Source organism: Homo sapiens, chromosome 12 (assembly GCF_000001405.40).
Source record: "Homo sapiens chromosome 12, GRCh38.p14 Primary Assembly".
NCBI classification, from domain to species: domain Eukaryota; kingdom Metazoa; phylum Chordata; class Mammalia; order Primates; family Hominidae; genus Homo; species Homo sapiens.
In genome coordinates this window covers 17,561,979-17,634,067 of record NC_000012.12, presented here as the reverse complement: position 1 = coordinate 17,634,067, position 72,089 = coordinate 17,561,979, and the positions used below count along the sequence as shown (strand labels likewise).

At 34.5% G+C, this 72,089-nt stretch overlaps 2 long non-coding RNA genes across 2 annotated transcripts; one reads left to right on the top strand and one right to left on the bottom strand.

The window, feature by feature from the left end:
• Positions 1–18,616: 18,616 nt before the first annotated feature.
• Positions 18,617–44,879, bottom strand: LOC124902888 (uncharacterized). Its single transcript, XR_007063231.1, has 2 exons — positions 44,685–44,879; positions 18,617–18,937 (listed from the first exon to the last, which is right to left on the bottom strand). It is a non-coding gene; the product is annotated as an uncharacterized LOC124902888 (long non-coding RNA).
• A 110-nt stretch (positions 44,880–44,989) lies between these two features.
• Positions 44,990–52,245, top strand: LINC02378 (long intergenic non-protein coding RNA 2378). Its single transcript, NR_146522.1, has 5 exons — positions 44,990–45,074; positions 47,783–47,837; positions 49,546–49,606; positions 49,701–49,845; positions 52,132–52,245. It is a non-coding gene; the product is annotated as a long intergenic non-protein coding RNA 2378 (long non-coding RNA).
• Positions 52,246–72,089: the final 19,844 nt, after the last annotated feature.

Sequence of the window (72,089 nt, the reverse complement as noted above, 5' to 3'; positions counted from 1 at the left end):
TAGCTGTAGGCCATCTTTCCATGACACATCAACTTCTGGCGCCAGGGAAATAATATGTATGAGTTTATAGAGATGTCATGATCTGACTTACAGGCCTGAACAACTTTCATTGTTAAGAATCTGGGGGAAAAATTAAAAAAAAGGAGCCAGAGTCATTTAACTTGCTAGCAATCCTGCTCTCATTTGTTATAGGAAGAATATCTTGGTGAGGCAGATGGCCCAGAAGCAAAGCACTTTAAGGAACACATCTTAACTAGCATCCTTCGGTCTCCAGGCTGACTGTCTACTCTGTTTCACCCATTGCTATAACCCAATATCCACACCTTATGAAGTAGAGCTATGTGTTTTCTTTACAAATTACTCTTTTGCTTTACTCGTTGTCCCCACATACACTGCTTCTTTTTCTTTTGAGTGTTAGTCTACTGATTCTCCATATTTTCATGTGTTTCCTTTTCATCTTTCCTTGAGTTTCTCTTCTCTCATTTGTTCACATCTCTCCATTTTATTTTTACCAGGTTATACTGCTCTTCCCTCCCAATTAAATTGCCACTTATCTAATTACACGTGTAACAAATTAGGAGCACCTGTATGTATGCACATGCATTCAAATTGATTGGACTCCATTTAGCAAGCAATATATGTAGTCTTTAAACATATTTTACATAAATATAAATAAATGTAATATCCATTAATCCATCCAGTATTTACAGAGTACCTACTAGGTGATAGGTGTTACTCTTAGTACTAGGAATATTGCAGTGGATGACGTTCCCGTGCTCATGAACATTACATTTTAGTGAGGAATTCAGACAAGGAGCAAATAAAATATAAAATAAAACATAATGTCAGGTAGTAATAATTGGTATCACTATGGCTGGGGTTCCTATTTTAGATAGGAATCACCATGCAAGACTTCTTTGAGGAGGTGACTAATCAGAATGAAATACACAGCCCTTTAAGTATCCAGGAGAACAATGGTAAAAGTGGGTACTGTAGGCATGCGCTTGCAGAATAGCAGGGCGAGAATAGGACTGGGTCAAAGCAACATAGAAAACATGCGAGAGGAAATGAAGCTGAAAATACAATCATAATCCAGGTCATGTAGGGTCCTGAAAAAGACAAAAATCTTTGGATTTTATTTTACAAAAGATGGCAAGCCAAGGGAAGGTTTAGATCAGGAAGATAACATGATGTGTCTGTTACTATAAACAGATAATTCTGGTTGCCACGATGAAATGAATCAGAACAGTGGAGGCAGGGAGACCAGTTAGGAGGCTATTACAGTGAGCCACGTGGTCAATGATTGGCTTTGGGCTGTGTTGGCGACTTATCCAAGTGCAGGTGGTGAGGTGAGATTCCAGGCTAATTTTGAAAGAGAAGCTAAATGGGGCCAGGTGCCATGGCTCATGCCTGTAATCCCAGCACTTTGAGAGGCCAAGGTGGGTGGATTGCCTGAGCTCAGAAGTTAGAGACCAGACTGGCCAACATGGCGAAACCCCAGCTCTATTAAAAATACAAAAAAAATTATCCAGGTGTGGTGGCATGCACCTGTAATCTCAGGTACTTGGGAGGCTGAGGCAGGAGAATCACTTGAACCCAGAGACGGAGGTTGTGGTGAGCCAAGATCGCGCAATTGCACTCCAGCCTGGGCAACAAGAGTGAAACTGTCTCAAACTAATAATAATAATAATAATAATAATAATAATATCTTTTCTATGTCTCAGAAAAACAACTTGATAAAATCTTGGAAAAAATAAAACTGCATAATACAGCTAATCAATCATGTTACCTATAACTAAATATAGATGAAAAAAATACTCTTTTTCTCTAAGCACCGTTTCAGAAGAATACTATTTGAATCTTTTCAGTAGCTCACTTTTTCCCTAAGAGAGAAGAATGCATAGCACATTACTTATTGACCCCTTATCATATGTAACTTACTTTAATAGTTATTTGGAAAATACACGTTTGATCAACTTAGTTCTCCTTAGTATGGAGTTAATAATTTGAGGATGGAAAATGCTTGGATATGTGCGCGATTAACTGCAATACAAAACAATGGGAGACCAGAGCCACAAAGTGAGTCAAACAAAAAATCCCAAAGAATAAAAGACAATTTATTAGTATCCTTCCTATGCCAGCCAATAATTCAGAGGAAACCAAATAAAACATTATCCAAAATAATGTATAATAGGCAATCACTTTCCTTCCAGAAGCATGAGATTTGATTACCATCTTTTTTTTTTTTTTTTTTTTGAGACGGAGTCTCGCTCTGTCGCCCAGGCTGGAGTGCAGTGGCGGGATCTCGGCTCACTGCAAGCTCCGCCTCCCAGGTTCACGCCATTCTCCTGCCTCAGCCTCCCAGGTAGCTGGGACTACAGGCGCCCGCCACTACGCCCGGCTAATTTTTTGTATTTTTAGTAGAGACGGGGTTTCACCGTTTTAGCCGGGATGGTCTCGATCTCCTGACCTCATGATCCGCCCGCCTCGGCCTCCCAAAGTGCTGGGATTACAGGCGTGAGCCACCGCGCCCGGCCGATTACCATCTTTTTAACTTATATGAAGATAAATGTGGTCTATGGTCATAAAATCCCCTGGATGTTTGAAGAATCTATTCACATTATTCAATGAGATAACATTCGGTAGTAGTATATTCCATACGTTGATTGTATACTCTGTTATATCATTTTAGTTTATTTGCTCCATATTTACTACCCTTCATTTCTAAGTATCCTTTTTTCTCTCTTATTAGTGTAACATGGTAATAGGTGAAATTGATTCATCAACTACCATCATTCTTTTAAAATGCTGATCCTTTCAGCTATACTGACTTATGTCTTCTCCTCTGTTATAGAAATGAACTACTGTTATATCCTTGGCTAAATTCATGGGCTAGCTAGTATCCCATGAATGAAAATCTCATATTTAGGGGAGGATAACTGAAATAAAAATGTGTCCTTCCCATGCATGCCATTGCAGCAATTCTGCTTGCCTTCAACTCGTCTAAACATGTGAGAAACATAGAGAATTATCCTGTTGTTTGGTCATTGAATACAATGTGAACCGGTGTTATTTTCTGCATAAACAGTAACTAGTCTTTAGAAACCTTTGTAGTTTTTCAATGAGGTTGAAAAAATATGCCAAATGTATTAAGTTTAATTTAAAATGTTAAAAATTAATTAAGATATGTTTATATAACTCCCTTTTTATTCTGCCATCATTTTTTTCTCATTATAAAGTTAAATTGAGTGCTCAAAGGCAGCATAACTCCGTATTTAAAATCCAAATTTTAGAGTGGACTATTCTTTACTTTTAAAATGAAGGCAATAATAACAGCTCTTACTGGAGTTGTGGTTAGCATGGCATGGGTTATTATAAGTAACAAGATTATTAGAGGGCCTCACTGTAGATTAGCTGTATTTAGTATTGCTAAAGGAATAGCTCTCTGCTGCTTTGTGAAAAATAGTATGATGGCAAGGTAAAAGAAGACTCATTAATTTGCTTAATTTATACTGAAGTTATCTTAGTGAAAAACTATCAAAATGTTCTATATTTTGAATATTTGAGATATGCTCTATATGCTAAATTAAGAGTTAGCCTAGGAATCTGGAGTAAATGCAAAAATACACATTAATTCTCAAACAGTATTCAATTTTGAAACATAGTAAAATATAGAAAAGAATAAAAGAGGCAAGTTTTTAAAATACTAAACTATTTTCTATTTCTAAAGAATCTGCTAAACACAATATTTTTCCTCTTTCATGTAAACAATCTAACCAGACATTCTGATCTGAAAGATATGTAATACAACCCTAAGAATAATTAAAAATTATCTTCAGTTTTATTTTTTCAGTGGATTATATTTAATTATATTTGACTAAGTCCTGCATGACATATAGGTGCACCTTTTATTTACTGATCTTTTACTAGTTAGAATAAAGCTGCCTTTCACTTTAGAGTTGAATTGCCAATATGCTTGGAAGTTTTTCTCCTGCATAACACACTGTAACATACTGCCGTGGCTTGAACTGTTCTATCTGCCTTTCTTTACTTTAATCTTACTCTTGAAGACTCAACTTAGAGGGTACCTCCTCCAAGGAGCTTTTTCTTAAACAAATAGACTGGTGTAGGTGTTCTTTCCCCTTTTTTCCTCTTAAATTTATGTATAATATTCTACTTGCTATATAATACCAAAATATATTATGTGTTTATTTCCCTAATGGAATATAATCACCTTTATGTTGCACAGATTATTTCTTACTTATTTTTTCCAGACAGTATCTAACAGAATGTTCATGTAAAGTAGGGGAATCAATGAAAAGAATGTTATCTCTTTTAAAAAAAAAAACTGAATTTCTATGTTGTTTAAAATTTGCATTTGTAAAGTGAATCCTAAATAAAATCTGATCTTCAAAAGTGAGCCCAGTTTTCAGATATTTTAGTGTTCTGAATAAAAATTCCAAGAAGCTAATGATAGATAAGTAAAAATATATTTAGAGCTGTTTTCATCAAACAGTTGAAAAGCTCTTTCAAATTTAAAATTTAGTTATTTGAGTCATTCTCCTCTTTCTTCCCTACATAATACAAATCTCACTATGTAATGATGAATATTTCAAGTGTTAATTTGTACTGGGGTTGTTGTTAATATGTGCTTTCCATAGAGATCATCTAAACACCTGCTGCACTGACATTTTTGTGGCCCTTTAAAACTCTACCTGAGTTTTATATTTGGTATTTGATTTTAGTATGCTCTGTGGTGCCTGTGATGAACAAAGTCAGGTCTGCTGCAGGGTCCTTCCTAGGGGGCATACGATGTTGCTCTGTTTCCCTTATGTCACCTACATTGCTATCTTGTTGCTGAATCTTTCCACTGTTCTAGGAAAACATATTAAATATTAAAACTTTTATTATTTAACCTATACTGATTAATGCATTTCTTATGGAACATGTGGTTGATTATAGCATTTACATTCCTCTGACTGGGCTGTGTGGTAATAAATTTCTCATCAGTCCAGTAAGCTAGGTCCTTGGATGCTTTAATACAGAAGAAGAAGGTAGAGATAGAAATTCGATTTTTCAAGATTCTTAGGAGAACACCTTCTTTTTTATTAAAAATCAATTCAAACATTGGTGAAGAGTTACGATTGACTTTTTTTGCCTATTGATTGATATACCTAGCACAGTGCAAACACACATGAATAAATATTTGTAAAGAGACAAAGGATAATAATAACTTTTTAAAGGCCTATATAAGGCCCTACAAATAATCATACATATAGAGAATATAGGGACTTCCCTAATAAGCAACAATTGGATATAAAAATAATATTTTAGAGACACTGTAGTATATTGGATGGAAGAGTATATTGGAGGGGGTGCAGCCAAGATGGCTGAATAGGAACCGCTCCAGTCTACAGCTCCCAGCATGAGCGACACAGAAGACAGGTGATTTCTGCATTTCCAACTGAGGTACCGGGTTCATCTCACTGGGAAATGCCGGATCATCTCACTGGGAAGTGCCGGACAGTGGGTGCAGGACAGTGGGTGCAGTGCATCCTGTGTGAGCTGAAGCATGGCGAGGCATCACCTCACAGGCAAGCACAAGGGGTCAGGGAATTCCCTTTCCTAGTCAAAGAAAGGGGTGACAGATGGCACCTGGAAAATCGGGTCACTCACACCCTAATACTGCACATTTCCAATGGGCTTAACAAATGGCACACCAGGAGATTATATCCCGCACATGGCTTGGAGGGTTGTATGCCCACGGAGCATTGCTCATTGCTAGCACAGCAGTCTGAGATCAAACTGCAAGGAGGCAGCAAGGCTGGGGAGGGGCGCCCGCAATTGCCGAGGCTTGAGTAGGTAAACAAAGCGGCCAGGAAGCTCGAACTGGGTGGAGCCCACCACAGCTCAAGGAGGCCTACCTGCCTCTGTAGGCTCCACCTCTGGGGGCAGGGCACAGACAAACAAAAGACAGCGATAACTTCTGCAGACTTAAATGTCCCTGTCTGACAGCTTTGAAGAGAGTAGTGGTTCTCCCAGCATGCAGCTGGAGATCTGAGAATGGGTAGACTGCCTCCTCAAGTGGGTCCCTGACCCCCAAGTAGCCTAACTGGGAGACAACCCCCAGAAGGGTTGGAATGACACCTCACATGGCTGGGTACTCCTCTGTGACAAAACTTCCAGAGGAATGATAAGGCAGCAGCATTTGCGGTTCACAAATATCCGCTGTTCTGCAGCCACCGCTGCTGATACCCAGGCAAAAAGGGTCTGGAGTGGACTTCCAGCAAACTCCAACAGACCTGCAGCTGAGGGTCCTGACCGTTAGCAGGAAAACTAACAAACAGAAAGGACATCCACACCAAAAACCCATCTGTATGTCACCATCATCAAAGACCAAAGGTAGATAAAACCACAAAGATGGGGAAAAAACAGAGAAGAAAAACTGGAATCTCTAAAAATCAAAGCACCTCTCCTCCTCCAAAGGAACACACCTTCTCACCAGCAACGGAACAAAGCTGGATGGAGAATGACTTTGACCAGTTGAGAGAAGAAGGCTTCAGATGATCAAACTACTCCGATCCAAAGGAGGAAGTTTGAACCCATGGCAAAGAAGTTAAAAACCTTGAAAAAAAATTAGACAAATGGCTGCTACAATAACCAATGCAGAGAAGTCCTTAAAGAACCTGATGGAGCTAAAAATCATGGCACAAGAACTATGTGATGAATGGACAAGCCTCAGTAGCCGATGCAGTCAACTGGAAGAAAGGGTATCAGTGATGGAAGATGAAATGAATGAAATGAAGTGAGAAGAGAAGTTTAGAGAAAAAAGAATAAAAAGAAATGAACAAAGCCTCCAGGAAATATGGGACTATGTGAAAAGACCAAATCTAAGTCTGATTGGTGTACCTGAAAGTGACGGGGAGAAAGGAACCAAGTTGGAAAACACTCTTCAGGATATTATCCAGGAGAACTTCCCCAATCTAGCAAGGCAGGCCAACATTCAAATTCAGGAAATACAGAGAACGCCACAAAGATACTCCTCGAGAAGAGCAACTCCAAGACACAGAATTATCAGATTCACCAAAGTTGAAATGAAGGAAAAAATGTTAAGGGAAGCCAGAGAGAAAGGTTAGGTTACCCACAAAGGGAAGCCCATCAGACTAACAGCTGATCTCTTGGCAGAAACTCCACAAGCCAGAAGAGAGTGGGGACCAATATTCAACATTCTTAAAGAAAAGAATTTTCAACCCAGAATTTCATATCCAGCCAAACTAAGCTTCATAAGTGAAGGAGAAATAAAATACTTTACAGACAAGCAAATGCTGAGAGATTTTGTCACTGCCAGGCCTGCCCTAAAAGAGCTCCTGAAGGAAGCACTCAACCTGGAAAGGAACAACCGGTACCAGCCACTGCAAAATCATGCCAAATTGTAAAGACCATCAAGGCTAGGAAGAAACTGCATCAACTAACGAGCAAAATAACCAGCTAACATCATAATGACAGGATCAAATTCACACATAACAATACTAACCTTAAATGTAAATGGGCTAAATGCGCCAATTATAAGACACAGACCGGCAAGTTGGATAAAGAGTCAAGACCCATCAGTGTGCTGTATTTAGGAAACCTATCTCACATGCAGAGACAAGCATAGGCCCAAAATAAAGGAATGGAGGAAGATCTACCAAGCAAATGGACAACAAAAAAAGACAAGGGTTGCAAACCTAGTCTCAGATAAAACAGAGTTTAAACCAACAAAGATCAAAAGAGACAAAGAAGGCCATTACATAATGGTAAAGGGATCAATTCAACAAGAAGAGCTAACTATCGTAAATATATATGCACCCAATACAGGAGCACCCAGGTTCATAAAGAAAGTCCTTAGTGACCTACAAAGAGCCTTAGACTCCCACACAATAATAATGGGAGACTTTAACACCCCACTATCAACATTAGACAGATCAACGAGACAGAAAGTCAACAAGGATATCCAGGAATTGAACTCAGCTCTGCACCAAGCGGACCTAATAGATATCTACAGAACTCTCCACCCTAAATCAACAGAATATACATTCTTTTCAGCACCACATTACACCTATCCCAAAATTGACCACATAGTTGGAAGTAAAGCACTCCTCAGCAAATGTAAAAGAACAGAAATTATAACAAACTGTCTCTCAGACCACAGTGCAATCAAACTAGAACTCAAGATTAAGAAACTCACTCAAAACCTCTCAACTACATGGAAACTGAACAACCTGCTCCTAAAGGACTACTGGGTACATAAAGAAATGAAGGCAGAAATAAAGATGTTCTTTGAAACCAACAAGAACAAAGACACAACATACCAGAATTTCTGGGACACATTCAAAGCAGTGTGTAGAGGGAAATTTATAGCACTAAATGCCCACAAGAGAAAGCAGGAAGGATTTAAAATAGACACCCTAACATTACAATTAAAAGAACTAGAGAAGCAAGAGCAAACACATTCAAAAGCTAGCAGAAGGCAAGAAGTAACTAAGATCAGAGCAGAACTGAAGGAAATAGAGACATAAAAAAACGCTTGAAAAAAATCAATCAATCCAGGAGCTGGTTTTTTGAAAAGATCAACAAAATTGATAGACTGCTAGCAAGACTAATAAAGAAGAAAAGAGAGAAGAATCAAATAGACATAATAAAAAATGATAAAGGAGATGTCACCACCGATCCCACAGAAATAAAAACTACCATCAGAGAATGCTGTAAACACCTCTAAGCAAGTAAACTAGAAAATCTAGAAGAAATGGATAAATTCCTCAACACATACACCCTCCCAAGGCTAAACCAGGAATAAGTTGAATCGCTGCATAGACCAATAACGGGCTCTGAAATTGAGGCAATAATCAATAGCTTACCAACCAAAAAAAGTCCAGGACCAGATGGATTCACAGCCGAATTCTATCAGAGATACAAGGAGGAGCTGGTACCATTACTTCTGAAACTATTCCAGTCGATCGAAAAAGAGGGAATCCTCCCTAACTCATTTTATGAGGCCAGCCTCATCCTGATACCAAAGCCTGACAGAGACACAACAAAAAAAGAGAATTTTAGACCAATATCCTTGATGAACATTGATGCAAAAATCCTCAATGAAATGCTGGCAAACCGAATTCAGCAGCACATTAAAAAGCTTATCCACCATGATCAAGTGGGCTTCATCCCTGGGATGCAAGGCTGGTTCAACATACGAAAATCAATAAACGTAATCCAGCATATAAACAGAACCAAAGACAAAAAAAACATGATTATCTCAATAGATGCAGAAAAGGCCTTTGACAAAATTCAATAGCCTTCATCCTAAAAACTCTCAATAAATTAGGTATTGATGGGACGTATCTTAATCAGAGCTCTCTATGACAAACCCACAGCCAATATTATACTGAATAGACAAAAACTGGAAGCATTCCCTTTGAAAACTGGCACAAGACAGGGATGCCCTCTCTCACCACTCCTATTCAACATAGTGTTGGAAGTTCTGGCCAGGGCAATCAGGCAGGAGAAGGAAATAAAGGGCATTCAATTAGGAAAAGAGGAAGTCAAATTGTCCCTGTTTGCAGATGACATGATTATATATCTAGAAAACCCCATCGTCTCAGCCCAAAATCTCCTTAAGCTGATAAGCAACTTCAGCAAAGTCTCAGGATACAAAATACATGTGCAAAAATCACAAGCATTCTTATATACCAATCACAGACAAACAGAGAGCCAAATCATGAGTGAACTCCCATTCACAATTGCTTCAAAGAGAATAAAATACCTAGGAATCCAACTTACAAGGGATGTGAAGGACCTCTTCGAGGACAACTACAAACCACTGCTCAATAAAATAAAAGAGGATACAAACAAATGGAAGAACATTCCATGCTCATGGGTAGGAAAAATCAATATCATGAAAATGGCCATACTGCCCAAGTTAATTTATAGATTCAATGCCATCCCCATCATGCTACCACTGACTTTCTTCACAGAATTGGAAAAAACTACTTTAAAGTTCATATGGAACCAAAAAAGAGCCCGCATTGCCAAGTCAATCCTAAGCCAAAAGAACAAAGCTGGAGACATCATGCTACCTGACTTCAAACTATACTACAAGGCTACAGTAACCAAAACAGCATGGTACTGGTACCAAAACAGAGATATAGACCAATGGAACAGAACAGAGCCCTCAGAAATAATGCTGCTTATCTACAACTATCTGATCTTTGACAAACCTGAGAAAAACAAGCAATGGGGAAAGGATTCCCTATTTAATAAATGGTACTGGGAAAACAGGCTCGCCATATGTAGAAAGCTGAAACTGGATCCCTTCCTTACGCCTTATACAAAAAATAATTCAAGATGGATTAAAGACTTACATGTTAGACCTAAAACCATAAAAACCCTAGAAGAAAACCTAGGCAATGCCATTCAGGACATAGGCATGGGCAACAAAAGCCAAAATTGACAAATGGGATCTAATTAAACTAAAGAGCTTCTGCACAGCAAAAGAAACTACCATCAGAGTGAACAGGCAACTGACAGAATGGGAGAAAATTTTTGCAACCTACTCATCTGACAAAGGGCTAATATTCAGAATCTACAATGAACTCAAACAAATTTAAAAGAAAAAAACAAACAACCCCATCCACAAGTGGGCGAAGGATATGAACAGACACTTCTCAGAACAAGACACTTATGCAGCCAAGAAACACATGAAAAAATGCTCATCATCACTGGCCATCAGAGAATTGCAAATCAAAACCACAATGAGATACCATCTCACACCAGTTAGAATGGCGATCATTAAAAAGTCAGGAAACAACAAGTGCTGGAGAGGATGTGGAGAAATAGGAATATTTTTACACTGTTGGTGGGACTGTAAACTAGTTCAACCATTGTGGAAGTCAGTGTGGCGATTCCTCAGGGATCTAGAACTAGAAATACCATTTGACCCAGCCATCCCATTACTGGGTATATAGCCAAAGGATTATAAATCATGCTGCTATAAAGACACATGCACACGTATGTTGATTGCAGCACTGTTCACAATAGCAAAGACTTGGAACGAACCCAAATGTCCATCAATGATAGACTGGATTAAGAAAATGTGGCACATATACACCATGGAATACTCTGCAGCCATAAAAAATGATGAGTTCATGTCCTTTGTAGGGACATGGTTGAAACTGGAAACCATCATTCTCAGCAAACTATTGCAAGGACAAAAAACCAAACACCACATGTTCTCACTCATAGGTGGGAATTGAACAATCAGAACACATGGACACAGGAAGGGGAACATCACACACTTGGGCCTGTTGTGGGGTGGGGGGAAGGGGGAGGGATAGCATTAGGAGATATACCTAATGCTAAATGACGAGTTAATGGGTGCAGCACACCAACATGGCACATGTATACATATGTAACAAACCTGCACCCTGTGCACATGTACCCTAAAACTTAAAGTATAATAAATTTTTTTTAAAAAAGAGTATATTGGGAAGCAGATGCCTTACTGTTTGATGTATGACTTTTTGTCATGTTTTACTTCTCTAGATCTCAATTTCCTAATATGTGAACTGAAAAGCCATATTGTCATGATGATCCCATATATTTAAACAATTCATGATTTTATGCCCTACCTCTTTGCTTTATTAGAATTCATATCTACAGGGAGGAAAATTTTGTATATTTGTTACAGGCAGATATTTTTCTCCCTTAAATACAAAAGATCAAATTAGATAAATGAAGTATTAATGGAAAAATTATATATATATATAGTGAGAATGGGGACAATATAGTATTTCCAATAAAGTAAATCTCTTTTTCAGTGTATTTTTATAGTTTTTTAATGGTTAAGAACGTCTCTCCAACCAAGAATATTGGGGGAAGAGAAAATGCTGATTTCTTACCCAGATTATTCTAATTATTCCATAAAATTGTATCTCTAGAATAAAAGATATGTGAGGAATTTTCCTTGTAGAATATTACCAGGTAAGAGAAAAGGCCTAACAACATTAACACCAATATATAGTACAGCTGGTTATCAAACAAAAACTCCACAACCTTACAGCACATGCTTAGTGCTTCCCATCATCTTTATAGGGACCCAGGATCACAAAATACCTGAGAAAGTTTCTAAGAAATAGAAATAGCAATGAAGACAACAGTTGCTAAACAGGAATAAAATGTATATTTCATTAATAAAGTAGTTTAACTAGAAAACATTAATATCATCAGATACCTAAAATATAATACATGTATTTAAAATAAGTATTAGGATAAAAAGCACTCGTGAAAATTAAAAACATGACAGCAGATATAATAAATAGGAAATTTGGCCGATGTTGAATAAACGTCCCCAGACCTTAGAGCTGAATCAGAGAAAGGAAAAATAGAAAACTATTAAAGGCGTCTAATATTTCATTAATTACAGTTCCAGACCAAAAAAAAAAAAACAAAAAACAAAAAGTTGGGTGGGAGGAAAATAATGAGAAACTTTTAAGTGTTTTAGTAGAATCAAAAAACTAAAGTTTATAAATAATAAGGGCCAATTAAGGGCACAGAACAATGGTTGAAAATTGGCCAACACCAAGGAAAATATTAATGCAGAGTTTCATACACTGAGAACAACAAAGAGATGCTGTAAGCCACTAGAGAGATGTGGCTGAAAAAAAATCTCCCATCAAAGCCTAATGATTACATAACAGCACCAATGAAAATAACATAATTGGGGCAATGACTTCAAAAGTGTGTGTGAATATGGTTTGTACTCTTAAAATTTGTAAAGTAAAAATCTTAATCAGATATGTGGTAAAATTAAAACATTTCAAACATTCCAGTTCTCAAAAAAATTATTTCCAACGTTTTCTCTTTCTGAGAGCAAGTAAGAAATGTACGTCACATAAGTGAGAAAATAAATAAAAAATAGGAAATACACAGGATGTAGAAAACACAGACACAACTACAGAGAAACTCAAAGAAAAATATGGAAGATGAACAAGGGAGATTTCATAATGGGCAACTGTACAACAGGTATAAAGCAGGATAGAGATTAGAAGTGTTCAGACATCTCTGAGAGAGATTTCACAAATGAGGTAAAGTTTTAAGGATAACTGTTGAATATGAAAGCATTGGGATTTAGACAATTTAAAGAGTTTAGCATTAAATTAATGAAAATACCTACAAAATAATGAAAAAAAACGGAGAAAGACAATTTTAATTCCTAAGGAAAAAAATAAAAAAACTATTCTGGAACAAAAATGTAATTATAACATAGTACTTTTCTGTGACAAGAACAGTATTTCTATAGTTCAAATAACATAAAATAACATAAACATTGGCTACTGAACTACCTAGCAAAGGTTTCTGTTACTCAGTGGTAATCAGTACGTGCTTTCTAATCTCAAAGGAAAATCACAGTTCCTGGTTCCTTGTAGTTGGGCAAGGGCTGATGATGAGTTCTAGCAGGTGGATTGTGGATACAAGGTAGTCATGTCATTTCTGAGTTGAGGACATTAATTGTCTGTGTGAGCCCCTTCAGCATTCTTTTTCCCTGCAGAATTGACTGAAAAGGACACAGAGGACGCAAATATTGAGTTATGGAGCTTCCGTCAGTCTTAACTGTTGAGACACCTGGAGAGGTTCCTGGACCTGTACTGGGCTTTGCTTGAGCAAAAAGTGAAATCTTTCAGTTTTCAGCCATGAAAATGTTGGAGCTGTTGCTGCAGCAAAATCTAGCCTAAATCAATTTGTAAAATCCAAACTATAATATATTTTAATGGGAAGATGTGGGGATAGAAAATGTGTGTCTGTGTGTATGTCCTGTCAACTGGAGAATCACAAGGTTGATTAATTTGGAGAAGAGGCATTATTTCTTACAAAGGGTTACAGCCTGCTGGCTGGCCATTCCTAACAAGAGGGAAGCATTGCCTCTGGCAGAAACCTTTAGCAGGCACTTAGAGGTAGACAAGGTGAAAATCAAGAATTTATGCTGAAGGTGTTGGCTAATAAACATTTTCAACAGGTTATAGGAGAAGCTATTAATATTTACTAAGGGGGGATGCACACATGGGTGATAAGCAAACATGCATGTTACATGTGTTGCATGTTCATTTGGGGCCAGAGACTTAACATTTAAATGTATTACAATTAGGTCCTATATGTCAAAAGATGAAGCAGGGATGTAGAGGCATTCAGTAGCCTCTGTAAATGGACTAGAAGCAGCCCATGGTCTGTGGTTTCTTACCAGGAAGAGGTTACTAACTCAGTCTCTTGTCAAAAGTTGTAGTTATGGCTTGTGAAGCAAAGGGGTTAATTAGTGTCTGGTGGTGGATGAGCTGCGATTGTTTCAATATTGCTTATCTGGAGATCAGTGCTGTTTAGCTGCTAGAGAAAAAGAAAAAAACTTGTGGCAGTTAGAATGTAATTTATTCTCCAAATGTAGGAGTGTGTGACTTACCCCTTGCCTGGCATGGCCTTAGGTCTTGTTTATAATGTGATATCTATCACCACAAAGAATCCTTTTCGTCAGTCTTATAATCACCATTTTAACATCAATATTGGTCCACTGTTGTGTCTGAACCATAAAAGGTAGGAGGTGTAACGAGGCGTTCTCAACCTCCTGTTTCATCAAAACTAAGAATTCAGTTTTTAAGGTTACCCTGGATTACCATTGACTAAGAGGGGATATGTTCAGTTCATTGGGGGCCTTAGGATTTTGAGTTCTCAGTGCACACATATATGTATGGCCAGGTAATGGCAACAGTGAAATGGTGGTAAAAGATAGTTATCCTCTTCTACAGTAGAGGGCCAAAAGAAAATGGCTAAAACTGAAACATAAAAATGCACAGATAAGAGCCATTGTGTTTGTACTCATGGAAGTAACCACCAAAAGTCTAGCCAAAATGATTGCAGTCCTTGCATTGCAGGTTTTCAGCAGGTGCAAATTTCAGTAACTGCTGTTTAAATAGCACCAGTTCCCCGAAGCATGGTTCAGATTTTTGCCATGGAAATGCTGTAAATACAAACTGTAAAAACTCCACTGCTAGCTTATCAGTCCACAAGTCATTAACTACATCAGAGATGTGTATCATGATTAGTGACCAATTGTATCGCTACTTTCAAAATCTGTTAATTAGTCACTGCATACCTGTTATTTAGTTTATGCACAATTGTCTTGTCTTCTAATGATAAACCCATATGAGGTTTTACAAGAATGAATGACAAAAGCAGGTAGTTGGCTGACAAAGATGAAAGTTCACAAGTAAATGGAAAGTGATAAAACTGGAAGTGAAATTTGAATAAAACACAAATGAATTATAGAAATAAGTAGCTGGCTATAAGACTGTTGACACTCACTGAACGCTGTGTTCTGTTGAACACGGTTGCTATTGGAGAGACTCTAAATGATATGGTTTGGCTATGTCCCCACTCAAATTTCATCTTGAATTATAGTTTCCTTAATCCCCACATGTCATGGGAGGTACCTGGTGGGAGATAATTGAATCATGGGGGTGGTTACTCCCATGCTGCTGTTCTCATGATAGTGAGTTTTCACAAGATCTGATGGTTTTATAAGGGGCTCCCCTGCCTTTACTTGACACTTCTCTCTCCTGCCACCATGTGAGGAAGGATGCATTTGCTTCCTCTTCTACCATGATTGTAAGTTTCCTGAGGCCTCCCCAGCCATGCTAAACTGTAAGTCAATTAAACCTCTTTCCTTTATAAATTGCCCAGTTTCAGGTATGTCTTTCTCAGCAGCATGAGAACAGACTAATACAGTGAATTGGTACCAGGAGAGAGTGGGGTGCCGCTATAAGGATACCCAAAAATGTGGACGCAACTTTAGAACTGTGTAACAGGCAGAGATTGGAACAGTTTGGAGCGCTCAGATGAAGACAAGAAAATGTGGGAACATTTGGAACTTCCTAGAGACTTGGAGGGCTCAGAAGACAGGAAGATGTGGGAAAGTTTGGAACTTCCTAGAGACATGTTGAATGGCTTTGACCAAAATGGTGATAGTGATATGGACAATGAAGTCCAGGCTGAGGTGCTGTCAGATGGAGATGAGGAACTTGTTGGCAACTGGAGCAAAAGTTACACTTGCTATGCAAAGAGACTGGCAGCACTTAGCCCTCGCCCTAGAAATCTGTAAAACTTTGAACTTGAGAGAAATGATTTAGGGTATTTGGCAGAATAAATTTCTAAGTGGCAAAGCATTCAAGAGGAAGCAGAGCATAAAAGTTTGGAAAATTTACAGCCTGACAATGCAATAGAAAAGAAAAACCCATTTTCTGGGGAGAAATTCAAGCCAGCTGCAGAAATATTGCATAAGTAACAAGGAGCTGAATGTTAATCATTAAGACAATGGGAAAAATGTTTCCAGGGCATGTCAGAGACCTTTGCAGCAGCCCCTCCCATCACAGGCCCAGAGGCCTAGGAGGGAAAAATGGTTCCCTGGGCCAGGTCCAGGGACCCTTGCTGCATTCCTCCTTGGGAAGTGGTGCCCTGCATCCCAGCCACTCCAGCCTTGGCTAAAACGGGCCAAGGGACAGCTCAGGCTGTTGCTTCAAAGGGTGAAATCCCCAAGCCTTAGCAACTTCCACATGGTATTGGCCCTATGGGTGCACAGAAGGCAAGACTTGAGGTTTGGGAATCTCTGCCTAGATTTTAGACAATGTATGGAAATGCCTGGATGTCCAGGTAGAACTCTGCTGTAGGGGCAGAGCCTCCATGGAGAACCTATGCTAGGGCAGTGCAGAGGGAAAATGAAATGTGGGGTCAGAGCTCCCCTCACATAGTCCTCACTAGGGCACTGCCTAGTGGAGCTGTGAGAAGAGGGCCACTGTCCTCCAGACCCCAGAATGTTAGATCCACCAACAGCTTGCACCATGCACCTGGAAAAGCTGCAGAGACTCAATGCCAGTTGTGAATGCAGCTGGGGCAGGAGTCTGTACCCTGCAAAGTCACAGGGGCAGAGATGCCCAAGGCTGTGGGAGCCCACCTATTGCATCAGCATAACTAGATGTGATACATGAAGTCAAAGGAAATCATTTTGGAACTTTAAGGTTGAATGACTGCCTATTGGAGTTTGGACTTTCATGGGTCCTGTAGCCCCTTTGTTTTAGCCAATTTCTCCAATTTGGAACAGGTTTATTTACCAATGCCTGCAACCCTATTGTATCTACGAAGTAACTAACTTGCTTTTGATTTTACAGGCTTATAGGTGGAAGGGACTTCCCTTGTCTCAGATGAGACTTTTGACTTGAACTTTGGGTTAATGCTAGAATGAGGTAAGACTTTGGGGGACTGTTGGAAAGGCATGATTGTGTTTTGAAATGTGAGGACATGAGATTTGGGAGGGAGCAGGGGCAGAATGATATGGTTTGGCTGTGTCCCCACCCAAATCTCATCTTGAATATAGTTCCCATAATCCCCACGTGTCATGGGAGGGACTCAGTGGGAGGTAATTGAATTATGGGGTGGTTACCCTCATGCTGCTGATCTCATGATAGTGAATGAGTTCTCATGAGATCTGATGGTTTTATAAGGGGCTTTTCCGCCTTTGCTTGGCACTTCTCTCTCCTACCACCATGTGAAGAAGGATTTGTTTGCTTCCCCTTCTGCCTTGATTATAAGTTTCCTGAGGGCTTCCCATCTATGCTGAACTGTGGGCCAGTGAAACCTCTTTCCTTTATAAATTACCCAGTCTCCAGTATGACTTTATTAGCAGCAAGAGAACAGAATAATACACTAGATATGCAGCCAGAAAAATTTAGTGGAGAATTTTATTGACATATATGAGAAAAGCACTTATGACAAAAGGATGAAGACTCCCAAAGGAAGTGATGCCAATAAAAACTTTACATTGATGGATCCTTTTGAGATAGTTCATGATATTGAAAATGCAAAAGGTGAAATATTTGAAGCTCACCCAGTTTGAGAAAGGATTATGACAATTTATAAAGGCATAGAAAATGCTCACTCCTTATCATCTGTCCAACTACTCTTGAGTTTTTACGAAGAAATAAATGTTAAATCACAATATGTAATAAAATATTAGCTTCACTATTTTTCTTTTCTAATTTTCTTATATATTTATCACTGATGATAAAAGTCTTTAATGTTTTGACAAACATTTTTAAAGGTCACAGAACCATCATCATTTTCTATTGGTTATTAAGATAGCTTATACAATGTCCCATTTCACAGTCACTCTTATGGTCAGGCACTGTCACACTATGTGAGGACTGTGTGTAGTTGAAAACTGTTCCCTCTAGAGATTGTGAAATTAGGAGGAAAAGTGGATAGATGACTCCTGTTCTATGTAATAAGTCTTGTAGTACTTAGTGGTTCTTTCAGTGTAGTATTCAGTAGTATGCATAACTTTGATGAAAACCTAGATATGAATAAATATAAACTATTTTTAATAATTACAATGAAAGCCATATTTAATGTAATATATTCTTTGGACAATGAAGAAGATAGGACCTTCCGTGGGCAATAATTTTTACATGAAATAATGACTGTTTCAGTTATTCAGCAGTGGGATTTGTTGTGAGTTTTCTAAATTGTATAATTATAATGGTAATCATAATGGCAAATATTTATTGAATATACTTTATGTATCAGGCAATAAGATACAAACTTCATTTGCATTATCCCATGTGATCTTCACCACCATTTTACGAGATAGATATTATTATACTCATTTTTTTCTTCAAGGTAGAAATCAGTGGTTAAACTTTCCCAAAGTCACAGAGCAATTTTGATGCAGACAAGATTTGAAACTAAGAACTCTAACTTCAGAAATCTGGTTGTTAATTTTTTAAGTTATGATTCCATGCAATTGCTGCTGCATCTGGTGGTGACAGCTGTTGTGAAGTGCTCATCGTTATGACAGCAATAACAATAACTATGAAACAAAAGAAAATACATTGATGGATAAATTCATCAACTTATTTAAAATATTCATTTAGTAGCTCATCAATTACATTTTATTTGTGAAACCTGAGAGCTCCTGGAGGGTCTTTCAGCTCTTTCTCATAAGGTTATTTATTTCAGTTTACACTAAAAATGAGTTTTTTAAAGTTACCCAGTTTGAGTTGCCATCACTCTCAGTCTATTTTTCAGCCTAATAATCAGAAATGTAAAGCCGGGAGGTAGAAAAGTGGGGGAGCCTCAATGAAAACTTAATTAAGTTCTCTATTGTTTGTCATTTAAAAATAATTTATAATAGAGAAACGTTAATGTTTTAGAAGAAAAATGGCTTTTAGACATGTGTTTCTTAAACTAAGGAACACATTAAAATCACTTAGTTAGATGGTTAACTATACAATTTCTTGTCTATATCCAAGACCTAAAGAATCACAAACTATATGAATATATCATGAAATTTCAATTTGTTTCAAGGTCTATGGGTAATGCCTAGTATTTAAAATTTTTTTTCACATTTTATTAAACCAAATTTTACTTTACTTTTTAAGTTATAATTTTCTTTCTTCCATTAAAAAAATTAAGCAGTTTTATTGAACTATCATTGATATGCAAAAACCTTCATCCATTTAAAGCACACAATTTGTTAAGTTTGGACATAAGTATATGCCTGCAGAACCATTACCACAGCCAAGGTAATAAACATATCTATCCCCTCCAAAAGCATTCTTGTGCTCCTACGTTTCATTTGTTTGTTTGTTTGTTTGTTTTGTAGTAAGAACATTTAACATTAGATCCACCCCCTTAATTTTTTTAACTCCACAACACAGTATTGTTAACAACAGGCACTACATTGTACGTACATAAGTTCAATGGGTACAAAATTTCATTTATGCCCTATAATGTTTAAGAGTTGGTCTGAGGAATATCATTTCAAAAATAGAAAAATTGTATTGAAAAACCCATGACTACTTTGTTTTATAAATATCAAAACTACTTTACAAAACATAATTTTAGGAAACTTTACCTGACCTATCGAAAAATTGAGATCCAGTGAGAGTGAAATGCAAACTTAATCTCAAACTTTTTCTGTAAAGATTGCCAGGTAGATGGTATTCAATCAATGCATTAGTTACTTAGATTTTTCCTACAGGTGGTCATAAAAATAAATATGTAGAAAGGAACTTGCCTATGGTAAGAATTTTCTGTGCTGTTTTCTTAATAACATTTTATCTTTTTCATTGATAAAAAGTCCATTTCTTGAGTTTAGCTATAAATAATGGCTGATTTGTTTATAAGAAAAAATTGTTCTGTTTATTTTAAAACTACAATATTATAATAAAACAAAGAAAAAACATATTTATAAATTAAGTATCTTACAAAGTCAATCAGAAAAAGAAATATTTCAAAGTCAAAATACTTTCATAACATTCTATATTAATATCTATGTTAATATTTATATCCATATCTATGCCCATATATATTTCTCTATGCAAAAAAATATATGAGGTTGAATAACTTGTTTCTAAGTTAAGAGAAATATTAAATCCTTCAGTAATAGAAAAATGGTAAACAAAAATTATAACAGAAGAAAATTTTGTATTTCCTAATTAAATAAAATATTTTAAAGTGTCATAAAATTCCAATTTGTTTCAGAATTGAATATCTTATAAAATAAGTGATTTAAATTTGTATAAAACTAACAAGAAGTACTTAGGAGGAAATTTTGACTGAGCAGTGACTATTTAAAGCATTTTGTATCTAGAATGTAGACAAGGAAATGATGTGTAAAGAATTGCTGCTGTCTATAAACACATAGTTTCAGATTGTTAAAATTTCATGACAAATTTTTAAAGTTAGAGAATTATCATTAGTTATCTATTAGGACTCTGAAGAAACTAAAATAACTATATTATAGGGAGACTCATATATTCACTTTTAATTAATTTTCAGAATGTTTCCCAATGAATTTTTAAATTTTTGTTATGATTGACACATCATAATTGTACATGTTTATGAATCATAGTATGATGTTTCAATACATGTTTACAGTAGTACCTAATGACCAAATAAGGATAGTTAGCATGTCCATCATCTCAGCTTTATCATTTCTCAAAACAGATATTTTGTTATAATGTTTCACCCACAAAGACCTTTTACTTCAGTTTTCATTGTTTTGTTTCACAAACTTGTCCCTCTGCTTTAATATATTATTGTTCAAACTTTACCATTTGAGAAGAAAATAAAAAATTGATTTTTTTCATAGATAGGCTTCAATATTGCTCATCTAAACTTCATCATATTGAATATGTATATATAATACATTGTGTGTATATATAAATATATATCTTTAGACAATATACATTTGTGTGTTTGTGTGTGTGTGTGTGTATATATATATATGTATTTAATTTACGTCACAAAGCAATTCTAATCAAGGAGCTTCTTGGAATATTATGTACTCATCCAGGAATCGGCCAAATTATTATTTGCTTTTTTTTCATCACTGTTATAGTAAGATAAAATACAGTCAGAATATATGTGTCTAACAATATTCTACTTACAGAATTGCTCTTGGCCTGAGTAAACTGTTTACTTTATTTACAGATAGTAACAATGATAATAACAATAACGGATAAAAAAACAGCATAACTAAAATTATTCAGTGTTTCTAAGATAAAAATATATTTCAGATTTAAGACAATCATGTTATTTATGGCATTCAAACTTTTGGTATCTATGGTTACTGGGTAACTAAAGCACTTAATAAGACATGGTACCTTTGATAACAATAGTAGCTAAAGTATTGATTGCTTAGTTTGTACTGGGTACTATTCTTTGTTTTCTCATTTAATCCTCACAACTTCTCTGTGAATTTGTTAAACAAATTATCTCCATTTTGCAGATGAGTAAAGAGAGGTACAGAGAGATTAAATAACTTGCCTAAAGTTGCATAGTTATGAAGTGGGTGAGCCAGGACTCAATGCCAAAGCAGTCTGTGTCCAGACTCTTCCTAATTTAATATACTGGCAAAGGTATGTATATATAAGTATTGTGTGATATATTTGTTATACATGTTTGTAAATATTTGTGCTGAAACTATATAATAAAACTATTTTTACTATAACAAAGTATTTTCATTTCAAACAGGTCAGAAAATAGAAAACACTGAACCACGAATTAGTTATCCAAGAAACCTGCAGAGAGAATGAAGCATTCTACTGCCAGAAGGGATTTCACAAGGATCTATGCTTATTAGAGTAACCGTCATTATTTTTAACCCAGCATTATGTAGTCACAATATAGTAAGTGTTAGTTATGCAAACAAAACACCATTTCATGATAGGAAATAAATGTGTGTTTTAGAATTTCAAAGCTCAAGGAAAAATGTACCCTTTATCCAATCAATAAACTGTAGTAACCTAGAGAGTTCTGATACCCCAGTCCAATTTTTTTTTCATTCTTCAGGAAATGGCCACAAAAATGAAGCAAAATTAGTATTCGAGAACAACAGGATGTCATGTTTTGAGAAAAATTTGTTTTATATTTATAATAAAGAGATAAATTATTCTTAAAAGGTATATAAGGTTACAGAGGTAAATTATGGTTTAAAGATATATAAGAAATCCAAGCAACTATTTCCAGATCCAGTGAATTTCAATCTTTGTCAGGAACTAAATTACATGTTATTGTTGGTGGGTGAGAATGTTTAAAAGGGTGGGCACTTATGAATTGGGATATATCCTTAATTCCACAAATCTTTAAAACTACACTAAATGTCTTTTAATTTCTCTTTCAAGAAGGCAATTCACTGTTATCATCATAATGGCATTAACTGTCATTGTTACAGAAAATGATCTAGATACATGCTGATCATTGACTTTACATTAAATATTTCTTATTAATTACTAATATTCACTTGCCATACAGTTCAAAAACCATGAGTCAGAATGATTGAATATCTATTCTAATTTCCCTGCTTTTAAGAATTGTGATCATGCTTTAGCTACTTAACCTCTCTAAACTTCAAGATTGATCATCTGAAATACAGGGATAACCATTTTTATCTCTGAGTTACAGAAAAGATCAATAGAAAAAAATCTGTAAAGCAACTTGTAAAGTACTGTGTCTGTCACATAATAGGTGCTTAATAAACATACTGGTTTCTGTTTTCTTTATCAAATTTAACACAGATATATGATGTTAAGCCAAAAAAAGGTAATAACATGTTTCAAAGTGTGCACTTTATATGATTGATTTTTTAAGACACCAGAACAAAGATAATTGTAAATTATTATTTTCAAAGCATCAAATACAATGTCACCTATTTCTTTGCTTTGTGATCTATCTTGCTTCACTACCTCCCATCACCATAACATGAACTTTGTATCAAGGGAGCATGCAGTGGTCAAGAGAAGGATTTCATGAAAGACTGGTTGCGTCACTCCTAGAAAACATTTAAAAATTACTGTGCTGGTAGTGGGTCAGAGGCATCTTCACACCCAAATAACGATTAATAGAGGATACATATGGCGCTGTTTTCCTTGCAATTTTATGTTTTCATTTTGTTGACAGAGCTAAATTTTCCCAAAGTTATATTTTACCATACTCATCCATGGTCTGAATCAGGTTTTGAAACAAATTGGGGATTTAGAATTTAATCCAGTCTTTGGTCAAGCAGAGGAAATGCCACAGTAATGACCAAGTCCCTCTACAAGTAATGCTAAGCAACACATCCTCCCTTCAGCAGATTTGCTTCAGGAATCACCACTGCCTAGTCTGTGGAAAGTTTTGGAACACAGGACACATTTCTCCAACATCCCTGGGGAAGAGAGAATTCTGATGTCCACTCTCTAATTTTCAATGGCTGGATAGATTTTTCCTGATAATGTCCTTAAGCAATGAGTTAACATGCAAAAAGGAAAAATTCCACTACTACCACCATGAAGTGACGGTACTATCTTAAGGCAGCTTTAATTCTCTCAGAGGAAACAGAGTAGAATGGAGCTAAAGAAACACTTAAAACCTCATTATCACATATCCTCTCTTCACCCACAGAGCCCCCAGCCTGCCCATTATTGTCCTGCCTGTACTTTCTGTGGGACTTTGAAAAGAAAAGGTTCAAAGAGCAAGACTTTCAAGCTCCCCTTTCCATGTCAAACACTTTCAACTCCTGATTTCAAAGTGCCACTTCGTTGCTGTTCAAAGGCCTGTGGACTCATAGGGGGTGAGACTGGAGTTAAAGGTTGAACTACAAAGCTCCTTGCACTCACAGTCATTTCCAGCTTGGAGATACAAATGGTAATACAAACTCAAGCACCTATCAATAAAACTGCCAATATATGAAAGGAGGGACAGAAACATTCTAAATGGCCTTTTAAATTCTTTTTTTTCCCCAACCAGCTGCGTGCTGTCATCAGTTCGGATGAAAGCCTAATTGATATTTTGAAGTACTACTTTTCTCTCTGTTCCCATTAGAACTAGGGGGACTACAGAGGCAGCTGAGGGAGAAAAACAAGAAAGAAAAAAACACCCACACACCCCAAAGAAGTATACAAGAATAGCTAAAGAAGTCCCTTCTAACATCTGAAAAAAAAAAAAAAAAAATCCTGCCCTACTCTAGTTGAGTATTCATCCTCTTCCCCTTCACTCTCTCTATCCTTTTTATCTGCCTGCCCACAAGATTTGGAGCACCATTAATTGGTCCTCAGGGAGGCTACCAGGCCTCTGCTTTTATGACTCAGTTCTTTGTATTGTACACATGTGGGCATCTCTCAGGAGATAAACAAAAGAAAAATGTGTGGAAAAGGGCCAGAAATTGCACAGGTCTAAACACTGAACAGGCCATTGTCTTGATTTACTGTTAATGCTTGAAATGATGAGAATAATTCGCATTCCCCACCCCTGGTGCCCTCCTCAGTCTGCTTAAGCTAATGTGCTTTTTCTCATTGCTACTGGGCCATCGTCTGAGGAATTCTGTTTCCTATGTGAAATGAAACATCCTTACTCCTTCTTGGCCCCCTCCTCTTATCCCCCCATCCTCAGCAACAAACAAGAGAGGTGGTCTTATGGGAAGATAAAAAGAATAGTTGATCATAAGAACTAACCTGGAGCCAATACATTGGCCTTTCGTCCCTTCAGCACGTTCTAAACCCTAAGCACCTGCAGCTAATTCTCCTGACTTCCAGCCCTGGCCTTAGAGATGCTGAGGTACCAACTCTGTACCGACACTTTCTCTGCCTCATAAAATGTTTACATGTACTGGAGAAAAGTGACCTGTCTTATGCAATGTGGCATTCCCATTAATAAGTGTAGTAAGAGCTCATTAATTTACAGCAAGTCGTTTTTATATAAGAACTTGGATTGCTTTAATACAACCAGCATCTTAATTTAAAATCATCTTGAAAATAAAATCAGGGTCTAAATTTAGCATACTTACACAAACAGTATTTTTGCTTATTGTATCATAAATCAAACCCAGAGTACACAAGGTAATATTCAGGAGTCAAAATGGAGATGTGGTGTCTGCTACATAATCAAGCTAAGTCATTTAAAACTTGCTAAACCTGAGACTCCTAAACTATTCTGGAAAATATACAATTTCCCTAAGAAATTTTTAAGTCACCTAATGCCTGAGATTTTAGTCTATCTCACTAAAAGCTATGCTTACATATACCAGTGTAAAGTATTTTACAATGTCCCTTTCCTGGTCATCTCAACTGGATTCTCTAAAAAGCAGAGCCTGTGGCAAGAACTTGCGAACTGGCATTATATTGGAGGGGACACATCAGAGAAATAGCAGTGAGAAAAAAAACAGTGAGAGAACAGTGGTAGGTGTGAAAGGTGACATAGTAAGATTTAGGACCGTGTCAACCATAGATTCTAGAAAAGCACAGCGAGTTGTTATCTCTTGGGGTATGTCTATGAGGCACTGTAAAGCTACAGCATTTTGAAACATCCCTTCTAAAGGAGGGAAGATCCAAATCTTTATCTGCTTGTTCCTTACTGTCTCTTGTGTTTTACTGGTCAACATGTGACTTATGGGGCTTTAACTTTGCTGCACCTAGGAAATGTGTGTCAGTGCCTTCTAGGAACCCACTAGAAAAGCTAGAACTTTCACAAACCAAGTCCAGTCACCATGAAGGCATGGAAGTCTCTCCAGGAAAATCAGTGCCACATCTAGGGTGTCCTCATTTGTATCAAGATAATTGGACCCCTTATGAAGTGTCTGACTATCTAATGAGGAAGGTTTTCTAGAGACCCAGAAGCGGAAGGTAAGGCATCTTCCGACCTATCCTTGGAAGTACCATGGAGTCACTTCATCACATTCTACTGCTCAAAATTAGTCATCGGACTAGCCTGTATTCGAGGGGGCAGGACTAAATAAGGATGTGTACATCCAAAGGCATAGTTCATTGGGAGACTCAATAGACATATTCTGTACTTTGAATATGTTCACAAAACATAAGAACTCTAACTAGACACACAGAAGATGGCCTAATCTAAATAGGTTCTAAAAGATACCACCATTTTCCAAGGGACAGAAAATTGTGCCTCTCCTGCAGAATCTTTTACATATATTTATGTTTATTATATAAAACCAAATATATATGTATAAAACACATATAGCTACATGTTATATAAAACCAAATATATACATATATAAATACAAATATATATGTGCATATAATATATACATTATATATACACATATTTGAATGTGCATGGATTTAGTTATATGATATGGTTCAATCACTTCATACTTTTGTTTTCTTCCTAAATTATTAAATTCAGGCAATCTCTAGGAATTGTATATAGATAGATATTAACCCTATAATTATTGTTACAATAAAATATTCTAGTGCCCAGAAGTTGACAACCACATTGTAAAAGCAGTGTCACTTATGAAATTCTGCCACCTATTATAACAGCTTATTTTTTCCTGGGTGGGGTATAAGTCGGGGTTTCATATACATGATATGAATGACTTTTTACAAGGATCATGGATAGGTCATTATTTTTAACTGGGAAAAGCCTCAGAAAGGTCAAATAATTTTATCCAAACAAGTTTAACAATGTGTCCACAAAGTGTTAGCGCTAGATATTGAACCTAGTTCTAATTGCTAATTTTGTGCATTTTCCTGCTTCACATGGTCTTTTGGAGGCCCAGTAACATAAATATACACAGAAGATCCAATGTTACATTTGTCCCATGGCTCAGTTTATGTGAAGAAATTTTTAACTTTTATCTTTCTGTGAAGTAAATGTGTCTTGTACTTAGGAAAGCAAGAACATATTAATTCTATATTTTGTACGGGGTCAGGTTATCCCTTACAAATGTTTTCTGATTGTTTTTTAGGTATGGGGTATGTTTTTATTCCTCCAGCTAGATTTTAAACTCTTTTAAGGGAGAGACTATTATTTCCATTTGTCCTGCACTCTAACTTGCATCACCTTGTTCAATTTTTGACACATACTCGGTATTTATCCATTTTTTTGCGTCAAACCAAATTTGTCTTTTCATCTGATTATTAAATGCTTCTCACTAATCATTTAATGCCACTGCATTTAGTTATAGAAAAAAATTATTATTCCGATTAACCATTTTCAAAGAAGCAATTCTCGGGTGATTATAAGTAGAGAAGGTCTTAGGGAAAACTACAATTATAAGCAGCTGCAGCATGAATTACATGTAATTATAGTTGATTCCTGTAAATAATTCTTTCTGTAAATTTCCATTCCAAAAGGATTTACTGCTTGGTAACAAAGGATATTTTGAATTAAAATATATTTTCCTAAATTTATGTAAATAAAATTATATCTATCAAAAAGAAGATAGTAAAAGGAAGAATAAGGGATCAAGGAACAGAATGTTTCCATTTCTTAGGTGCATTTCTTATAAGTCACAGAATGTGATTTTTTTCATTCTATCTCAATATGACACATTTTTTTTTGCTTTAGCTTGTCTGTAGACTAAGTGAAAATAAAATACAAACCCCCTTCAAAAACAAGCAAATAAAAATGTGGTGTACTATGTCCTGCAGTAATTGTCAGCAAAACCTTATAATTCTATTTTAGTACATAATAAGCACGTAATGACAGGTGGCAACTGACGTGTCATCAAGACACTGCTGACTAAGTTAATATGACTCAATTTTTGTTGTTGTTGTTGTTTAGAGGGAATGACTCTTGGGCATTGAACATTTCCTGTTCTACTAGTAATTTTTCTCAACATGATGTATAGTTATTCTATCAAGTATGGGCCAATATATGCATTATTTATCAAATATGTTCTAACAGAAATGACACGAGAAGAGTTGGCATATCATTTAAATCAATTTAACATATTAATATGAGTTATTTAATTTTCATATAAAAATAAAATGTGAAAAATATTATATGGTGAATGGCTGTTTAAAAATGGGAAGAGTGTCTGCATTTCTGAATTATAACACAAAATTAGAAGAATACTTTATGATTTCAACTCTTTCCTTGCAAGGAGAGTTCATCTTCTTCTGAATTATAGCTTTGTTTTTCCACATAGCACCTACTCCTTATGCTTTGCAAGGCTATCACATTAATCTAATGTGGAATAATTTGTATTGTTTACAGAAAAGCTGATATGCATATCTTTGTTTGACATTCAACATTTCTGAATCCCACAACTCTCTGGTGTAAGACAAACTCCATATTTTTCCTCAGAAAAATAGAGCTGTTTTAATTGTTAAATACCTTTTTTCATCAAAACTTAGATCTCTTAAGAGTCTTTGAGCCCGCGACAGCAATCCTTCTTTTTGTATATAATCAACATTAATCTGATTTTACATGTGAGAGCATACACAGCATGCAGTTCTCAAATAATGTCTTGTTTTATGTATACAAATCTTGCTAATAAGGTACATAAGCAAAACAAAGAGAGACATATATTTAAATATATAAAGCTTCATATTCACCTCTGTATAGGACCCTTTATTTCACATCACATTATCAGGCAATCATAATCCTCTTCTCAGAATATTAAGCAAAAACAATATGGCTCTGAGGTACTTCTGCAAAATATTGTCTAACTTCCATAAAATGTCTGCAGGGTTTTGCACATCAAGATATCTTTTACTAAAGATGTTTATGGAAATAGGCCATTATGTGTATTCCTAATAGACAGCAATTTGTTATGTTTAAAAACAGATTTTGTATTAACAGTTGTGAATAAACACTAAGTTATCAAGCATTTTAAATATAAGCAATACATATGTTTGTACTATCCTAATGACACATTTCGAACAGAAACACACAGTGTGTATGCAACCTAATTAGAGCAGATATTTACCAAAAAAAAAGTAAAGCATTTAACTTAGATATCTGGTAGTAATAGGAGGTGACTCGGGGTGTACCAAAATGTGTATAATACCATAATAATACTGGACTAAAAGCCCAAAAGAATTATTGAAACAATGTCTACTAAATATAATAATCAGCTACATATTTAAGTTCAATGTAACATGTATAGATATTCCATATATTCATACATTTATATTTAAGTATTAATTTAAATATTCAGAATATTTAATTTCTGTGTAGCATACATATATATGGAATGTTTGAACAACTTTCACATATACATATGTATGTTTTTTAAAGATGTGATTCTAGCTAATCTGGCTTCGCTGTCAGTAACAGTGAAAGAAATGTAAAACATCTATCCAATTATTTCAGCTAATATACAAGCATTAGGCATTCAAATTTCTAATTAAGAGACAACATGCCCTGTCAGGCATCTGCATGGGCTATTGAACATTGCCTAGAATGTCTCACAATTATTCCAGCTAATAGTTCTAAAAATGTAAGCAATGTGCGTCTATTGAAGGATAGTGTGGCTTATCACGTAAGATGACACAGCACACAGAACATGGTCTGGTTCCATGTATTCATGCTAGAGGTTTTTATTGGAACATGTTCTAATTAATTCTTGAGCAGAGAGGAATAGCACGTCACCAGTGAAAGTTGTTCAAACATTCCTTATTGAAAAAGAATCACAGTCTGTAGGCAGTAATAGATGTACATTTGTTGTAGGATTTGTATTTTGACCTACCCTTCTCACTCCAACTCTTTTATAGCCTAGGATAAAAGCAGTTTGCTGGGCCTAATTTTTTATATAAGATTTGGTAAAATATTACAAACAGAAGCAAATAATAAGCCATTCTTTTTAAAAATATAATCTGACCTAGGACATTTTATGTCTCATTTGCAAAATATTCTATTTGAGCATTGAGTTATAAAAACTTTCACTCGTGTCTGTGAGAAGAGACCACCAAACAGGCTTTGTGTGAGCAAGAAGACTGTTTATTTCACCTGGGTGCAGGTGGGCTGAGTCTGAAAAGAGAGTCAGTGAAGGGAGATGGGGTGGGGCCGTTTTTATAGGATGTGGGTAGGTAGTGGAAAATTACAATCAAAGGGGGTTGTTCTCTGGCGGGCAGGGATGGGGGTCACAAGGTGCTCAGTCGGGGAGCTTTTGAGCCAGGATGAGCCCAGAAAGGGAATTTCACAAGGTAATGTCATCAAGTAAGGCAGAAACGGGCCATTTTCACTTCTTTTGTCATTCTTCAGTTACTTCAGGCCATCTGGATGTATACGTGCAGGTCACAGGGGATATGATAGCTTAGCTTGGGCTCAGAGGCCTGACAAAATGTTCTTGACCATTAGTTGTTCAACTTTTGGAGTATATAGAACATAAATGACCACTTTTCAGGTCAAAGATAGTTGGGTTAACCAAATAGGGTGACATGGAAGACAATATATGTTATATTAAAAAAAAGTCTAACAGAAAATTATACTAAAAACAGATTTATAAATTGAGACCTATCTCTTTTAGAAATAAGAGTTTGCAAAAGCAAAGAGTAAATATGAATACATGATTAAATAAATAAATGAACTCGGTTAACATTCTTTTTAATGGTGAAGGAAGTTAAACAATGCCTATTTGATGAACCAGAGTACACAAATATGGGTGGCCTTAAAGGTATAAGTGTATTTTATATCAATATCAACCCAACATACATTCTTCAAGTGTCTGTAAAAGACAAAGAAACTTAAGAGGCAAAAATCTGAAATGTGATCTTAAAACCAAGAAAATTAGAAACAGCCAACGTGTAGAGTTAAAAAAAAAAAACGAGAGAGAAAAACAAATGACAACAGAATAAATAGGGGGAAAAAAAAGTGTTAAGGGAGGAAAGAAAGAGACAGAGACAGACAAGAGAAAACAGTGAAAGTGAGCCCAACTTTCTAGCAGAAGATCAAAGATTGACTCTGAGGAGTGGATGTGACATAGGAAATTAGCAATAGTACATCATCTGGAGAAAAATCCTGTAACCTATAACACTATTATTTCGAATTTCATAGTTTGGAATACTAGAAGGTTAACTTATAAAACAAATTTACTAGTAAGAAAGTACACTATTTCTTTGCTACTTAATGCTAAAGTCCATCTGATAATAATGCTTGGTATAAAATATTTATTTCTCTTTCATTTCTAAATTCCTTTTCCACACTTTTTTCTTGTCAATCTAAAGTGGTCTCTAAAATCAATTTTATTATTTTTAAAATTATTTTTATCATAATTATGCAGTGTCATCAAGTAAAATAGGCACAATTTGAATTGTCTCAACCTATGTAGATACAACTAGGATAGACATGATAGTTCTTCTTTACTAGTTTCTCTCTGAATGGTCCACCGTCCTAGAATAAATATTTTATAATTAAAAGCCTGGAATCTTGGTTTTAATAGCAATTTCAAAAGCGGAAGAAGACAATGTAAGCTTCTTCCTAAACCTGCCTAAATACAAGTTAAAAATTTTAAAAAAGACTTTTAGAATGTCATTATGAGGGCCTCCATGAACATATCCCCATCCAGGAAACAACTATAATTTTTGAAAATTATTTTTAAACCCAACCATTGAATACCTCTGGAAGTGCTCAAATGGCATACAGCAAATGAAGAAACGAGAAAAACTACTTAATCTTGATAAGAATAGCAAGAATCTATGACATTTGAATGACAACTCTTTCTGTCCTTTCAGTGCCTGGATGCTCGAAGCTGGTAGAGTGTGCCCTAGAAAACAGGGTTCCTTCATCCTTCAGCTCCTAGTCATGGGATATGATTTTTATTGGAACAAGCAAGTTGCCAGCATTTGTTTTCATCCCAGGTACAAGTTCCAAAGGCTATATTCCTGGCATGTGCATTCTGGCATGGCAAGTAATTTGGGGCTCATTTCCTGCACCCGGGCCCCACTCACAGGACAGATTCTGGACCCTAGAGATAGTAGGCAAAGATATAGGGATCTGGATAGCCCTTTCCTGAGCTTACTCACTGGGCAGAGGTTGCACTCCAAGAGAAGCAAATTAGAAAACCAGAAGCTATTGTCCCCACTGAGCACCCTGCTCCTTGAGAAGCAGATTATTATTCCTATCCCCAAGTTTGGAGCAATAGCTCAGAGATTTTACCCAGAAGGAGGGACAGTCCACAGGAACAGAGAACTTCAAATATAGGGAACTTATTTTATTTGAAACACAGAATAGGAAAGATCAAATCAGTGGTTGTTCTAAAAGAAAAAAAAAAGGACATTTTGTTAATTAACATTAAGAGGAATCTGCTATCTCGATTGGAGAAATAAGATAAACTAGGCAAGCTAGTTTGCCAGAGAGAACCATGGAAAGAGACAAGTAATAAATGTTCTCTTGTAGTCTGAACCGGCCTCATACAGTATTCCTACAAAGAGGCTCATGTTTAATTGAATCAGGCAATGGAGAAATGTATACCCCCAGGATATTGTTGACACAGTAAAGCAGTCTTCAGCAAATTCAAGGAACCTAAAAGCTGAGTATGGTACCAGAAAAGGCAGAGAGGTCAGGGAAAGAGCCAAAGGTTCTAAAACTACTGTAATCTTAGGGTGACTGTACATATGCCCAACGCTACATCCTCTGAGAAGCACTATCGGTAGCATGACCTTGAGGAGGAAATGGATTTCACTAAAATAGTCCAAAGAAATCACTAAAGAAATAAACAAGAAAACCACGACAATAATGACAACAAGAAGTAACCCTGGATACAGGAGAAAGAGTAGTGTCCAGAACTGTTACAGTACGTACCTAAATTGTTTGGATTTCAATAAAAAATTACAAGAAACGCAATAAAAGAAATGTAACTTGCAATCAGAATGTAGGTGACATGGGGAGAGGTAATAATAATGGCTGTGAGAGAGTTCCACTGTTGAATTTAACAGAAAAATATTTCAAAGTAGACATTATAAATTTTTTAACATTTTTAAATATCTAAGAAAATCATGCTTAAAGATGTAAAAAAGATAATAATATCTAATAGAGAATATCAATAAAAAATAAAAATTAGTTAAAAAGGAAACAAATGGAAATTCCAATGTATAGAAAGAAAACTCACTGAAATAAAAAAAAAATTACAGGAGTGGCTTAACAGTAGATTTGAGCCAAAGAAATAATCAGCCAAATAGACAGATTGATAGAAATTATGCAATGTGAATAACAGAAATAAAAGTTATGAAGGAAAATAAAGAGAACCTCAGAAAAATGTGGGACACTACTAAGTGCAGTAAAATAGGACTATTAGACAGAGACATAAAACACAGATATTCAAAGAATTAATGGTTGCCAACCTTCCGAAGTTGATAGAAACCCTTAATCTACATCAAGGAGCTCAAAGAATTCTAAGTAAAATAAATATGGCTGGGCACGTAATTTATTTTGCATGCTGTAATTTTTTTTAAGGTCATGCCTGTAATCCCAGCACTTTGGGAGGGCAAGGTGGGCATATCACTTGAGGTCAGGAGTTCGAGGCCAGCCTGGCCAACAGGGCAAAATCGAGTCTCTACTAAAAATACAAAAATTAGCTGGAGGTGGTGGCAGGTGCCTGTAATCCCAGGTACTCAGGAGGCTGAGGCACAAGAATCACTTGAACCCAGGAGGTGAAGGTTTAGTGAGCCGAGATCATGCCACTGCACTTCAGCCTGGGCAACAGAGCAAGACCCTGCCTCTAAATGCATACATACATACATACATACATACATACATACAAAGGTATAGAAAACCAAATACACTGTAGTTAACATGCAGCAAGTCAAAATTGAGAACATTTTGAAAGCAGCAAAAGAAAAATGACTCATGATATAAAAAGGAATCCTAAGAAGATTAACAGCTGGCTTCTCTTCATAGACAAAGAGGATAGAAGACAGTAGGTGGCACATGACTTGTTGATCTTCTGCCTAGTTGTTTTATCCTTTACCGAACGTGTGATATTGATTTCCAGGTATTGTTGATCACACACACACACACACACACACACGCACGTACGTATATGTGTATACATATACATATATACATATATAATATACTTATATATGTGTATATATATGTGTGTATATATATATGTGTATATATATGTGTGTGTGTGTGTGTGTCTTCCTTAAAACCTGTTAGCTTTTGCTTCATGTATTTTAGAGCTCTGATGTCAGGTGAGTATATAATTGTTATATCTTCCTGGTAAGTTGTGCTTATTTTTATCTCTAGTAACATTTCTTGGCTTAAGGTATATTTAGTCCAATGTTTGTAGAGCAACTTCAGGATTCTCATGTTTTCTGTTTTGTTTTGAGACAGAGTCTCGCTCTCTCTCCAGGCTGGAGTGCAGTGGCGTGATCTCGGCTCACTGCAATCTCTGCCTCCCAGGTTCAAGCAATTCTCCTGCCTCAGCCTCCCAAGTAGCTGGGACTACAGGCACGTGCCACCACGCCAGCTAATTTTTTTTTTTTTTTGTACTTTTTAGTAGAGATGAGGTTTCACCATGTTGGCCAGGATGGTCTCGATCTCTTGACCTCGTGATCCACCCACCTCAGCCTCCCAGAGTGCTGGGATTACAGGCATGAGCCACAGCACCCAGCCTCTCATGTTATTTTTTGGCATAAAATAACTTTTTCCAACTTTTTACTTGCTGTCAAAAAGAGTTTTAAAGTCTGTTTTCTGTAGACAGCACATATTTGAATCATACTTTTAACAATCCATCCCTAGAATCCTGTCTTTTAATTGGATTATCAAATCTATTCACATTTAATGTTGTTATTGATATAGTTGGATTATCTTTACTATTTTATGGTTTTCTATATGTGTCATGCATTTTTGGTTCCTTTAGTTCTTGTTTACTGCTTTTTTTCCCCAGTAAATGAACATTTTCTAGTGTAATGTTTTAAATTATTTTATTGATTTTTCACTATATTTTTGTTATTGTCTTCGTGGGTTTTATACGTTTTATCGTATAATTCTTTTGTTATTGGAATCTATTTCAAATTCCTCTAACTTAATTTCAGTGATAGAAATGTTACTCCTATATACCTCTAGTTTATTTTCCTGTATGTGTTTTTTGCTATACATATTTACAGACCAAAAATATAGTAATAATTATACTCTGTATAAATTTATGTATTTCAAGGATGCTGACTGAAGACTGGAGAACAACTGTGTGTGTGTGTGTGTGTGTGTGTGTGTGTGTGTATACACATACATATATGTACATATATATACATAGTTTATTAACCTTATTTGCCATTTCTTTTTATTTACTTGTACAGCTTTGTTCCAACCCTCTCCTTTATGTTTTTATTGCTAAATATGCTACATTTCTATATGTTATAGTCTCAACAACAGTTATACCCATGTTGTTTATATAGTTGTTAAAAATCATTTAAGAGAAGAAAGAAGTAAAATATGCATTTATGCTGTCTTTTATAACTATATAAGTATATATAATTTTGCATAGTAACTTTTTCTTTTGAGATGGAGTTTCACTCTTGTTGCCCAGGCTGGAGTGCAGTGGCCCAATCTCGGCTTACTATGCCTCTGCCTCCTGGGTTCAAGCAATTCTCCTCCCTCAGCCTCCTGAGTAGCTGGGATTACAGGCACCTGCCACCACGCCTGGCTAATTTTTTGTATTTTTAGTAGAGATAACAATGTATATAATTTGGGAAGTGTTCCCCTCTTATTTCTTGAAAGCTTGTGAAGACTTGCTATTAAATCTTCTTTAAGTATTTGGTAGAAGTCATCAATGAAGCCATCTGAGCTTGAAAAATTTTTATGTGGAAATTTTTTTATTACTGATTTCAGCTCTTGTTATGAGTCTTTTTGATTACTCTGCTTTTCTTGCATCAGTTCAGATAATTTGTGTATTTCTAGGAATTTGTTCATGTCATCTAAGAAATCTGTCAGTATAAAAACTACACACATTATATTATCATCTATTGTATTTCTGTAAGGTTGGTAGCAATATCACTTCCTTTATTCCTGATTTTAGAAACTTGATTACATTTTTGGTCAATCTAGCTAAAGATTTTTCAAATTTGTCATTCTTTTCAAAGGACCAATTTTGATTAAATTTGATAAGTAATTTTATTATTTTCCATTTACTATTTCATTATTTTTCACTCAAATCTTTATTGTTTCCTGTCCTTGCCTTCAGTTTGCTCTTTTTTCTTCTAGCGTAAGGTGGAAAATTAAATTAACGATTTGAGTGTCTTCTCTTCCTCCTCTTTCTTTTTTCTTCTCTTCCTCCTTCTCCTCGCTTCTTCTTAATGTTTTTTCCAACTATAATTTAACCCCTAAGTACTTCTTGATTTCCAAACAAACTTCAAAGCTACAGTGAGACAGTACTTGAGTCAGTAAGACACAAGACGGTGTTGTAGTGACATATATACTGTCATAGTGACATATATACCAACATATATATCGATGTTATATAATTGAGAGTCCAGAGGAAAATCTGAACACTTACAGTATTGATTTTCAAGACAGGTGTCATGGCAATTCAATGGGGAAGTAATAGTGTTTTCTGCAATTAAAGCTGAGCCTACATGTATGAAGTTAGACCTACATCACATCATATATAAAAGTTAACTTCAAAAAGATCAAAAATCTAAAACTATAAAACTTTTATAAGGAACTTTAGGGAAAAAACATAGAATTAGAATTAGGCAGTGATTTCTTAGATATGACACCAAAAGCTCAAGCAATGAAATAAAAATAAACTGGGCTTCATAAAAATTAAGATTATTTATACATCAAAAAACACAAAGTGAAAATGTAAACCACAGAATAGAAGAAATTATTTGCAAAACAGGTACTTGTTATGTCACTTGCATTCAGAATACATAAAAAACACACAACTCCATAATAAAAGACCAACAAAGGATTAAAATAGACAAATAATTGATTAGACTTTTTTTCCAGAAAGTCTATGTAAATGTCCAACAAGCACAAAGCACATGGAAAGAAGCTGAACATTGTCAGCTGTTAGTAAAATGCAAATCAAAACTAAAATAATACGCCACTTCACACTCACTAGAATGGCTATAGTAAAAAAGATAGATAAAAATAAATCTTGGTGGTGGTATGAAGAAATGAGAACGCTTTTTTTTTTCACCTGGTAGAGATTATTTCATCACCCAGGTATGAAGCCTAGTACCCACTAGTTGTTTTTTCTGATCCTCTCCCTCCTCCAAACCTTTACCCTGTAATAGGCCCCAGTGTGTGTTGTTCCCCTCTCTGTGTGCTTGTGTTCTCATAATTTAGCTCCCATTAATAAGTGAAAACATGTGGTATTTAGTTTTCTGTTACTGTGCTAATTTGCTAAGGAACAGAAATGAGAATTCTCATACAGTATTGGCGGAAATATAAAATAGTACCTTCTGAGAATGTTAAACCCAACAATTGCACTGCTAGGTGTAACCTCAAGAGAAATTTTAAAACTGCCCATAGAAAAACGTGTTTAGGAATATGCATAAGAGCATTATTTATTATAGTCAAAAGTGAAATGAATCCAAATGCTCATCAATTGATGAGAGGGCAAATAGAATGTGGTATTTCCATACAATAGAGTGTTATTCTGCAAAAAAAAAAAAAAAAAAAAAAAAAAAAAAAAGAAGAAATGAAGGACGGATGCATGTTATATGAATAATCCCTGCAAACATTATGCTAAATGGAAGAAGCCAATCACAAAAGATGACATATGACATGATTCCATTTACATAAAATGTCCAGAATAACCAAATCTATAGAGACAAAAATTAGGTTGGGGATGGTGGGAATGGAAGTGACTGTTAATGGTACATGGTTTCTTAGGGATGATAAAGATGTTCTGGAATTCAACGTAGTGATAGTTGTACACTGAATGAATATATGAAAATCATTGAATCATATGCTTTCAATAGATTATTTGTGTGGTATGTGAATTATATCTCAATAATTTTTTAAAGGACATGAGAAAGAAATGGAGACATAATTTTAGTTTCCATTATAGAATAAAGACAAACATTATATCTTTTGTCTTGGAATCAATTAAAAACTAGGAGTTAGGGTACTAATACATATTCCTAGATGTGGGTTAATCATGGCAGGCCCATTTTCTGTGTCACTCCGGATGGCATCTCTCAATGTCATTGTCTTACTATTGCTGAGATAATACTTCAGGCTTAGATGTGCATAACCAAGCCATAACTCCCTGTCTCCAATCATTACTAAAGCAGAACAAAAGATGTTCTCTAACCCAGCATCTTTCTACAATTTCCCTACAATCTGCTATGCTAAAAATTTTTACCCTTCTCAAGTCATTTTCATTTTCCCCTTTTTAAAAGTTACTAATGAGCCTTTAATCGGACCTCAAATCAGAAAGCCCTTCCCAACGGCTTTATCCGCTTCTTGATTTATTGTCTATGGCATTCAGTATATCATGATGTAAGCTCCATAAAATCAAGCATTTTGCCTCTCTTTGTTATGACTGTATCTCCAGTCTTCTAGAATAATGCTTATAGACAGGTGGCATGAATTAATGAATCAAAAAATAAATGAATAGGTTTCAGCTGACTTCATTTGTATACAAATGCATGGGAAGAATAGCACACATTTAGTGTCATTTTCTTCTACAACTGAATTAATGGATCAATAGCTCTATAATCTGGTTAAATACTCAGAAAAACTATTGTGTTTATCTTTTATACTCATCTAACAATAAGTAAAGAATAGGGAGCCATTTTCGTTTTTCTAGCATTGACCTCCAAATTTGGGGTGTATCAATAATTTGTATTTTTAAAAAATAAGCATTTTCTTTTTGAATTTATATGTAAAATGAGAAATTTAATGCACCTAATAAACATGTTTATTTACAACATATATTAAATATACATGTGTGTGCTTGTATAAATTTATATATAAATTATCTCCCTCAAATAAGGTATATGATGAGTATGAGTCCATTTGTTTTAACGTTGGGTGGGAGAGAAAAAAAAATAATAAGAGAAAAGAGAGATGAATGCTTTCAGTTATTAAAAACAAATGCATTTGCTGTTACGTGTTTTTTGAAAATTTCAAATTTTCAAAATAACATAAAGGATTTTTAAGCTATATCTACATAAATTTAAAAATTTAATTTGTTGATGAAAATTATTTTTTCAAATTTATACAAAAATATGAAGGTTTAATATTTTATTACAAAAAACTAATACTATTTTGTGATATTATTGTAAAATGCTATTAATATTATAATGTTTTCCAATCTCAGGCAATTGTTATTATAGTAAGAAAAAATGTATCCAATCTTAAAAAGGTTTAAATACATAATATAAGGTCTAAAATAAAATATAATTAAATTAACATTATAAATGACTGAGGAAATGACTGAGTGGGAGCTTTACTCTCAGATATAATTCAAAAACAAAGGTCCAACAGGGGTTTCCATGTAACAGGTCTAACAGAGAATTATAATCAAGGAAATATGCTATCAACGTTGCCATCTTTGTAACTTTTTAACGTTTCTTATTTTGCAGGGTATTTGTATCCAGAATATATATTTTGGCCAAATGCCAAAAGACCCAGTGTTAAAAATATTATCATAATAAAATAAATTGTTGGTATTCACAATTATTAATTTTAATACAATTTTAACCACAAAGAATATTAAAATGTCAATATTTGAATGAAGTAGAGGAGCAAATATTTATTTGTACCATTAGCTGAGATTACTCCTTAGATCAATGTGCTGCACATTTGCCATTCTAAATAAATGCTCATTTGCAAATGAATTTGGTAGAGAAGAAAAGTATTTTGTTGGCTTGCTCTGTCAGCATCCACTATTGTGCAACATTATTTTGCAATAAAGGCATTGAATACAAACAACAACAACAAAACTAAACTAAGAGAACTTTAAGATCATTTCAGTCTTCTATTTAATTAAGCAATTTTATTCTACTTCTAAAATGATGATGAGTAAGATGATGCATTTCTATTAAGTATACTCTTTTGAAGGTTATTAGTGAGAGCTGGTATCTGCTTGAGGTATCTAATTTTTCTATGCCACTTTCATTTTTCTTCATTCTCTCTATGCTGTTCATTATATCTGACTCAAAGATGATTTGTCATGAATGTTACTTTTAAATGATTTAGGATTTTCTTCTCAATGAAATTTTGAGACTGAAAGTTGGTTCTTTGCTTTTTATCCTCATAAGATGTTTTAAAAAACTATCAGTTATAACTGTTTTCTAGAAAGATTCATACTCTAAGTATAAATAACTAGCTAAAATGTGTAGAGTTTATATGTTGTTTAAAGTTAATAATGTTATTACACCTAGTTACATAACAATAAAAATCATGAGATAATCTAATTTTTATTTTTTTCTAGTATTATCTAAATTACATAAACATTTGTTGGCTCAAAAGTATATAATCTTTCTAAAGATTTTTATATAATTCACTTTCTTAGTATTCACATTAACTCTCATTTCACTATTTATCTATTTCAAAGTCCTTAATTGTTTTTGAACATACAATTAACAACTTCACCCCTGTGAATTATTGTAGCATTTTCTATTATAATTAAAAGTAAACATATATAACCAATAACTAGTAGAATGTCAATGCAAAAAGTACCTTAGAACTAGTTTTACTTTCAATTTGATCTGGAATACCTGCCTATATTTGAATATGCATATTCAGATATTAACTATATATAAAATGTCACACTTGCTTTTATTGTTGACACTAGTATACTAATTGGCTATAAAAGTACCTACGTGATTGTACCATCAATGATGAAATATAGTTCATAGGGGCTAGAACGGACATAAACTAGATATTCTGTGATTTGGTTTTCCAAAGCCCAGACCTGACACCAGACCCAAAGCAATTAAAAAAAAAAAAAAAAAAACCTAGATTTGAGCTGAACACCCAAACTAAAACTACATCCCAATGCACCATTAGCCGTTTTCTTAACTTTCTGTTTCAATCTAGCCCTAAGGGCAAGTTCCTCACTGTGAAAAGTGATCAAGTGATTATTTCCCAAAGGCTTTAAATGAGGTTCTTTATAGGCCCAGGAAAGAGGTCATGTGGGCCTAGTAAATTGTTAGATAATGTGCAGCCAGTACTGAAATGTGACCTCAAACGTAATGTGGGAAAAGGCGGCCAAGAGGAGGAAATGAAACAAACTGATTTCCAGAGCCTAAGAGTGTGAGAAACCAGTATAAAGCAGTAGACCCTTTGATTGACTTTGACCCTGCACATTTAGGAGGAGGGCAAATACGACACTAATAAATATTGAACACTTAACATATGGCAATCACTGGGCCAGACGACTTATTAACTGCAGAAAGAACTATGTAATTTATGTGCCCCGTGGAAAATGAAAATTGGGGGGCCCTATTCAAACATTATTAAGAATTTCCATAGAGCAACAGGAGAGCATTAAACTAACTGCAGGGCTCCTCTAAGCACAGGGTGCTGTGCTGTGTGTGTAGGCAGTTCCCATGTCCACGAAGCTGGCTCTGATGGTTTGTCACTGGTGCCCTCACAAATGCTCTGTAGCATATTCTATTATCCCTCTTCTATGGTTAGAAAACTGAAGCTTAGAAATATCTATTATAATTTTCTCAAGTTTACACACCATGCAAGCGACAAAAACAGGCATATATAAAAATAGCCTGTTTTATTTTAGCAGGTGATATGTTTTAAAGGCTCATAAAGCACAGTAGAGGAATTATATACACCATCTTAAAAATATGTATTTACTGTTCATACACTGTTCATTTCTGATCATCTCTTGATATATTCTCATATATATCAATATATGAGAATCTCATATAGCATAGCAAACACACTTCCCTCTGCAAATGCCCTGCTAATACTTTTCCAAATTAGAGTGTGGTTATACATTCAGCGGATAGAATACTGCACTACAGTTATGATAACGAGAGCAGTCTTTGAGTTTTTCAGCATTGGTATACAGTTAGGACTCCATTATCAGCAAAGACACAGGACTAGAATGGTTGAAGCTGAAGATTCAATGGACTGCTTCATGGATGGTCCTCCAAAAGTTCATTAATATTGAAAGCCAGTGTAATTACTCTCACAAAATCCCATGATACTTGCAAATCTTATTTTTTTTTTTTTTTTGCCAATTTTTCATTTCTGTTTTGTAATAGAGAGGTGGCCTTTTGCCCACAGGAGCGCACCCCGTGAATCACCAGCACTTGCACTGTGCCACGGAAGGGGAGCTGCCATATTATTAATTTTTTTTTGAGGAAGGTAAGTGAGAAAGGACATGCTGTAAATAGCATGTGACTTCCCTCTGAACAAATTAGGTCCTGTGAATTGCATAAGTGAGCAAATCTAATTTTAGTGAACAAAAGAAGCTGGGAGATGCTGAGTGTAATTTTTATGTAAAAATAAGAAGTCTCCAAAGACAACTCTCTTTAAACAGATGAATGCAAATTACCAAAGTCATCCAAATAGAGAAGGTTGATTTATGCATTTTCCATTGTATCCTTCAACAAAAAAAGCTTTTTCTGTTTCCAAATAGTATGCATTTGGGGTAAAGTTTCACTTTACGCACCAAGAATGGCTGAGAGAAGAGAGCTCCAAAGCAGTCATGTAGAGAAATTGTTTCTCTATCTTTTTTTTTCTAGAACACAGCTTCTGCCAAATAGTCTGTCCAACTGTCTACTGTATCCACTTTTAGCTACTTGAATTTTAATTAAAAGTTTCAATGTTATATATCAGAATATATGATTAATTCTCCATTGGCACCCTATGTCTTCAGCAGAGGGCAGACACGATAAGAGAAAAATCAATTCTGCTTGAACATAGCTGCTAAATTCCCAAATCGACACCAGCCATTTTAGAAGATGGGTCTTATTCCATCACCCTCACAGCATTGTCAGTGCTTACTAGTTTAGTTGTAGCTTTCAGTGCACAAATATCTTAAAACTGCCAGTGAATTGTTAACTACTAATACAATCCTTAGAGGATTGTCTGGTTCAAGACAATGTGCTACTTGTATGGTTTTCACTACTCCTACAGGGTTTCTTCTTCTCCTGTCCTCTTTCCAGTATGGGCCTTTCTAACAGCAGCTTTTATAATCTATAGCAAGAACAAAGGAGTGTAATTCTCTCTCTTTATATATTCCTGTATGTGTGTGTTTGTGTGTTTTCATCCATATACCCATATTAATTCAAGAAGCATTTAATGAGTGCCAGCTACTTAAACCAATCATGCTTCTAAGAACCGAGGATCTTTCAGACAAAATCTCTTGGAGCTTAAAGAGTAGCAAGTGACATTTGTTGTTAGTAAAATAATATTTTTAATTACTTAACTGGCAAATTTTTGTCACCCTAGTACTGTGCTTTCACCTTAAAACCCAGGCTTTCACCATATGTGATTATTTTGGAGACCTTCTCATGGTATATGCTTCAAGTTTTTTGTGACTTTCTCTGTTTCCCTTACATCTAGATTGCCTTTTTTTCCTTTTAAAATGTGTAAATAAAATGTCCCCAATTCTCTATCTTTATTGGTTCATAATTTTAATTTTAAAATAAAACAGCTTCAGTATTTAATCCTGTAACTTACATGAAATTCATTGTCCACCTTCTCTCAAAAGATTTTTAAGGGTAACTAGAATCTTAAATTTCCATGGTTACATCTCACTACATTCCTTTTACCTCTGAATTTTCAGTATATATTTTTGTGTTGAATCCTATGGATCCTAGCCACTTTCCTTTTTTTTTTTTTTTTTTGTCTCTTTACTTATGGAATTTGTTATTTCTCCTTCATTTTCTAAAGGTTTTTTCAAGGCTTTAACAGAAGTTTGGGTATAATTATTAAGAATCACTATAGTATAAGCACAGTCTAGAAACCAATTAAATTTTCTCTGTGTTACATATCAATTTGGTAAGGACTATGTAATTCCTGCCATGAGGTGGAAATACTGGATTCTTCTCTTGGCCCTAAGTTTCGTTTATTGACCTGTTGTTGGTCCATCTCTCTAGAACTCTCGGCTGAGCTTCAGGCCTTACATTCAGTATGTATTCTATCTCATTGTTGGCATTTCAAATGTATCTCAACTTCATATATCTAGACTGAATTCATCATCTTTCTTTCCAAAACAGGCCTTCTCTCAGTATTTCTTATCTAAGTAACTTTGGTAATTTTGCCATTTGTTTATTGCTTAAAAATCAGTAACCCAGTCCAGTCTTAGAACAATGTTATCTTCAATGCAGCCCAAAATAAACAGAAATTAAAATATTTTAATCTTTAAGCTCTTTCAAATATATCAGGTGCTACAAGTACATTGTTAAATAAAATAGATATTTAATCACTGGAGTGCATTGGCGCGATCTCACCTCACTGCAAGCTCTGCCTCCCAGGTTCAAGCCATTCTCCTGCCTCAGCCTCGTCACCCAACCACTAGACTTCAGAATCTCCCAGAAGGTTCTTTTTTCTTCCACAAATACATTTTCTTTCAACCAAGGTGTCCTATTCTGACATTGTCTCATTTTACCCGTATTGTGCTTATTTCCTGCTCTACATGCCTTGTCCTCCAGGAGGCTCCAGCTAGTCACTATGCAACACTCTTGCTCCATTGTGATGAGGGAGCGTTTTTCTTCTTCTAATGCCCGTTGTCATTTTGTTGCAGTATCTGACTTCAGCGATTTGTCTTCTTGTCTCAATAAGTGTAAGAAGTGGGTAGAGGATGGAAAGGGAGAAGAAAGGATTAAAGTTAAGCCTGAATGGTAAGAATCCTCTCTTCAGATACCCATATGTAAATAATGTTTGCCCCATCAAATGTCTGTGTGTCTTTCTCATCATTATATGTTCTTTTAAATTGGGATTGTGTTTCTGAAACCTCAGTGACTCAAATGTTTGCTGAATGAAGTAGCAAATGTCAAATTTCTGCTGGTAGGCATGTTCCATTATTAATTTGCTGCGATGTGTATTAGTTTGTAGCTCCAATATGTGTTTTTGAGTCTGAGAGGAGTTCTTTATTTGATTTTTGTCTTGTAGAAAACAAAACAACAACAAAAAAACTGTGACTTTTTGTTCTATTTTGAATCGAATGTAATAGAAAGCAACTCACTGCCTCAATGTATCTTCCCTGACATCTGCCAGTTTCTCTAAAGCTTACAATGAGAAGGCCTCTCTCAAGGGTTTTAGATATTTTAGATTATTTTGAGATCACATGCATATAAATTGTATATAATGAAACATAGTTTAAATACTTTAAAAGTATTCTACTTTCAAAATTGCAAAATAAAGTTGCTATTCCTGAATCACTTGGGAAGATGTTGAATAGAGAGGCTTTATGTATTAAGTATATTACATACTTATAAATATTTTAAAATCTTTTATACATTGAAATATATTAATTATAACATTATCTTCAAAATACCAGAACACAGGAACTTAGGAGTTAAAATCGAGGGAAATTATATTCTTTACCTACTCTAATGTGACTTAATTTTGCAAAAGTATGTAGACAGTGGGAAAATGTTCATACTTTATGTGTTATATTAAAGAGGAACCATGGGGGCATATTAAGTCATATATAGGTGCATATTTCCTTAATGTCAAAAGTTCAAATAAAATATCTAATGTATGTACTTTTTAATATTATTTTACTCCAGAATCTCATTATGTTTCATTATATTAAAATAATGTACTGCATTTTGTTATGTGATTTGTGTTTTCTGCTTCCTGTTTTTCTCTCAAATGTGTGAAAATGCTTTGTGTCACTAATTTTATCTTCATTCTGATGTCTCATTAGTAGGTATTATTTTCAAAGATATATGTTTTTGTATGGAAGTAAAGATGTAAACTATTCACTTCCCATTGTTTCTAAAACATCGTTATCGTCCATGTTCAAGCAGAAACACATTGTTTAATTGTGCTAGCAGCATTTGCACAAAAAAGCTTCAACCCCCAGCTCTTCCACATAACATTCTGAGGATTTCATGGCCCCAGTTCTCCATTTTAAAAATACAGTTAGAGGATAATTTTGATACCTTTCAACCCTTAACTTTGACAAAGAAAAAAAGGTATCACTTAACCATTTTGTTGATATTTTATTTGTACTCCCTTTTCCAAGAGGAGTTAAGTTAGATAAAAAGATCAGCAGGATAGGCCTCCAGGCTGAGGCTACCCAGGATTGGACTCAATGTCTGGAAATCACTTCTGTGATTTTAATATGAGTTGAGTTTCTGATCAACAGTTTTGCAGGGATATAAATGTCACACATTGTACATGACACCCCCCCCATGTCAGCCATTATAAAGATATTCTATACTGCCAATATTTTAACATCAATTAATCACTGTACTTCTAAATGTGTTGAGTTGGTTTTATTATGTTCACAGTGTACTGATGATTTTATTTATTCAACAAATGTTTATTAAGCACGTAGTACAAGTCGGTCACTGTGGTAAGTTTTGGGACAAAGCTTCTTACCTCATATGCCTGATACTATAATGGGTAGACACTAAATAATAAACAAATTAACACAATAATTATAAAACAAATACAACATTGAAGTGTAAAGTGGCTGGCAAAGCTAATTAAAGCTAACTAGCAGTAGCTTTCACATAAAGATCATAAAATATATTAAATAGTGGGTTGAGCTATATTCTCTACCAAGAATATAAGAAGCCGAATCTTTTGAAAATTAAAGAAGCACATTAGGGAACGTGGCTGTAGGAGTGTATTTAACTATCCCAAGGTACAAATAAGTACAAAGAGAAAAGGTTCTTTTTTAATAGACTAAACTAGATTAAGAAAAAAGTTTCAGAGATATACATTAATAATCAATATGTATTATTAATATTTAATTAGCTTACTTGCAACTGATGAGTTTGTATATTGTCACCTGAACAATAAAAAGACAAAAATGAGGGATTTCATTCGTATTTAGCTGCCAAGAAAATCTTTTAGACAATTTATTATTTTTGATGGTAGAAAAAAGGGAAGGAAGAGGCCGGGCGAGGTGGCTCACGCCTGTAATACCAGCACTTTGGGAGGCCGAGGCGAGTGGATCATGAGGTCAGGAGATCAAGACCATCCTGGCTAACACGGTGAAACCCAATCTCTATTAAAAATACAAAAATTAGCCGGGCATGGTGGCGGGCACCTGTAGTCCCAGCTACTCGGGAGGCTGAGGCAGGAGAATGGCGTGAACCCGGGAGGTGGAGCTTACAGTGAGCCAAGATCGCGCCACTGCACTCCAGCCTGGGCAGCAGAGCTCAAAAAAAAAAAAAAAAAAAAAAGAAAAAGAGGGAAAAAAAAAGGAAAGAAAAAAGGGAAGGAAGAAAATGGGATCTTTAAAGTCTGAAAGTTAAAGTTGGTTTGGGGGACAGTTAAGGAATATATATTATTGATCATGTTTAAATCTCTCTACATTTTTATCTCCAATTTACTTTGTTGTTCACCATAATATTCTCTTCACTTCTAGTTTCATTCTCCACCTTAACATGACCGCATCTACTAATAGCCAATAAAATGAATTGGTGAGTTGTTTTGTTTTTATATCATTGGCTTTGTGGTCTTTTCCTCTGTTCAGGCATTAAACAAATTACTCTTTCACAGAAACCATTACTTTATTTTCTTAGTCTTATTTATATTGATTATGAAATAATCAAATTATAGTATCAAATGGACAAAATTTAATTTTTTTAAAAGGCCTCAGACATATTCACAATAAGAAGGTGTAATTAGTAAATCTGCAAATCAATGGTATATTTATGCAAAGTTGACTCAAAACGGTGCTTCCATGTTAGAGAATTAATTATGCAAGTCTTCGTCCAATCTGGGCTCATTCTTGTAGGACAGTAACAAACGCTACCAGAGTTCACTGAAGCTTAGGACTCTCTTTTTAAAGATATTCGAAGTCGTTTGGTAACATGAGAATTTAGAATGACAATAAAAATGACTCATTGAAAGGCAAACAATATTAGAGATAAACCCTTTTTTGATTTAAATAATTGATAAAATGTATGTGATATATTAGGCATTCTAGTATCAAATCCCAATCATTTGTCATCAGTTGATTGACAGACACTTAAAATAAAATTATTATACCTGTGTTTAGATAATAGGTTTATTCTTGTTCCCGGTTCACATCTTTTTTGTATCTTGTTTCTACCTTAAACTGGTAAAATTATTTAGTTTTTCTCTTTCATCCAAAAGAATTGTCTACTTCTAGAATCAATTATAATAATATATAATATCTAATATTGGTATCTAATAAAATGTTTATAATACAGAAACATTCTACATATGAATAATTCTTAGAACATCTCAATAAAAGAAAAATAATTCTAAAACTTTATTAATGAAGAGTCATTACTTTTAAGTAGAATTAATCCAGTTTTCTCAAAATCTATTCAGAAAAAGCATTTACAGCTTGTCAGAATTAATTTAAGCCTTACTTGTATAGTTTTTATTTTTTACTTGTTTCTGGTTAATATGCCTGAAGAGCTGAGATCCAAAAAAATAATTTCTGCCATAGAATCAGAAAAAACAAAACAAAACAAAACTGGGGATGAAAATCAAGTGTAGGCATTACAAATTAACTTTCTTGACCATTTAAAGATTTTAGATAGTTCTTAGGAAATATTTAATTTTGAGTAGAACGTTTTGTGACTAGGCTTACTAAGATAGTTAATTTTTTTAAATCAGAATAACTAGATCAATTGCCTTGTTGCCTAAAATCTTAAGTTTTTTGGCCAAGCTGATGTTGGACAATTTTTTCTGCCAATTTTGAATAATAGATGTTTACTGCTTTTTTAAGCCCCTTCTAAACCTATAGCACCAACAAGGAGATTATATTTACATTTATTTATTTAAATTCAGCCAACATTAAGTGAGCTTCCACTTTGTGGCTAGCATTGTGTTAAGTATCTGCAATACAGAAAAGAAAATAATTACAGTCCATATGTCCAAAAAACTTATAGAAATTAAAACATTTTATTAGTTACGTATGGCTGTTTAACAACTCACTCCAAAAATAAAATGACTTAAAATGACAATATTAATTTACTGTAGCTCATAGTTTCTGTGGGCCAGAAAATCAAGAGTGGCTACACTGAGTAGACCGGACTTGGAGTCTCTCATGAAGTCACAGTCAGATTAGGCTAAAGTGTCTGACAGTGTCCATGTAAATGGCTAAAATGTTAATGATGGTGTTTATGGAGTTCTTTGCTTCTTTCCTCCTAGGCCTCTCTACTGGGCTGCTTGACCTTCCTCATGACATGGCAGTTGGTTTTTCCCAGAGCAGATAAGTCAAGAAATCAAAACAGAAATGACATTGGATTTTATGACCTAGCCTAAGAAGTGAAACATTATCATTTACTTTGTATTCATTTTATCACACAGGAACAACCATGATTCAATATGTGAGTAGGCTATACAGGAGACAGGAACCATTGGGAGCCATTTTGAACACTCTCTACTACAGGATCAAAAGCAAATAATTACAAAACAGTACATCAATGCAACAATGGCATTATATGTAAGGTAAATACATAGGACAGAATAATAAAGTCATAACTGAATATGAAGACATGATAGAAATTCTAATTAGGTATTATACTGGAAAAATATAAATGTCCTCAATAAGTTGAAATAGAGTATATGTATGTTACATTTTAGAAGTAAATATTATTTGTTTTCTATTCAATACTTCACTACAAAAATAAGTTAAACTATACTGTATTGCTAGTTACAGAAGTAAAGGTTGAATACAATTTCTTTAGTACAATTTTTTTAGATTCTTTATTCTAGATCACAAAAACTTTGACAACTTTTTTTTTATTTAAGAACATAGTGCTGAACATATCTTTAAGAGCAAAAAACCACAAATTATAATTTGACAAGAAATAGAATGGTGACTGTAATGAATCATTTTCTTACTGCCTTGTTTAATGTTAATAAAAATTAACTAAATAAAAGCTGAAAATAGCTTACAATTCAACACTTGTTTGAAGGAACAGGATTTTTGTGATCATCCATTATACATCTAAATGACTTCTATTGATACATATTAATCAATACTGGGCATATTAGCAGATTGTGTCTTTGGAATAACTTCTATACCAAGCCTAATATTTTTCTGATAATCATTGATGCAATTAATACATTCAGATGAAAAGTTTTAAAATAATTAATACGCACTTTTTTTTTTTTTTTTTTTTTTTTGAGACGGAGTCTCCCTCTGTCTCCCAGCCTGGAGTGCAGTGGCGCGATCTCCACTCACTGCAAGCTCCGCCTCCCGGGTTGACGCCATTCTCCTGCCTCAGCCTCCCCAGTAGCTGGGACTACAGGCGCCCGCCACCACGCCCGGCTAATTTTTTGTATTTTTAGTAGAGACGGGGTTTCACCGTGTTAGCCAGGATGGTCTCGATCTCCTGACTTTGTGATCCGCCTGCCTCAGCCTCCCAAAGTGCTGGGATTACAGGCGTGAGCCACCCCGCCCGGCCAGCACATTTATTTTTAAGAACAAATAGAAAACAACACATATAAATATACATATATACATATATTTCATGTGTCAGTAAGCATAATAAATCACAATAATAATGATCATACAATATTGGAGATATATATTATTTTTAAATTAAATGTTGTAGTCAAATTGGTGAAATGTTCAGCCCAATGTTATGTTCTCAGTTTGTACAATTAAAATGAGACCAGGTTTCTGTATTCTCATTCTTATTACTCTTTCAACAGTCAGTTCTAATGAAGATGACAGCCATCATTTAAATACACATCATTAGGTAAAGAACATAAATGTCAATAAAACATTTTCTATTAAGTAGCAGGCTGATGGCACCATAAAAATGAAAATTTTTCAAGTTGTAAAATATAGTCAAAGTCATAATGGAGTACATTAACACAGTTTGGCATTCTCTCCGTATTCCTTAGTGAACTGAAAAAGAGCTTTAATTAAAAATGATTTTGATTGCTTTACGTTTATACTGCAAAAGATGTACAATGTTTTCCAAGAAACTCTTCTTTACATGAAACTAACTTAGATAGATGTACACTACCTCTCAAATAGCTTCATTCATTTTTCTTTGAATTTTAAAAATTTCATTAATTGGTATTTATTTGAATTTATGTCACACAGAGGGCTTGAATTTGTGTGTACATCAGTGGCATGTTAATTCCACTTTAGCCCACATGTGTTAGTTGATGTAGTAAAATGTACATTTTTTACAAAACAGTACATATTTCAAGGGTTTGCCTAGTAAATGGACTCAGAAACAAGGTGCCAACTTTGTTTTTACCTTTCATATTGCTTCATTCATAACAGTAATATATGATCCTCCAAATTTGCCCAACATTATTTAAACTGAATTTTCTAAAAATAGAGATCTTTTGAGGTTTTCTTGTTTTTTAACTATATATCCATGAATACTTTTAGCTGTATGATACAAATTAGCAACAAAAACAATTTTTAAAAAAGAATTGCTGCTACTGACAAATTTAACTTCAAGGAAATTTCGTTTACAATGGGAAAGCAAAATGGATGTTTCGGTCCTAAATTAGATAACTGTACTACCTTTAATCTTGAAAGAGCGTTATTTTTTCAAAAATTATAGATTAATGCTTAGAATTTATTTAGAAGATATTTTCAATATAAGTCAGGAAACACTTATATTTTAAGGGTGTATGACAAAGAAATTAGATGCCTATAAATAAAATATAAGTCTAAATCAATTTGAGACAAATTTAAAGACTAATATAAACTTGGTATCTAGCTTTGGGAAATATCCCTTTATTCTCTTTTTTTGTCTTGAGCATTAATATAGAATTTTGGAGGGAAATCACGAGAAAACTGAAGACATCTGTCCACCAAGAAAAGCACAAAAGCTATAAACTGAAGATAGATATATTTTCAACTAACTGCAGTCTTCAAGTAAGCAGCTGTTATTTTAAAAAGCAGAAGTAGAGATACAGAGCACTACGATCTCAAATAGAATTGAGATTTAAAATTATGCATAAGGAATTAACATACTTTAATCCTAAAGAAAGAGAAAAAATATATTAAAGGTCATCGTGACTAGAACCTTTAATTGGCAAAAAGCTTGTATTCACACATCTTATCAGATGATTTCCATTTGTGAGCCATTCTTGATTCTAATTCTCATTTCATTATAACAAAGTTATAACAAAAAGGAAAACTACCACATTTCAGCAAATCAAAAGATAACCTCAAATATCTCCTTCACCTCCATCCTTCAATTGTTGCTTGAAGGAATTGTACACCCAAAAGCACATATACACACACTAATATAAGTACCACTAAATGCCATGCAGTATCATCTATGAGGGAAACACTGCCACTCAAATACACAGAGTTGTAAATATTCTCATTTATATTTTTGTCATTTTATAAACATTTCTGATATTAGCATCAAGAAAACAAAGGAACAAAAATAACAGTTTCTAAATAAAATAAAAAAGTGTAAACTTAGAATGTCTATGATTTAACAAATAAAAATTTTTCTCTTCCTCCCTCTCTCCTTCCTTCCCTCCCTTCCTCCCTCCTTCCTTCCTTTTCTTTCCCTCTTTCTCTTTCTTTCTTTTTCTTTCCCTTTCTTTCATCTGTCTTGCAAATACTCTTCTTATCCCTGATCTATTCATGTGTTCTCACCTGGGAAGAACAAAGCTTTACCTTTATATTACAACAGCTAAAATAGTTCACAGGAAATTAACTGAAGTTCCTTGGAAATTTTTCATGTTCAAATACTTCAACTTTGTGTTCAGATATTCTATTTACTGCCTTGGGCACTGTTATTTACCCATTCTGAATTAGGTTGCTTCATCTATTTAATGGGAATAAAATAACAATACCTAGAGATGGCAGTTGTGAATCATACAAGTTTTTGTAGATCTTCTTAGTATAAGATTAATAATTCTGTTTTAAACACATTATCCAAAGTTGCAACAAAAAATATGACTAGAATGCATTCTCCAGTTGTAAATTTGGCAATCAACTCTGAAGGGTTGTGTTCAAAAAGAAAATCCATGAATGTCAGTTATGTATGTATGTTTGGATAATAGAGATGATGTATAAAATATATCTAATGCAAACCAAGCAAACTTTTAATTTTTATGTCAGCACAAATAACTCCCTATTGTAAACAAGAGTTACCTTCTATAGTCAGTAAACAAGAAAGGTTGACATATTTTTAAATCTAATAAATAAATAAAATATCTAATGCAATGTTAAGCATATATTAGTTGGTCAATATTGTTTGTAAACTTGAATTTAAAACTCTTCATAGAATCATGTGTTCTAACATCTTACTCTCTCAAGGAATTCCTACTACAACCTCAGTGCATTTAAGTACATGTATGTAGTGGGAAGCTCATTTTCTTAAGACAGAGGCTGTTGCATTATTAGACAATTCTAATTGCTGATACATTCTATCTTAAGTTGAATTCAAATATATGTTTCAATAATTTACACTCATGAGATCTATTAATTCCCTGTGGAGAAACAGACAACATATTTATTTTCTCTACAATAGTAGTCCTTTAAATATTTGAAGACAACATCCATCTCTCTAGCTATTCCTTCACGTTTTACAAGATTTTAAAATACATTACTTTTTTATTTTTTAGTGTGTAGTCAATTTTAATTTTTGTTGTGAACAGATATATATTGCTACAGTGATTTGTTAAGGGAAAAAAGAAGAAAAATAATAATGTAAAGTGTGAAAAAAAAAAGTGCTGGTGTCCTCATTAAAATGTGATTAAATGTTTAAACTTCCAGTACATTAACACTGACATTTTGTCTTTTAAACAGTGTCAGGTAATGAAGGTCAACACAAGCAAGCGTTCTGTTTCTGGCCCTTAGTTAGAAGCACACTGTACTTGGACTTCACAGCAGGGAACTGTCAGGCACGGTTCTCCTCTGTGCTGCTTCTCTCTAAGTACTAGCTTGCAGCTGGCTCCAGCACATGGTAGTGTATGGAGATATTTTCTGGGGTCCACTGCTTCAATCACTATTTAATGATTAATTACTGCAGTCTGATGCCAGGGTGAGACATTCAATGCTTCAGGTAAAAATCTTAACTATAGAAAATGACAGCAGGCAGGGTTTTGAAAGCTGAGTTGACTTTGTATTTCTTCTGAAGAATTTACCCGATTTTTCTATCCACTTGTAAGGAGTGAGGTGAAAAAAGACAAAATTGTCAAGTAGCAAACGCCAACCAACAATGACAGGGGTGGTATTCAGCAGAATAGTCTATGATTGTCACTCACAATGAGAATAGTGCAGACAGATAGACAATAACTAACTCTCTACTGGAAACCAAGCAAACAACTTTCAATTGACATTCGGGATATAATGGCTCTGAGCTGTGAAAAGAGTCTTCTGACAATGTGCCTTGTAAGCAAATAAGGGTGAGATACGTTTTCTACCAATGTATGTTTTTGAACTCCCTGTACCCTGAAGTATGAGGGGAACATATTCTTTATGATATATAATATTTAGTGGTAAAATAAATAGTTTGGTAAAAAGACTACCCTAATATTAAAGTAGTATAATTGTCTATTTTTATTTCTCAGTAATTGCCTGTAACTTTGAACCATTTATATTGAAAGAAATTTTAGTTTAAAAATAATGCAGCAATATGACAGCTAATACTGACATGAATCATGCAAGTTGAAAGAGGAACTTTGTATTCTGATAAATTTGGATAATTTAAAATAATCCAGTAATTATTAAAATGTTCACTAATTAATCTTTTTTGTTCATAAATTTTAACTATTTCTGGTTTTCTACAAAACCAGTAACAGCTTTCTTTTCATATAATATGTGTTTTTCTTCAGTATAGTTACCTTGAAACAAGCTCAAAATACTTTTAAGCAACAAGAAATATTTTTAAAAATTGCCAAGTAACTATTATTCAATGATATTGGACGTTATCCTTTGCATGTGGCTTGGTAATGGATAAAGAGATAATTAGAATGTTTTAAGGATATAAAAGCAATTTATGCAGATAGGAATACAATACCTATTTGTTTAATAGATTCTAGATCACCCATCTATAAATAGGCATTTATGAGTTTATTTAGAACTCAGAATATGTTTTTATTAAATAATGTAATAAGTATTTGTTACATTTCTAGGCTAGAGTGCCTAAATATCTTTTAACAAACTGAGCAAGTTTACATTTGCTATAAAGAGTAGAGTGATAAATGTTACCGTGAGACAACATATGGTATTACAACTATAAGTTTAGTAGTAGTTATTTTTTTAATGTTGTCTAGGTTTCAATTTTGGATTTTGGGATTATTTCTATGCCATTCAACATTATCAGAAATGAATAAAGATTTGCTTTTCACTTTCGGCTCTCTCCTTCAGATCATCTCACTGATGCCTATGGCAGTAAGAAGAGAGTCTTAATGCCCATAGTTTTAAATACATAAGCATCCTGTGTAAATCATGGGCTTACCTCCAAGGGACAGCTCTATAAGAACAAATAATACCAATCTCAATTCACTAGATATACAGAATTTTTTCAGAAAGAAATAAGGAAGAATTATATTTCAAAATGACTGTTTTTTCTTGTTATGGATAGACATAGATCATTTATTAAAAATTAAATATGGACCACAAGAAGCAGTATAAATATGGCCTATATTTTTATAACATTGGTCTCAACATTTAAATATTTTTAATAATTTGCTAAAAATCATAAAATACAATTCACTTTGTTCCTGGTATCTGTGTTTAAATGATTTAAATATTTTTAACTTCATCGTAGATCACTCTTCCTCATTTTGACAATCAATTAGTGAGTTCCAAGGGAGGTGGCAGAGACAGAACCTCTAAACTTCAAATACTCAGTTAGCAAAAGACAGTTTATATAAATTAGATGATTTAACATATTTTGACTCCTACGCTGTTCTGAAATTAGCCACTGATATGGTTTTGCTCTGTGCCCCACCCAAATATCGCCTCAAATTGTAATCCCCACACGTGGAGAGACAGACCTGGTGGGAGGAGATTGTATCATGGGGTGGTTTCCCCCATGCTGTTATTGTGATGGTAAGTTCTCACGAGATCTAATTGATAAGCATCTGAGATTTCCCCTGCTCTCTCTCCCTTTCTCCTGCCACCACATAAAACGTGCTTGCTTCCCCTTTGCCTTCGGCCATGACTGTTAAGTTTCCTGAGGCCTCCTAGCTATGCTTCCTGTGAAGCCTGAAGAACTGTGAGCCAATTAAACCTCTTTGCTTTATAATTACCCAGTCTCAGGTAGTGTTCTAATACACCCACAGTGTTACCACAGTTTAGCTCTGAAGTGCTGTAAGTTGGAACAGCCACAAGACACATTTTGGGCTTGCATTAGGTGTACAAGTAAAAAAAAATATGAGGAATAGGTGAAGAAGATTCTTTGGAGCATGTCTATTTTATAGGAGCCTCAGGAGAGTCATGGCATAAAGTTGAGAATTAACGATATCCATTAATCTTAATCCTTGCTGAAATGGCCATGCAATCACAAGGTAGGCAAGTACAGTACCTAACTAGAGATGTAAAAAAGGTAGCAAACTCATTCAGCCTACTCTAAACCCCGAAATAGGAGCATTCCAATTTCATTTGGTTGATCTGGCATATTTATGTCCCCAATTTAATGAAGCCTGAAGAGTCAAACTAGTAGTATTATGATGAGTTAACATCACAGCTTTGATTGCTCACCATCCAAATAGCAAAATTTTCTAATATCATTTTATGGGACTTAAAAGACATTAAACTAAATATGATTGTTGCTCTATAAAATGGTAGGATAGTTTCCATATACTGTATATATGCAAATACAATATCCCATCTCAGCCTCCAGTGCCCATAGTAAGTTACCCTCACAGCTTAGATTGAATAATTATTATTGGTTTACACGCTTTTAAATCTTCTTTTGTGTAACTAAGACAGAGCTAAGCTTCCAAAATAAAAAATAAAAAGGAGAACCATGCCTTATAACAGAAGACGATCTTGTTTAAAAGCTTTGCCTCATTATGCAAGGTCTCCTTTCCCATTTGAAATAAATTCATAATACATACAGAAGACAATGCATGTATCCTGAAAATTACAAGAGAATCTTCTGAATGTTAATTGTTTCGTATACCTCTCCTTCCTTCAGAGAAATGTTGGGCTGGGGTTGAGGGATTCAGAAGAGAAGAGAATTATAATCTAAAAATACAAACTTCCGTGACTGTATACTGTAGAGACATTCAATTTCTAGCTTTTAAGAGCAGCATTAAATGTATAAATCATTATTTCATCATCCACTCAGGAATCCCCAGATTACAAAGCCCTCTTGGCGTTATGAATGTCAGTATAGACACAACAGAATTGCAGGAACTTCTTGTGAGGTTCATTTGTTTCCCAAATGAAAATCTATAGCAATATGTATTTTTTCTGTTTTCCTCTAAATTGGTTGGTGTAAACAGAATTGTGTAAGGCAAGTTTAGGAAATGATCACAAGATAAGGGCTGAATACCTAGCTGTAGGGTATGTCTTCAGTTGTAAGCAATATCTTCCCTTTCCCCCACTCCTTGTGATATGCTCAGTAAACTTTCTTTTATGGCATTCTCCACTTTTTTTCACTGATAGGATGACAACCATGACAATCATATTTTATAGAGGTAAGTTCTTTAATGCACTGGTGTGTAAAAATAGGTTTACTGTACTTAAAGCTGCTCTTTACTGGCAAGACTATGTCACAATTACTTGACTATAATGATAGACAAAACTCAAAATAGCCTAACTTTGGATAAGCATCAGAAGTTAGGATACGTGTCTAAACTACCCAACTTTGTCAAACTCCTTTATCCTTTGTCTTCCAAGTAAAGATTCTCTGAAAAAAAATCCATTATTATTGATAGGACCTGGATTTTTATTTTTCCCCCAAGACTTTCTCACTATTCCTTGACTCTGATTCTTAAGAGGGAATATTTATTTTGGATGTAAGTAAAATTAGAAGTCATAACTTTGTTTTCTGAGTCTTAAAATAATAATCTTTTCATACTTGACTTGTACTGGATTATATTGCATGCTATCAGAAGTTAAAAATACAAATAATTTATATTTTACATAGAAAGTAAATGTTAGAAATCCTTGCACCAAAATGAAAATAGTCATCCAGTCATTCACAAATATAGCGAGAGAACCAATGGAAATAGGCATCAAAATTGATAGGTGCCAAGACACAATAGAGTTAACTTTCAAAATAAATAGAAAAGAAATAGTCATATAGCAATTTTCACAGGACATTTCAGAACTCTTGAAAACAATGGCAATGTTAAGGACTAAAAACAGGTCGTAACAGAGGAAAGCAAATATGTTTGTGAGGAAAATATACTTTATGAAAAGTGGTTTGTGAGAAACCTTTAGCCAGGTATAAGATGTGTTGCTTCCAGGAAGTTTTCTATTCTACATTTTGGGGACATAAACCAAGGTCTGACTCATGCCTAAGAAATCTAGAAATAAAATATTAACCCTTATAGTGGTAGGGTCAGGAGACTCCCATTTCAGTACTATAGGACTCCACTCTGAATTTGTTGGAATGAGGAATGCAAGTGTTTTCATGCACTGGATGTGGGCCATATGAGAGGAGTGGTGGCTTGGCGTCATTTAGGGTTCTATCTACAAGGGCCACTTAGAGGACTGAAATACCTAGAAGGAAGAATCTGGGAGAGAAATTCTAGGAAATCAGAAAGTAGTTCTTAGCTCTTCTGTATAAGGGATATCTGGGAGAGAGAATTACAGAGTCACTGGAGATTCTGTAAAAGAATCCTGGGGAAGGAGGAGATAGAATAGGACTTTTTGCCAGCTTCAGAGAATACCAATAATCTGCCAGAGGAACCATGCAAGTAAAGATTTTCCTTTGCCCTCATTTCTTTATATTTTCTTGCTCTGACTCTTCAGGTATTCCAAGATGACTAGCACAGCAGTGCATGGGGGTGGGATAGGGTTGTAAGAAAGAAGCTCAAAGCAGAGATTTGGAGAAGCAACAAATAACCACTTTACTACTGCCAGTTCCAATCTGAAGCAGTCACGCCCTAGCTAGTTAGAGACGGAAATATTTAATGCAAAATCAAACAAATGCTTAAATAAAGGAGCTTCAACCATGGTATGTGCCCCCTAGTACCATTTTAAGATGATGTTTTGAGGATGAAAGTTAGAACATTTGTTATTTCAATTTGCCAATGAATTACTATTTTCATATATTTTGGCCATTACAAATATGTGCTCTGGTTTTATTCTGTAATTCTTAACATCCAGCAAATTTTAGCCAAGCTGGGGACAGAAAGCAGCAACTATGACATTTTTTTCTTCTGGAAATAGTTTTATTTTTGCCAGCATTATTAAGAACATATTTGCTGGGTATATAATTATTGATCGGTAGCCTTTTTTTCCCCAGTAGTGTCCAGATATAATTTTAGCACTTTTTGGTTTTGATTGTTTCTTTGGGAAGTCTGCTATCATTATTGTTGCTAAGACAGCAGTAATATACTGCTTTTTTCCCAGGCTGCTTTGAAAATAATCTCAGTTTTCTTTTTGTTTTGCTTTGTTGATTTGTTTTTGTGTTGTGAGCACCTGGCCTAATTTTTTAAATTTATTGATTCAACAAATAAAAATGTATAAAATTATGGTATACAACATAAGGCTTAAAAATATGTATACATTGAAGAGTGACTAAATCAAACTATTTAACATATGTATTACCTCACATATTTATTTGTGGAGAAAACAGTTAAAAGCTACTCTTTTAGCAATTTTCAAGTATAATACAAAACATTGTTATTAACTATAGTTACTATGTTGAATAACAGATATCTTGAGCTCATTCCCTCTGCTTAGCTGAAATTTTGTATCCTCTGTCACCCCAATATCCCTCAACGCCAGCTTTTGCTATTGTGAATAATGCTGAAGTGAACATGAGAGTACAGGTGTCTCTTCAACATACAAATTTTGTTACCTTTGGTTATATAGCCAGTAGTAGGGTTGTGGATCATATATTAGTTCTAGTTTTAATTTTTTGAGGACCCTTCGCACTGTTTCCCATAAATGGTTCTCCTAATTTCCACTCGCCACAACAATGTGCAAGGATTCCTGCTTCTCCACATCCTAGCCAACACTTGTTATATTTTCTTATTTTGGTAATAGCAAGGTGTGAATTGGTATCTCAGGTGTCAGAGGATATCTCTGTAATTTTAACTTGCATTTTCCTGATGATTAGTAATGTTGAGCATCTTTTCATATATCTGTTGGCCGTTTGTATGTGTTCTTTGAAAAAATGTATATTCAGGTTCTTTGCCCTGTTTAAAATCTGTTTATTTTCTTGCAACTAAGTTATTTATTATACATTTTGGCTATTAACCCCTTATCAGATATGTGGTTTGCAAATATTTTCCCCCATTCCATGAGCTGCCTCTTCATTCTGTTTTGTTTCCTGTGGCAAAAAAAATTGTAATAAATTTAATGTAATACCATTGGTCCATATTTGTTTTTGTTACCTGTGCTTTTGGGGTCATATACTAAAAATCATTGCCCTGACCTATATCATGGAGTTTTCCCCTATGTAGTCTTCTAGCAGTTTCACATATTCAAATATTATCCTCAATCTTTAATTCATTTTTAGCTGATTTTTCTATATGATGTGAAATAAGGGTCCAATTTCATTCTTCTGCATGTGGATATCGAGCTTTCCTAATATCAAGTATTAAAGAGAATAAGTATCCTTTTCCCAATATCAAGTGTTAAAGATAATACATATCCTTTCCTCATTGAATGTTCCTGGCATCTGCCTTGAAAAATCAAGGGACCATAAAAGCATGGATATTTTCTGGGCTTGCTATCCTGTTCCATTGGTCTATGTGTCTGTTTTTGTGGCAGTATCATGCTATTTGGGTTACTACAGATTTGTAGTGTATTTTGAAGTCAGGTAGTGTTATGCCTCCAGCTTTGTTCTTTTTGCTCAAGATTGCTCTGGCTATTTGGATGCTTTAGTGGTTCTATATAAGTTTTAGGATCATTTACTCTATTTCTGAGAAGACTGCCATTGCCTTTTGGTGGGGATTACATTAAGTCTGTAAATCATTTCAGGTAGTATGCCCATTTTGACAATATTAGTTAAGTTTATGAATGAACATGGCATGTGTTTCTATTTATTTGTATCTTCTTCAATTTCTTTCAAAGTTTTATGTTTTAAATGTGCAGATCTTTCACTTCCTTGGTTAAATTTATTCCTAAGTATTTTGCTGATTTTGCAGGATTTTTAAAATGTAGGATTTTTCAAATATTATTGATTTTTCAGGATTTAGAAACCCTGCAAAATCAGCAAAATACTTAAGAATAATTACTAGGATTTTCTTGACTTCTTTTACAGGTAGTCAATTTTTAGTCTACAGAAAACCTAATGATTTTTGTATGCTGATTTTGTATCCCACAATGCTATTGAATCATTTATCAGTTTTAACAACTTTTGGTGGATTCTTTAGGGTATTTTACATATAAGATTATGCATTTGCAAACAGAGACAATTTAACTTCTTTTCTTCCAATTTGGATACTTCTTATTTTTTTCTGACATATTATTATGGTGAGTAGAGATAGTGGGTATCCTTGTCTTGTTCCTGATATTAGATAAAAACCTTTTCACTTTTTATCATTTTATATACTGTTAGCTGTGGCTTGCCATATATGGCCTTTATTGTGTTGAGATACATTTTTTGTATACCTAATTTGTTGAGAGTTTTTTTAAATTATAAAAGGATGTGGAATTTTGTTATTTTTTTCAGCATTTATTGAGATGATCATATGGTTTTTGTCCTTCATTGTGTTGATGTGATATATCACATTTATTGACTTTTGCATATTGAACCATCCATGTAGTTTTATGTAATGTGCCTTTGTGTGATTTTCTTTAGCTTCTTAGAGTTTCTTGAATCAGTGCTTGACACATTTCATTTGTTTTGTAAAATTTTGACCCTTATCTCTTTAAATTTTGCCTTCATTTGTTTCAACTTTCTTTTTGAGGTATAAATTACATGCAATTATAGATCTCTTCATAGTTTATGTTATGTTTTTTGCACTGTTTTTGTACTATACATTTTCTTGTTCCTTCATGCTTCAATTGGTACATTATAAATTAATAATTCTCTAGTTATTTCTAATGACTGTTAAAACAATCTACTGAGTTAATCTCAGCTATTTTATTTTTCATATAATTTCCAATCTCTTTTTAATGTTTTCAATTATTTGCCAGAAACTTAATTAACTAGAACATAGCATTCCTGATTTTATTTAAATATATGTTTAATTATTTCAATCTTTTGATTAATTGTAACAGATATAAAATCACTGGTTGTTGACTCCTATTATACATAGCTACCAGGCTCTAACGAAGAAAATACCCCATCTCAGGGAATGACACCTCTAAGATGTTGCAGACTGTCACTCTTCTTAATGTTAGATAATGTTTCTGTGACAATCTGACATAATTACACATATGGTTACAGCGTCTTGTGTGTAGTAGTAATGGCAAAGGTTGTGTTTTTTTATGCCTGATCCACATGATATTCTGGAAACAAATTAGTGTAATTTGTTTTTGGCATATCTTACTTCTATTAAAAATTTATCCCCTGTAAAATATGGGATAATATTCTTGTCAGAATAATGTCTAATTTACAAATAAAGGATAAACTATTGAAAAATAGGAGCTCCAATGTGAGGCATTAGTTACAATTATAATTCACAAATGTTCGGATAATTGTTATTTCTCTATCTCTAATAATTTTAAGTTGTAATTTTTCTTAACTTCATCATTTGACTCAGATTAACATAAGCCCTGAGATTGTGTAGTGATTGGACAAGTCCCTTATAATTTTAAGATAATGGAAAGAGTTCTTATATATTAAAATTAAAAATGTGAAATGACTAAAAGTTCTAATAGGAACTTAGGTGTGAGTGAGGAAAAAGTAAAACTGAGAAAGATTTTAATCTGTCCTTGACCATAACGTCTCCCATTAAATGAAGAAATATAAAGAAAAATAATAAACATAGCATTTGCACATTTGCAAGCAAATGATCATGTAGTCTTCAACATTATAACATATTTGTCACTTGTTTTGCTCCTACTGTGTGTTAGGCATCATTACAATCTCTTCACAGTTCTGTGAGGAAAGTATTATTGCTTCCCCATATTTTGAAATGGAAAAATTAATGCTGAAAGACATTAGGTGTTTTTTTCCAGTTTAAACATTTGATAAAGGAAAATCAGTTCACCAGACCAAATTGCAATAGGCTAAAGTTTGTGACCTATGCTTCAAAATCTAGAATCTAGAGCCAGTGACTTACTAAGAAAAATATAAATATGATTTCTTAATAATTTAGTTAATAATTTGCTTATGTGAAACAGTAATGTTAATATACCCACATTTTATGTTATACTGTAAAAATACAAAGAGATTTTCTATGATAAATTTTTAAGTAATACATACTGAACATACATAAATTTTAAAAAAGAATAATTATAGGATAAAATTAAAATTTACAGCCTACACTGATTTAAATGTTATCACTTTAACTGCTTTAAAACACTGTTTTAGATTGTGTGCAGTACATATTTTCGCTTAAAAGCAAATTTGCATTAAGAGACTGTGGCTTCTATAAACTAATTGACTTCAAAAAATATAGTGCAAGGAGACAAACACTCAAAAATATTTCTCTATTTGGAGACTTCGAAGTACAAGTATATATCAAAATTATTTAAGAATATAATTTTCATTGGTAAATTACATAGAAATAAGTACAATCACATACAGGAACATAAAGCTATTTATTTCACATAAACTGTATACATATCCAAGGGATATTTTAAAATATATTCGAGTGTTATTGGGGTATGGTAGTGATTTAATAAAAACTGAAAATATCGGGTAAGATATTTTAAAAATGTAAATGCCTTGACATACCAATGAAGATACCACGCCATTAACTGAGGAATATGATTAACTCAACTTTCTGCACCTGAAGTCTGAAGAGGGTAAACAGAGATACAGATTTTTAAGTTTGGATACGGAAATATATTAAAGCTATGTTGTTAATTAAAGAGTATTATATGTGTATGTGTATGAATGTGTGTGTTAGCTTTTATCGTTATATATTCTTCAATGTACCTTATTTCTACTTAAGGCAGAAAACTTCTTTATCTGTGTTTATCTCAACATTATTTTATGTTATTACTGCTTTTCTTTTCTTTAATTTTACATTGTTATTGCTTCCCAAACATAAGTCAGTCAGCATATTATCTTCAAAAATGTTGCCATATCTATCCATATTCATCTTACTTATAAGCTATACTTTTTACCAAATTTTTCTTTACATTTATTTACATTCATCACACTACATTTATTTAAAAACAAAATACATATAACCCTCATCCACAGAAATCCAGCATTACTTGCCATAAAACCATAGTCACATGAATAAATACAATGAACTTAAGATATATAAAGCAAATATTTTAAAATCATCAGGCTATAGATAAGTTCATGAGAAATAAGGAATTCTTTAGGATCAATAAGAAAATAAGGATGTTGATACTCATTGTTAGCATAAGTGGAGATGAATATGACATTCTTTATTAATAAATAGCTGCTTTTAGGTTTGATTTTAAATAGCCCTAGGAATCCTTAAACACATAAAAATGTAATAAGGATGATGAGAATATTTTCCCACCTACTCTGATAGGACTAGAATCTTTGAATGAATGACTAACCAAATCATGCAATATGTGACGTTGAGTTTGAGAAGTCGTCTGCATTGTCAACATTTGTTTGTCTTTTCTGAATATACCTACAACTTTTAAAACTACCGTATGCTTCTATGGTTGAAGAAAACCTAAGACTCAACAAATGATCCTGTAAGTCATCTAGGTCACATATCTATTTAAGTGTACTTAATACTAGTACTGAGTTCTTTCCAGGTCTACAGTTGGCTTCTGAGCTACCAGGATGTGCTGCCTTCATAGTTGCTGATTTGAAAACAAAGTATCCAGCTTTACTAAATCTCCCTAGAACATCTAGAAACTAGCTAGAGGTACTTAGTCTAGCTAATGACCAGGCAGTCTTCATGATATTTCTCTGCCTAAGAAAGCTTGGACCTCTAGTACCAGTCCTGTGGGCTCTCTAGCCTGCCCTGGTAAGACCTTGCTAGCTTAGCCCTGTCCTTATAATCACACTCTAGGTATGTACCATGAATACTTAGCGTAAAGATTAAAAAAACACATGTGCCTTACATTGGTCCACTCCTTCCATATTCTCTTTTTAATTTATCATTCAAGTCATTTTGGGAAACACATAGAATTTAGATATAAAGTATCAAATATTGCTGCTTATACTTTTTTTTCTTTTTGACTTTATGTAATATTCTCACTTTTTGCTTTTAGTATTTTTGTCCAAGTTATTAATATATTTTCAGAGTTTTATAACCTAATTTCTCTAGTTTTTTGATTTTATACTTTACTTAGAGATGTGTGTGGGTGTGGGTGTGTACCTGTGTAATGTTTAGAAAGATATCCCTATGCTTCATCCAAATCATTCTGAGCAAACTGTCGCAAGGACAGAAAACCAAACACCGCATGTTCTCACTCATAGGTGGGAATCGAACAATGAGAACACTTGGACACAGGATGGGGAACATCACACACCGGGGCCTGTCGTGGGGTGGGGGGAGGGGGGAGGGATAGCATTAGGAGATATACCTAACGTAAATGACGAGTTAATGGGGGCACCACACAAACATGGCACATGTATACATATGTAACAAACCTGCACTTTGTGCACATGTGCCCTAGAACTTAAAGTATAATAATAAAAAAACAACAAAAAAAGAAAGAGATCCCTTTGCAATCTTCCAATGGGATTGAGGTTTTTTGCCCCTTTGTATTTTTGATATATCTGTACTTTCCTCCTTTGTCTAATAATGAGTATTTTTCTATCATCATATATGTCTGTCATATTGCCTGTTCTTGATATGTTAAGCGATTATCATACGGTGACTAGTAAAAAGTCATGTCTCTTCTACTTTATAATATTTCAAACACAAATTCACGCCACGTTCCTACTCTTTTCAAACGATTAATTCAGACTATCACCAAATACGCATAAGTACGTATTCAGCCATTCATATTACTAATTTTAATTCTAATTATTAGTTTGGATTTGTCATTTTCAATGGCATTTCATCTCTTTACAGATACATTTTAAAAGTTATCTACCAATTAGAACTCTCTCATATGCAGAAAAGTTTCCATTTTCTGAACAACTTTTCTCTATTACATTAGATGCACAAAAATCGTGTGACAAAATCCACCACTCACTCATGATGAAATACTATCAATAAACTTGGAGTAGAAATAAATTTATTCCACCTGATGAAGGTCATCTTTGAAAAATGTACAACTAGCATTATACTTACTGGTAATTTTTCCCTCTAAGGATAGAAAAAGGCAAAGATCCCCAGCCTTTATACATCTATTTACCATTTTACTATAGCTTCCAGTCAGTATAATTTGGCAATAAAAAAAAAGACATTCAAATCAGAAAGGAAAAGATACATCTGCCTTTATCTGCAAATGATATAATTCTGTACATAGAAAATCTAAAGTTGTATACAAGAACTACTAGAACAATAGTAATAGAATAACAGAAATAATAAATTATTTCATCAATGTAGTGGGATGTAAGCAACATACAAAAATTAATTGTACTTTTATATAGTAGCAATGAACTCTACAAAAATGAGATTGAGAGTAACTTCATTCAGTGTAACATTATATAGAATAAAATGCTTAGGAATGAATTTAACAAAGTATACTCAAGATCTATACACTGAAAACTACAGTACATTTGTAAGTGATATTAAAGAAGACTTAAAAACAGAGACAATACATTTTTCTGTATAGGAGGACTCAATATTTATAAGATGGCGATTTTCGCCAAATTGATTTATAGTAGGTTAAAAGCAATTTATATCACAATCTCAGTATACTTTCTGGCAGAAATTGCCAAAATAACCTTGAAATTTACTTGGAAATGCAAAAAGACCTAAAATAGCCAGAACAATTTAAAAAATAAAAAAGCTGAAAGACTATACTTTCTGACTTAAAATATTGTGTAGAGCTGCAGTAATCAAGACAGTGTTGTGTTAGAATAATGGTAATCATACAGACTAATGGAAAGTAATTGAGAATCCACAAATAAACCCTTACATTTATGATTGGTTATTATTTGACAAAGGTGTCAAGCTAAATCATGAGTAAAAATCAGTCTTCTAGACATGCTGATATTGAATGTGTACATGCAAAAATGTGAATTTAACTCTTAACTTACAGCACCTACAAAAATGAATTATAAAAGATAATATACCTAAATGTAAAACTAAAGTTGTTTCACTGTCAGAAGAAAACTCACAGAAACATCTTCATAATCTTGGATGAAGCATAGTTCTTAGATAAAACACCAAAAGCATGATGTGCAAATGAGAAAAAAGGTCTATAATTAATTAATTAAATTCTGAAATATAAAACTTGCATGCTTCAAAAGACGATATGAAAAGTTACAATCTGAGAGAATATATTTGCAAATAACATATCTGTTAAAGGACTTCTATCTAAAAGATGTAATAAACACTTAGAACACAAACTGATCTTTTTTAAATGAAAAAATAATTTCAATAAATACTTAACCAAAGAAAATATACAAATGCCTAATAAGCACATGAAAAGATGCTCAACAAGTCATTAGGGAAAAGAAAAATTTACTGTGAGGTACTACTTCTTACCCACTAGATTGGCTATATAGGAAAACACAGATAATAACAAGTGCTGACAAGAATATGAAGAAATTGAAACCCTCATGTTTTGCTTACTGGAATGTTAAATGGTGCATTCACTTTGAAAAACAGCCTGGAAATTCCAAAGAAAGTTAAATATAGTTGCCCTATGACCCAGCAATTCACTCCTAGTTATATACACAAGAAAAATGAAAATATACATTCACACTAATACTTGCACATTAATATTCAAAGCATCATTATTTGTCATAGCCAAAGAATAAAAAAATATGTCCATCAAAAGATGAATGGAAAAAGCAAAATGTAACCTATCCATTCAAGTCCTAGGATAATGATAAGCCTGCAGGTCAATGGAACAGAACTAAGAGTCCCAAAATAAAACCTTACATTTATGATTGATATTGCAAAGAAACCAGGTGATTCCATGAGGAAAGATAGGATTTTCAGAAAATAGTGCTGATGTCATTATATAATATCCCTTTTGTCTTTGGTAATTTTATTTGCCCTTAAATGCAGACAATCAAAAGGAAGCAGGATTTGCTATATTAATGTCAGATAGTGTGCATTACATGTTTGTTCTACTCTCTTACTTTCAAACTGCTTATATTTTTATATTTTAAATTTCATTTTTGATTGAAAAATAATTGTATATATTTATGTTACAATGTGATTTTATAATATACGTTTACATTGCAGAGTAATTAAATCGAGCTGATCAACAAATATAACACCTCGCATACTTTTTTGCAGTGAAAACATTTAAAATCTACTTTTTAATAAATTTTCAAATATAATTGAATTGGGTTACTTCCAGACAATATATTCTTGCTCTACACGTTTTGATCAACTTTTCTAATATCTGTATATTAATTGGTATATGTAACCATTTAAATTTGATTTAATTATTACCATATTAAAGCCTAAGTTTGCTATTTGATGTTTTATTGTGGTGCATTAGATCCCGCGCCTGGCTCAGACGGTCCTACACCCACGGAGCCTTGCTCACTGCTAGCACAGCAGTCTGAGATCAAACTGCAAGGAGGCAGCAAGGCTGGTGGAGGGGCGCCCACCATTGCCAAGGCTTGAGTAGGTAAACAAAGCGTCTGGGAAGCTCGAACTGGGTGGAGCCCACCACAGCTCAAGGAGGCCTGCCTGCCTCTGTAGACTCCACCTCTGGGGGGCAGGGAATAGCCAAACAAAAGGCAGGAGAAATCTCTGCAGACTTATATGTCCCTGTCTGACAGCCTTGAAGAGAGTAGTGGTTCTCCCAGCATGCAGCTGGAGATCTGAGAATGGACAGACTGCCTCTTCTAGTGGGTCCCTGATCCCTGAGTAGCCTAACTGGGAGGCACCCCCCAGTAGGGGCAGACTGACACCTCACATGGCCGGGTACTCCTCTGAGACAAAACTTCCAGAGGAACGATCAGGCAGCAACAATTGCTGTTCACCAATATCTGCTGTTCTGCAGCCTCTGCTGCTGATACCCAGGCAAACAGGGTCTGGAGTGGACCTCCAGCAGACTCCAACAGACCTGCAGCTGAGGGTCCTGACTGTTAGAAGGAAAACTAAGAAACAGAAAGGACATCCACACCAAAAACCCATCTGTATGTCACCATCAAAGACCAAAGGTAGATAAAACCACAAAGATGGGGAAAAAAACAGAGAAGAAAAACTGGAAACTCTAAAAATTAGAGCGCCTCTCCTCCTCCAAAGGAATGCAGCTCCTCACCAGCAACTGAACAAAGCTGGATGGAGAATGACTTTGACAAGTTGAGAGAAGAAGGCTTCAGACAATCAAACTACTCTGAGCTAAAGGAGGAAGTTCGAACCAATGGCAAAGAAGTTAAAAACCTTGAAAAAATATTAGATGAATAGATAACTAGAATAAACAATGCAGGGAAGTCCTTAAAGGACCTCATGGAGCTGAAAACCACAGCACAAGAACTATGTGATGAGTGCACAAGCCTCAGTGGCTGATTTGATCAACTGGAAGAAAGGGTATCAGCGATGGAAGACCAAATGAATGAAATGAAGTGAGAGGAGAAGTTTAGAGAAAAAAGAATAAAAAGAAATGAACAAAGCCTCCAAGAAATATGGGACTATGTGAAAAGACCAAATCTACGTCTGACTGGTGTACCTGAAATTGAAGGGGAGAATGGAACCAAGTTGGAAAACACTCTGCAGGATATTATCCAGGAGAACTTCCCCAATCTAGCAAGGCAGGCCAACATTCAAATTCAGGAAATACAGAGAACACTAGAAAGATATTCCTCCAGAAGAGCAACCCCAAGACACATAATTGTCAGATTCAGCAAAGCTTAAATGAAGGAAAAAATGCTAAGGGCAGCCAGAGAGAAAGGTTGGGTTACCCACAAAGGGAAGCCCATCAGACTAACAGCTGATCTCTTGGCAGAAACTCTACAAGCTAGAAGAGAGTGGGGGCCAATATTCAACATTCTTAAAGAAAAGAATTTTCAACCCAGAATTTCATACCCAGCCAAACTAAGCTTCATAAGTGAAGGAGAAATAAAATACTTTACAGACAAGCAAATGCTGAGAGATTTTGTCACCACCAGACCTGCCCTAAAAGAGTTCCTGAAGGAAGCACTCAACATGGAAAGGAACAACCGGTACCAGCCACTGCAAAATCATGCCAAATTGTAAAGACCATCAAGGCTAGGAAGAAACTGCATCAACTAACAAGCAAAATAACCAGCTAACATCATAATGACAGGATCAAATTCACACATAACAATACTAACCTTAAATGTAAATGGGCTAAATGCTCCAATTAAAAGGTACAGACTGGCAAATTGGATAAAGAGTCAAGACCCATCAGTGTGCTGTATTCAGGAAACCCATCTCACGTGCAGAGACACACATAGGCTCAAAATAAAGGGATGGAGGAAGATCTACCAAGCAAATGGAAAACAAAAAAAGGCAGGGGTTGCAATCCTAGTCTCTGATAAAACAGACTTTAAACCAACAAAGATCAAAAGAGACAAAGAAGGCCATTACATAATGGTAAAGGGATCAATTCAACAAGAAGAGCTAACTATCCTAAATATATATGCACCCCATACAGGAGCACCCAGATTCATAAAGAAAGTCCTGAGAGACCTACAAAGAGACTTAGACTCCCACACAATTATAATGGAAGACTTTAACCACTGTCAACATTAGACAGATCAACGAGACAGAAAGTTAACAAGGATATCCAGGAATTGAACTCAGCTCTGCACCAAGTGGACCAGAGAGAGATCTACAGAACTCTCCACCCCAAATCAACAGAATATACATTCTTTTCAGCACCACATCACACCTTTTCCAAAATTGACCACATAGTTGGAAGTAAAGCACTCCTCAGCAAATGTAAAAGAACAGAAATTATAACACACTGTGTCTCAGACCACAGTGCAATCAAACGAGAACTCAGGATTAAGAAACTCACTCAAAACTGTTCAACTACATGGAAACTGAACAACCTGCTCCTGAATGACTACTGGGTACACAACGAAATGAAGGCAGAAATAAAGATGTTCTTTGAAACCAACAAGAACAAAGACACAACATACCAGAATCTCTGGGACACATTCAAAGCAGTGTGTAGAGGGAAATTTATAGCACTAAATGCCCACAAGAGAAAGCAGGAAAGATCTAAAATTGACACCCTAACATCACAATTAAAAGAACTAGAGAAGCAAGAGCAAACACATTCAAAAGCTAGCAGAAGGCAAGAAATAACAAAGATCAGAGCAGAACTGAACAAAATAGAGACACAAAAAACCCTTCAAAAAAATCAATGAATCCAGGACCTGGTTTTTTGAAAAGATAAACAAAATTGATAGAACGCTAACAAGACTAATAATGAAGAAAAGAGAGAA